The following is a 72,089-nucleotide window of genomic DNA, read 5'->3' as shown; positions in this document are numbered from 1 at the left end:
CTTTTTGAGTAAACTTTTTTTCATCTTTTTGGTTTCAAAATATTAAAGATAAACCAATTTCAAGTAATTTTTCTGAAGATATGAAACTTCTACCTTTTACCCATTTTCAGCAATAGACCTTTGTTTATAAACGACCCCTCAAATTACATTTCTTCTTGTAACATGTTTATTTCAACAGACAGCTCAATGTGATGTTCTAGAAAATATTTTGCACATTAAAGAGGAATATTTTTGTTGAAGACTGTTTAGCTTTATATGCATCAATTAATAAGATATAACTGATTTTAGGTTAAAAACCGTCTGATGAAAAATCCGAATATCTTAGCCATCTGCAAGTATCTGCAATTAGTTTGCATACCAATTTGTAGGAAATTATTAAAGCTATCTGCCCAAATGTGTATTTCAGAGAATACCTGAGAATACCATGGCTGGGAATGCCTGGGAATAGTGCGGATTTTTTTTCATACATTTTATAACTTAATAAATATGCGTCTTAGCGTCAAACAGTCTTCACAGAAAATATGTATTTCAATATACTAAATACCTTTGTAGAACATTTGAAAGCAATTAAATAATCGTGTGCAAAGTTATTAAGTGTAATTGATGTTTAAGTACTCTTTTTTAACACATTATTATATTTCGTAACCGGTAACAGATAGATAGTTACTTTATTAAGCAAAGTTGCTTATTTTAAGATTTTCTGCAACTTTTGGAGAAAAAAATTTTTTTTTTTAATTTTTTAAGAAAATAAAATTTTGTATCACCCGAATAGGTCAAGCCATGGTCACCCTAGTAGTGCAGGAAGATGCGCTATATTTTATTATTTTACTTCTCCGAAGACACCACCCTTGAAAAAATACACATTTTTCATCACACGGTTTTTAACCTAAAAACAGTCATATCTTATTAATTAATACAGAAAAAGCAAAACAGTCTTCAGCAAAAATATTCCTCTTTTATGTGTAAAATGTTGTCTAGAACATCACATTGAGCTGTCTGTTGAAATAAACATGTTACAAGAAGGAATGTGATTTGAGGGGTCGTTTATAAACAAAGGTCTATTGCTGAAAATGGGTAAAAGGTAGAAGTTTGATATCTTATGTAAAAATACTTGAAATCGGTTTATCTTTAATATTTTAAAACCAAAAAGGCGAAAAAAATGTACTCAAAAAGTTATTACTTAAATTGTTGTTAAAGTAACACCTAAATATTGGACGACCCCTTCAAAAGATTCATCATTTTTTCATTCAAAAAGTTACCGAAGACCACATTGAGCTGAGACATGCCGTTTCACCGCAAATATATGTGTCCCGAAATTTTAATTTCTGGCCCATAGTGCACTGTCTACAATTAGCGGTGCAGTTTCGGCGAGAATTCAGTTTCTCGCTGCGTTTTTTAAACCGTAGCACGGAGTAGTATGCAGTAGTATGCAGAGTAGTAAACGCTCCTATGGACATCATCCACGACGAGATCTACTGTGACTGCACAAATATTTCGAGCTTAGTTAACTTCAGATCGCCCAGAATATGCAAGATTCCGATGAATTCGTGCTATAGGTCGTTTTGACATGATTTTTCACAATTTAACAAGGTCTGATTTTCTTAAAATACCACTTTGATATCGGTTCTGGCTTCGAATCCATTGAATCTAATATTTTCTGGAAAAGTTTTCCATAAACTTGAATGAAGCGTTCAATGTAGGTATGTTAGATTTTTTTTCCGAATCTCCCTAAGCTTAGCTAAACGTTGTATCGCACGAGAGCAGACTGGTGCTTATCTGATTAATTGGCTCTCACACGACAGGGTCAGCGAATCCATCCAGCCCCTCACGGCACTCACCAGGCACTAACCGTTGTCTGTGGCCGACCCGCAGCCACAAGGAAACATAATAACTAGACACTACAGACCAAACCAGTTCCGTTACGAACTTTTTGGAGCAAACCGCAAATTTCACCTCGCAAGGAAAAGGTGTAAAACTTGCTTCCTACGAATCATCCTCCCTGTGTGTGACTTCGGCGGTGTAGTTTTCCGTGGATGCAATTTTGCATCGACCGGCTGGCCGGGCCGGGTCGGGCCGGGCCGGGGGCTTGCAGTCGAGCTGTGGAACGATAGAAAAAAAGGGGATGGTCCGATATGCGGCGTGATATTCTCTGGAGGCAAACGACTGACTGACGCGACGGTGTAGGTGGCGGTAGACCATTTAACGGCCACGGTTGGCCCCGGATAGGTAGCCGGCGGAGATTGGTTCTCCCCTTACAGGTTGTTGTTGTTGTTGTTGTTGTTGTTGTTGTTGTTGTTGATACAGCAGAGGGAAACGGTTTGTTGCTGTGGTATATCGGTCGCGGTGCGACGTGGGCTGAACCTGGACCTGAACCTACCTGTGCCGGAGCACTGCGAGGGATCGAGCTGCGAAAGACAGTTTCGTGTCATGTTTTAATGAATTAATAATGTGCTGCTGGTCGGTGTTACGGTATTAGTTTCGGTGTTCTGTTTCCTTGCGCCGTGGCACCGCTGGTGCTGCTGTTTGCTGGTGACGACGCAGTGGCTACCGTGATTTTACGGGGGTGCTCCGAGCACAGGGACTGCACTGCAACCTTTGTTGGACAGTAAAATCCGCCATGTCTTGATTTATGTGCATATATTTCAAACAGTTTTGGTACGGTTTTGCTTGGAATATTATTGATGCCACGCTACAGGACGAGTTTTTTCCCGTGACATCGATGAAATTTATGAGGGCTGTTCGGATGTTTCCTCCATGCTTTGAGGTTAGTCCAAAAATATTGAAGACGCTCCCCAGTTTGGTGAGAAAGTTTTACGGAATGAGGCCAAATTGGTGTTATTTGCTACTAAAATTAGTAATATTATAGTACTTAGTAAAATATCACTTTACTGGTGAGTCACATCGCATAATTTGTTGCTATTCCGATTCCTCGTGCGGTTAATTCTCACGAGAACCAAAAAGGTTCATACAGCAATAACCGAAAAATTAGCAAGACATGCCATAAACATGAAATTATTCCCCAAATATTATCCTCGATCTGGTGCTGGTCTCTTCTAAGCCAACCAAAGAGACCGGGCCGGCTTCATTCATAAACCCAATTTTGTTCCCCGCGGTTAGTTTGGGGCAGAAGACCAGAAAAAAATCATTTGCCAATAATCAACAAAAACTATCCAATCACGAATCCCTGAACGAGTCCGCTGAATCACCGTTTGCCGCCCGGTTGCTGCCGTGTTCGAAACAAATTCTCCGGCCGGTCGGCACAGAACCGTCAATGAATATGATCGCCTGCATGCAAGCAGGCCCCTTCCTGATGGGCTGAAGAGGCTCATCCGGACTACATGAGAACGACAGTTTATCGGCGTTGAACTGGGACCGGACCGGACCGAAAAAAGTCACACATACACACGAGCACACATGCACACATTCTCACCCGGCATCGAACGAACGGGGCGTATTCGAGGTGGCGAAAAATAAGAAGCGAAAATACTCGCGAGGATCTCCAAGTCACACTGATTCGTTCGCTCATACGGTTCACAGGTTGCATAGCAAGTTCGGCTACGACGGTGCGGCTGCTGCTGCACCGTATGCCGAGTGATCGAGTGGCAGTTGGAAATGCGTGCGTGGGAACGTTTTCACCCCGTCCGGCTATCCGGCCACCGCCCGTTCGCTCGGCTCTGCGACGATCATTCGAAGCGAGCAAGAAGCAACCAAGCAGGGCAATCGGCGCGGGGCGACAAAAAAAATCTCGGAACTTACACTCGGCCAGGCAGGCAAGGCTAATTACAGCCGGTCCGGCTAATGATAATGTTCAGCTAAATCCTCACGGAGCAAGCAGTGCGTCTCTGCTGTGCGCGAAAGACTATTAATTGGTGGTCGCCAGTTCGAACCTCAGCACCGTTCGAGCTCAGATTGAATATCGATCAACCTAAGCCGCTGACCAGTAGCGAGTATCATGAAATCGGGCTTCCTCCCCGCTTTCCCCCCGGCTTGGTGGATGGCTTCTGCTTTAAGTTTATGTGAATCTCGTAACATAGAGTATGTTTTATGGTTTACACCGGTGAACCTCGCTGATTGGCGTGAGTCAGACGTCATCGGGGGTGATCGCTGCAAGTAGCCTATTGGTAATAGAGAAAGTGCAGCATTGTTAGCGTAAATTTGCTGTGATAAAAAGTGAAATTATTATTCGAATTAAGACCGAATAATGTTCGGATGCGGCAGAGCTCAATAAATCTTTTCATTAGGCGACTATATTACATTCGCCGGAGTACAAATCTGAACAGAAATGATTCTCGCTCAACACGACTCTTCCTACCGATTCGATGATGATGATGATGATGGGAAAAATTCATCAAACTTTAAAATTACTTTCCAATCAGTCCGGATTACAGTTTGTCTGTGCGTTAATGAAAAAAAAAGAAACCAAACTTGTACCTAACCGTAACGAATTTCCAAAGTATTTTTTTAGTACATTTTGCACTGGCTAAACTTTCCGCCAAACGGTAATTTGATGCATTCAGCGATGGAAACGGGGCAACCTTGAGTGCCGGTACTAGGCTAGCACTAGCATTGCACTTTCGCATGTGTCCATGAATGGTACCGCGCGCGGGAATGCACCGACACGGGGAAAACTTTTCCTCTGCTGACATATGTGCCGCGCGCGCGTATTCGTCCCGAAAGTCATTTGATCGCAATCTTGTGTGGTTTTAATAATTTCTCAAGTTTTAATTGTTTTTTTCTTCTTCTTCCCGCCAGCTTATGTTCTCATGTTCTCATGCTCATGCTTGCATTTGGACGCCATGACCCGGCAAATTACTGACGGATGCACTCTCACTGTGTTCCGTCTTCTGTTCCGTTGAGCATAGCAAAAGGACTCCCGCTTTGGGTGGGCGGGGGTAAATCCGTTGCACAGTTTCGCCGCTGGCATTTTCTACGAAAAGGGAAAACTTTTTCCATCGCCAATCAGTGCGACGCCATATTGACTCGGATCTTTTGCCAACGCTGCCGCTGCGCTGCTGCTGGCAAAGAGCTGCGACGTGCCGGTACGCAACAAAATGTTGCGCTCAAAGGGACGGTGGTGGGTCTAGGGGTGATCAAGTTCGGTTCGTCATTAAAAGTTGGTTCCTACTTAATTTGAATAAAAGGAGCCTGAAGCATCTATTTTCTTCCAGTTAAAAACAAAACACCACGTATCTCCATCATATTTCCGCAACTATACTCGACTGCAACTTTCCTAGCCTCTAAAGCAAACAAAATTGATTTCTGTAATTTTAATTTAGTTAAGTCAAAACTTCATGATTTTCTAGAAAAAATATAAAAAAATGCATCTTTTTGATTCTTAAACCGAAGCACGATTATTTTTATTGTGGTTACAAAAAAAATTCATCTGATAATTTTATTCCATCGCTCAATGGGCAAAAACGAGCTCGTAATCCCAAGTATTAGAAGCCGATGGTTTGCTATCTTACAAGATACCTATTCTTATGTAAAAAATGCGAGAAATCGATTGGTGATGGTTTCATCCTGCGCAGACTTCAGGAAGTGGTCCATTTTTCCCTATTTTCCCCAAAAATCATGATAAAAGCTAATTAAACAATATAAAAACTTATATGCCGCCCATGAAACGAACTCTAATAGCTTCCAATTTTTGTCAAAACATCAGATGAATCAAATTCCATCCATTCCATACTGTGCGAAATGCAAGAATAGTCAATTTTGCCAATTCACCCCCATATTCAGAGATAACTTAATTAAAGCAATTAAAACTAACTCAAAGGCAAAAACAACCTTCAAAAGAAATGTGTATTTTATCATACTGAATAACTTCGGAGAACAGTTGAAAGCAATAAATTAATTGGATGCGGAGTTATTGTATAGAATTGATTTTTAGGTGTACTTTTTAAATAGATCATTATATCTCGCAACTAGCAAAAGATAAATAGTTACTATATTCAGAAAAGTAGCTAATTTTAGTGTGTTCTATAATTTTTCTGAATAAAAAAAATTTTTTGGATGAATTCAAAAAAACAAAAGTTTGTATCACCCCGATAGATGAATATTAGATTACCTTGATAGTTTGAAAAGATGCGCTGTATTATATTGATAAACTTCTCCGAAGACACCATCGTTTAAAAATTACGATTTTTTACGCAACAGCAAAAGAACGTGTTTTTGTAGATCTAGGAGAGAATCAGGCAAAACGGACCGATTGTGAATTCATCACGCTACTAAATCGATGACAAACAACTCTCCAGATGTCTTTCGAGTAAACTGGTACTATCCCCCTGTCTTTGAATTAGTTTTAATCGCTTTAATTAGGTTTTACTATGTATTTAGGGGTGAATTGGGCAAAATGGACTATGCCTGCATTCCGCACAGTATGGAATGGATGGGATTTGATTCTTCTGTTGTTTTGACAAAATTTGGAAGCTATTAGAGTTCGTTTGACGGGCGGCAAATAACTGTTTATACTGTTTAATTAGTTTTTATCATGATTTTTGGGGAAAATAGGGTAAAGTGGACCACTTCCCTAAGTTTGCGCAGAATGAAACCATCACCAATTGATTTCTTGCATTTTTTTACATAAGAATAGGTATCTTGTGAGATTCCAAACCAGCGGCTTCTGATACTGGGGATTACGAGTTCGTTTTTTCCCATTGTGCATCGCCTTATTCAAGGGATTCCTGTAGTAAAATTCTTTTCTTTGGATAGTACAACCATTAAAATTGGTTCGGTGGTACGGGTTTTAGCGTGCCCAGACATAAACAAACCAGATCCCTGTCACGACAGCTGTCAGCTGAAGCCGCCTCCGATAGTGGTGGTAATAGAGGTAGACAACAAATTTTGAAACAAACTTTATACGAGACAACGCATGTATTAAATGCTGCGCATCAGAATTTTACATTTCTAATGTTGCCGATAACAGAAAAAACGAACATGTATCATCATCTACATCCCACATGCAACAAATTTTCTGAAGCATAAAACCGTATGATAGCGCAATTCTTACAGCTGCTGTCAAATTTGACGTAAAACCGAGCCAGCAAGCCTGGCTCAAACGGCTTGTATGAGAATGACGTTCGTGCCAGGGATGTGTGGGACATTCGATCTTTCAAAAGAATAGACACGTGCAGGCTGATGTCAGTGTGCTTTTTCCGTCCGACAAAAATATGTGCTGTCATTTTTTTGCTCCGGAAAAGTCGGACAGTTTCCGATTTCCGCAGACAGAGGGTGTAAACTACAAAAGCAACCAAAATAAAGAAGATAGTGATCAAAGTAAACGACTTAAAAACCAGAAGCTAGATTAGGCGCCCTGCACCAGTCTATGTTTTTTCCGGGTGCAATTGGATTTAAAATCAAAGTTGAAATTGGACTGGAAATTAGAGTTTAGGTTGACTTGACATATGACATTAAATTAGACTTGAATTAGTCTGATTTGGGCTTGAACTGGAAATTAGACTTTAAATTCGAATGGAAATAAGACTTAAATTTGGAATAATTTTGACAGGAAGTTTTACTTGGAATTAGACATGAAATCGGATCAAAGAAAGTTTGAAGTTTTTACTTGAAATTGGAATTAAATTGATTGAAAATTAAATTTGAAATTATGCCCAAAATTCATTCTGTACCGTTTCTCTGGTTTTTGATTTCGGTTTTTTTCTTTTTTCTTTCATTTTTTCCGTTTTTATCTCGTTTTTCTATTTTCTGTCCCATATTTTTTCTTATTTTCAGTCCTTTTTTTCCTCTTGTTTCGCACTGATTTTTTCATTATTTTTCTTTTCCATGTTCAACCTTTTCTCTTTTCTTTTCCTTTTTCGGTTCCAGTTTTCGTTTTTTTAACTCTTCTGCTTCTCAGTTTTTTGTTTGGTCAGTACCGTTTTTCCTCTTTTAGATACCTTGTTTTTTCTGTCACGTATATTTTGTTTTTGGCTCCCTGTGGTCTCATTTTTCTCCTGTTTTCCTTTTCTATTTTCCGTTTTTTGTCTTTTTCTCTACAGTTTTTCATTTTTCTGTGGTTCGTTTTTTCTGTTTTACATTTCTTCTGGTTCTGACCCATTTTTCCATCCCATTTCCATTTTGTACCAACTTTCTATATCCGTTTTAACCTCTTTTTTCCGTTTTCCTTGTTTCCTCCGTTTGGGTTCCCTCTTGTTTTTGCTCCGTTTTCTCTTTAATGTCTTCCCTCTTTTTCTTTCCCGTTTTTCCACCTTTTTTGTAACGCTGATTTTTCTTTTTCTGTTCCGTTTCCTTCACGTGTCTCGTGTTTCCTCTTTTCTATCCGTTGTTTCCTCTTTGTCTTTCTTTTCTCTCTCGTTTTTCACTCTTTCCTCTTGCTTCTTCCATTGTCATGCCCGTATTTCTTCTTTACCAGTCTTTTTTTTTATTTCTGATGTTTTGTTTTTTATTTTATCCCGTTTGTCTTCCGTTTTTATTTTATCTCCGTTGTTCTCGTTTCTAACTTTTATGTTTCCGAAATTTCTCTTTTTCTTTTTCTTTTTTTCTATCCTGTATTTTGCTATTACTTTCTATTTTTCTCCTTTTCTGTTCAGTTTGTCCTCATGTTCTTTCTCGTTTACTTCATTTTTCCTTCTCTTCCCTAATTTTTCTTTTTTTCTTTTCCGTTCTACCTGTTTCTATGCCTCGTTTTCGCTTTTTCCTCCTCTACTCTTCCTTTTTACTTTTTTCTCTTTTTACGTCCTGTTTCCCATTCCATTGTGTCACGATTTTCCTTTCGTTTTCTTTTCTTTTTTTCATGCTAGTATTTCTTCTTTTTCTCTCTCGCGTTTTCCCCCTTTTACTATCTGGCTCGTCCACACACACACACACACACACGCGCACACACACACACACACACACACACACACACACACACACACACACACACACACACACACACACACACACACACACACACACACACACACACACACACACACACACACACACACACACACACACACACACACACACACACACACACACACACACATACACACACACAATGACGAGTGAAACGATGCACTTCAACGGGCAAAGAACACCTCTGAGAGAGAGGCACGGAGAATAGTGCACCGGGTCGCCAAGGCAGTACTGAAACGGGCAATAATACAAAGCAAATCCAACTGCTTTAAGGAACTTTATCGAACTTAACTTGCAATGGCAAGGATAAGAGGTCCGACGACGCCCACTGAAACGTGTCCAGAGAGACTAAAGATCATCATTGAAGCGCTTTTCCCGGAGCACGATACAACGATCTGGCCACCTTGTCCATACGGTGTTGTTGAGGAGGTTGACGCCGATGAAAGATGAGTCTCCAACGAGGAACTCGTTGCTGCCGCGAAAAGTATGAAAGTTAGGAAAGCGCCTGGCCCAGTTGGAATCCCCAATGTAGCGCTGAAAGCGGCACTGCAGACTGTCAGAGAGGCAATTCGGATTCAAGAAAGGAAACTGTATGGTAGTCGCCATACGTACAGTGATCGAAAGAGCTGAGAAGGCAACTAATCAGAAGAGAAGAGGAAATCGACACTGCACCGTAATCACGAAGGGCGTTAGGAACGCTTTCAATAGCGTCAGTTGGCAAACTATCGCTGCACGCAATGAGGGTCCCGGCCTATCTGTGTAGGATCCTCAATAGCTATTTCCAGAACCGCTTTCTGGTTTATGAAACAAACATCGGCCAGAAGGCTTTCAGGGTTACCGCGAGGGTTCCACAAGGCTCACTGCTCGGCCCATCGCTCTGGAATGCTATGTACAACGGCGTACTAACACTGAAACTGCCTAGAAAAAATCGTCGGCTTCGCGAACGATAACGTAACAACGGTAATAGGCGAGACTTTGGAGGAGGTTGAAATGTTGGCATCCTAGACAATAGACGCGATCGAAACCTGGATGAAAGGAGTAATGTTGCAAATAGCCCACCACAAAACAGAGGTACTATTAGTTAGCAACTGTAGAGCGGTTCAACGGTTGGAACTCAACGTTAGTGAGCACGCTATAGCCTCTAAGATACTTGGGTGTGATGGCCGACGATCGGCTGAATTTCAACAGCCACGTCGACTATGCCTGCAACAAGGCGGCCAAGGCCTTCAACGCGATTTCCAGAATCATGCCGAACAGTGCTGGTCCAAGCAGCAGCAAAAGGCGTTTCTGGCTAGCGTATCCTGCTCAATCCTGAGACATGCGGGCACAGCAGGAACGCAGCGCTGGAAACCCACCGTATTAGGACAAAGCTGATCCGCACCTTTCGGTTGATATGAGTTGCTACTGCCTACCGAACCATATCGTCGGAAGCACCTTGTGTTATCGCCGGAATGATCCCTATTTGCATTACGCTGGCCGAAGACAGTGAATGTTATAGGCGGAAAGGTACTAGAGGAATACGTAAACGGATGAGAGCGGAGTCGATAGCCGAGTGGCAAGAAGAGTGGAACACTGCTACGAATGGAAAATAGACGCACAAGCTGATACCGAACCTGGTCAGTTGGGTTAACAGGAAGCACGGAGAAGTGAACTTCTACCTGACGCAATTCCTATCAGGGCACGGTTGCTTCAGGCAGTACCTGTATCGGTTCGGGCATGCAAGGTCCCTCCTATGTCCCGAGTGTGATAATGAGGAGGAAACACCAGAGCACGTAGTTTTCGTCTGCCCAACATTTGTGTCTGCGCGCCGCGAGCTGCCATCTCTTAACGTAGATAATATTGTCAGGGAAATGTGTAGAGATGAGAACATATGGAATATTGCCAACAAGGTGATAACACACATCTTGTCCGATCTGCAGCGAACATGGAGAGCTGAACAGCGTTCCAGCGGCACCAGCTAGCGTCAGCAATCTAGTAGTGCTTACATCCAGTCGGGGTGGATAATGATGCCGATGCAGCCAATTGAACGAACGTCCTTGGGCCGCATATGACATCTTAATCCAAAGCAACGCGATTCTGGGCGCGGTAAAACCCTTGACCGGAGACATATGTGTGGAGATGGGCTTCGTACCCTAAATAATCCCTGTACCCATTTTGTAGAAATGTTCATAACTGGCGGAGATCCCTGCGAGGGTGGCTGTGACGAAGTGCGCGTCGTGATGGAGGGCACTTTCCAATCGCTACACGTCTTGATGGGAGGCCAGGTGCCCGTGAGGTTTTTAGTGGGTTAGAGTGCGGTATTTGAAGGATTTCACTCCTTGTGAACCACAGTGACACGTTGTCGTTGTACCACTATTTCAAGCAAAGCCATGGATATAAACGTCCTTAAGGACTTGAATCTTCTTTATCGACAGACTTTGCAGCCGGCTATTAGAGTACATGATAGCTACGGGGCTAGAGCAACAATCCTACTGACTCTATCTAGCAACCTCGCCTAGCCGAGATTCGAACATACGACGACTGGCTTGTTAGGACTGCATCGTACCCCCGAAGCTAATTGAGCGGCTACATAGTACCACTATTTAGGAGATTTTAAATAGTGGCAGCTTATCAGAAAAGGCAATCTACTTCATTCTGCTCCATCTTACCGTTCCTCTTCTGAAAATATTCTTCTTTATAGATTTCCTGGTTCATTATTTTAGAAGTTTCTATCTATAGCTGTTTTTAATTTCGTAGTCGTTGAAGCGATTCTGTCGATCCTATAAGGTATGAAATTTTAGTACATACAGGAATTTTTACCTTGCAGTACGTTTCATGATTCATAATAACAAAATCCCATTGGGTCAGTAACTTCTCGTAGAGCTTCCTCGAACATTTCTTTGCTACCAAGTTTTGCTTCATGTTAGATGTTACGGTTCGATACAATTTGTGCATTAAAATTTCTTGAAGAAGCCCTCGTCTTAGCTTAAATAGTAGAATTTGATTAGAAAAGTTTTCTTTTTTATTTAATTTCAGATTTCGTACACCATGATATAATCAAAGGAACTTATCCTGAAAACAAATGCCTACTCGGATTCTATTAGTGAGCAGTATTAACTGTTTGTTAGTGTTTTTCGGACATGTTTAATCAAAAATGGGTTAATCACAAATTTGTCTGCATATTTTTCGTTTAAGAGTCGTGGTAATCATAGACGCAAAGAAGGAACTTGGGTCTGTTTTTGAAAAATTTAAGACCGTGTGATATTTGAAAGAATCCGCTCGGATTAAACGGAATACCATCAAGCGATACAAGGAAACCGGTTCTTCAAAGATGCTCTCCAAACTTGGGCGTAAACGCACTGTAACGACACCGGAAGCGGAAATATGCACGATTTGACAGAAATGCAGAAGGTTGCCGGAGTCGAAAGATGATTGTGAAAATCTATTTTCGGACGAAAAAATGTTCCTGCTACAGGATCACCACAATCAACAAAATGATCGGAAATATGCAGCACATCTTGCTGGTATTCCTTGGGACAAACTGGCTGCTCAACGGTTCCAGAATTTTTCCAAGGTGATATTATGGGAATGTTTCTACAAAAATTTGAAGTTTCCATTGCTGTTCATTGAACCGGGTGCTCAAATCAACACCAAATCAACACCGATAATGTTTTGCAGAACAATTTGGTTCCCTTCATCAAAAAACACCACAAGAATGCACCCTACTGCTTCCAACAAGATTCTGCACCGTCTCACCAGCTGAAAGCTACACATGTTTGGTGTTAGGACAATTTTCCGCATTTAATTCTTCGAAAGATTGCTATGCGTGGGGTTACCTGCTAGGCTAACTATGGTGCACCAAAGGATTGACAGTGGATAAGTAACGTTGGGAGAAGATTTGCGATGAAATGCCTAAGGATATCGTCAGTTGACGTAGTCATGTTGTAACATGTCTGCCAGTGTCAAACCTTTAAATTCATCCCTTGAGTAATAGAGTCTAAAGTCGTTAAACCGATGGATGTGTCTGATTGTTCTGATTTTCATACTAGACTCTAATAAATTTAATTATTCTTCGAGGAACAGCCAACATTGAAATCATAGCATCCCTTGCAGCCGTCGACTTCGTCGCCACGAAGAGAGGATAAAGTTCCACGGGTGGGAATTTTTTCGTGTCCAAAGTTTGTTCATTAAACTTCTCTTACTATCAAAATTGGAGCAATTTCATTGCGCTCCGGTTGCATTCATGTGTATGCGATACGGATACGGGATCCGGCCGGCCCGGGAATGACTTGATTGTGAGCCACCACGCAGCTCATCTACCGCGGTTGGTGGCGACGATGTCGACGACTAACACCGTGATGACGCCTGCCGCCGGTGCTGCATCGGCCGGTGACGGTGACGAAGAGGGCAGGCTGACAAACACTCGGTTTCAAATCCGCTCGCTGACGAGCTCGCTAATAAAAGTTTCGTACCAAACTTTCGCCAAACTGCCATAAAGATGACTCGATAAATGCATCCAGAAACGCATTCGCACCCGCGCGTCGTCCAGTGCATGAATGCGTAATTGTGTTTCGATCAAACTTGCGAATGAGTTCTTGGCCTCACCCGAGCAATGGAACCGTAAAGTAATGAAACTACCAGCTGCTGTATAGGTTCATAGGTTAGGTAATGACCAACTTAAATTTTTTTTTCTGTTTCTTAAAATCCGCACAGTCTGACAGAAAACAATCCTAATCCAGTCGAATCGTTTAATCAAAATTTTCCTAATTTCAGGTTATAAATGAGTTTTAATATCTGTTATCCACTAGCCGATGCAGCAGTGGTAAGCTGCGCAACGTCCGGTCGTGACCCGGGGGTTGAATACACATCGCCAATAAGCGTAAGCGTATCGAAATTCGCAACGCGAAATGTGCTTTTTTTCCTTCTGTTTACCATAATTTTTGGGACCCTCTTTATTACGATGCACGATGCGATCGCGGCTAAGTGCCGTGTGTGCCTCTAAGCGAGCGGGGTTTTGTTGTTTCGCGTCACAGACAAAAACAAAACAAAATCGGGGAGGAGCGTAGCTGCAGAATCACCTGCCAAAGGTTTTTGTGTCTGCTGCCGTTGCTGTTGACGTACGCCGGCCGCGGCCGTACCCAACTAATGATACGCTGCTGCGCGATGATCGCTTTTGATGGGCTAGCAAAAGGTGACTTCCGCGGGTTTGCAGACGACGGTTTAAAGTGAAGCCTCTAGTAATGACCCTGAATATGGCGACGATAGCGCCATATTGAACATAACACGTAATTATTCGGTCGGTTGCTGATCGCAACTGTCGAGCTGAAAGGGTGGTCAAGTACTATTGGTTGTATACGAAATCGAAAGTCCATCGTTTTTCAAAAGGATATCCCAAGAAGGCATGTTTCTCAATAATACTGGAACTAAGATGGGCTTTGTTAGCTGTTGTATATTAATTTTTTAAATTCATGGAACATTTCTCATCATCTGTTACCTAGCAGGAATGATTTCAATTTATTTGCTTCGATCTAAAAACGATCAACTGATGGTTACCGACAATTGCCTCAAATTTTTCACAATTTTTGGGAACTCAACTAAACCGCCGAGCATCGGCAAACGGTTTTATCATGAGAAAACATCGACGTGAGTGGTTCAATTCGCCTATAACAATGAGTCACATACATTCACGCTTCATAGCAACGATGAATATACGAATTTCGTGTGCAACGCAAAATTGCGAATTAACACCTTCTGCTGCTTGTAAAGCCACTAACACCACTTTAAACTACTCCCTTTTCGTGGTAATATTATTTTGAATACTTTCCAGGGTCCCCAGGTATTTTATATCCGCTAAATCGAATACACTCACTGTTGAATATTCAATATTTGAACGAATTTTGATGTTCTCAATGAGGTTCTGTTCGTGACAAAATTCAAAGCTGATGCGTGCATTATCGGCGAGGTAGGCAAATAGTGTATGTTCATGAGAGATGTTCATCGATTCAAATGATCACTTTTTCGTGAATTCTCCAACCACTGCGATTCACGCTAGTTGTACTTCTTACTAGGGAGTAAATGTGTTTTTGTGAAGAACGAACATTGGAAGAACTGGGAAAAATGATACGCAATCTGTGAATAATAATTAACTGTCTCGGTGGAACTTGAACCCACAACTCTCAAGTCCCACCTAGACAGATAATTATTTTTCACAGTTTGCATATCATTTTTCCTAGTTCTTTCAATGCTCGTTATTCCCAAAAACACATTTACTTCCTAGTAAGAAGTTCAAATTAACTTGACCAGTATAAGTCAATATCAAAAATGATAAAAAGTTGCACCTTACAACGTTACGTTACAAACTAACATGAAAAGTTACAATTCTCTGTCAATTTCTACCTTTGACGTTCGGTACATACAGTAAGTTTAAAAATAACCTGGCGTCACCATATCACTGGAATTGATGGAGGCGCCTTATTCAATACGGCTATAAAGCTTTTTGGTAACAATAGATCATTGCACGGCTCGGAACCCGCCAACCTCACTTTTTTGACACTTTTGACGTAGGACTACGTCTTACTTTAACTGGGTGCCGTGCTGCGAAAACAAAAATGATCGTGACACGAAAACTGCTAGATTTTGAATTACGGTTGGGAGTACCGACAGGATTTTTGACAACCGGTATTTCGGTATTGGAAGGATCAGTACCGATAATACCGGTACTGGTACCGGTACCTAAAGCTTTAAAAAGAAAATCCTTGTTCTTTAAAAAATCTGCTAATACTTTTATTTGAGGTCCAATTCTTAAGTCACTTCACCTCACCTTGCAGTTACCATTTCATTTGTACTGTCACTTAGGTAACAGGAGTCACCCAGGTACTTTCACAATCGCTAATTGTGTTCTCATCTAAGATCTATGAGAATTGTGCCCTTGTAAAAATGAACAGAGTTAGCGATTGCAAAAATTGGAGTGATTCCAAGCGACATCTGGCGAAAGTCGGGAGGCTACGATGGGTCGGCAATGTCGCAAGGATGACGGATGACTGTGCACCGAAATCTGTTCTTTTCAAAAACCCCACCGATACCATCAATGGAGGGGCCCAACGAGCAGGTTGAAGCCGACTTCGAGCAGCTCAATGAATTGGTGACAACTAGCCTAGGACCAAGTACAGTGGAGACAAGTTTTTGATACAACACGACCCCCCGGTTGTATGCTGCTAGAGGAGAATGCTGCTTGCAAAATTCAACTTTAAGATGCACAGAATATTCAATGTACTGTTCACCAAGCGAAAGCGAATCTGCCAGACGCTGAAAATGCTTTCTCAGAATGTATCGCTGAAGAACAGGCTGTACTCAGGGTACCGAAAGGCATAGTCCAATACTTGATCTTCAATCCTTGAGTTACATCGAAGCGAGTTCATTCCGCAGAGTGTTTTGGTGTACAGGTCTAATCGAACTCCTTAAAGCTTTAACTGCTATAGGCGTCTAAAGTCCTTTCTAATTTTTCCTTCATGATCAGCTAGCCATATTCATTCCAATAACTAACGCTCAAAAATTTTCTCAATCTCGTTACTGGTGTTAAATCGATGTAGTAACTCATCCGCTGGCTTTATCAAAATATAGCGCGTAGTTTTAGAAATTATTTTAAAATTGTTATCTTCGATTTTAAGGCCGAATGTTAGAAAAATTGCATAATTGATCAGTACCGAAAGTACCGGTTTTCTCTTGTGCCAGTACCGGTATTTCGGTACTGGAAAATCAGGCGGTAGTACCGGTATTCCCGGTCCCGGTACTACCGGTATGCCAACCCTATTTTGAATGGTAATAGCTTGGTCAATTCTGAGTGGAAACGTGTGCCTTTTCTGTGGTTTTCAAAAAAAGATGGGGTTTTACCTAAAGTCGAACAATTTTCGTGAATTTACATAAGCTTCCAACCAATCACGTTTAAGCATTTTCAGGTATGAACTGGTTACTTCTATTGCATTTATCAGGTGGATGTGGAAGTGAAATCCATAATTTTTATAACCTTTCAGTCTAATTATTGCCATTTTATTGATTATTAGATATTTTAGCTCTCAATTCCGCAGCTTTTCCTTTTATGCCGAGTCCTTCCAGACACACTGAAATGCAACACAAAACACTATCATTTTTCGTAGGTACATGTTGCAAAAACAGTGACAGTTTCGCGGCTTGCTAGTAGTGTGTCGACAAGTTACGCCCTTTAGTTACGTAGATGATGGAATGATAGAATTGAAAAAACTTTGAATCCCATTTCTGATGAAACAGTGATTACTTGATCACATAATAAGTTTCTACCGTTCTGATTCAAACTTCGAACACTTAAGCTGTGCCGAAACTTTCTTCAAAAAAAATGTTCGAAAATATTTTTATTCTACTCCCATAAATGGTTTAATAGCATGACAATTTAATTATTTTCGTGTTAAAATTTTAATTAATAAAATGTTAATTTACATTAAAAACACTAAAAAACTGCTGTTCGGTTTTGATTTAAACTTCGAACACTTTCATGGTCGACATTCAAAGCTCGAATATTTCAGTCTCAGACATCGAACACTTGTATTACTTTGAAAATTATTAATGTTTTTAGTGTCATTCAACTTAAATAAGTGAAATTTCATCCTTTTTCTAAACACTATCTTTTTAAATCCTCCTAACAGTATGATTTAAATTTTTCACACAATAATTAGTTTCAATGCGTATTTCTGTAGTCAATTGCTAATATTTTCAAACTCTATATACCACATCTAAAGCAAGTTAACTTTGTACAGCAGATTTACAATGCAGATAATTCATTTTCCCGAAAAAAAGTGTTCGAAGTTTGAATCACACCTCAAAACGTGATTCAAACTTCGAACACTTTTTATTTATCTAATATCTTTGAAATAATGCATGGAATATTGTATTTTAACTATGCTTTAGAACGTATATATCTTGCACTTACCTAATAATCGCGAAGTGGGAAGGTAAATGTTCTAAAATTGGTAAAATAATGCAAAATTGGTAAAATAAAAACAACTAATTTTGCACCAAACGCTAAGAGTATGCGAACGAAGTTAAAATCTAAGTTCTCACTTTTTTCCAGCGCCTGCTGATTTCTAACAAGGAGTCCTACAGTTCAATGTTATACCTCACCGGATTTAGGACATTCTAACGAACACGGTGGTGTACAATAAGCATAATATTTTATCATATTAGTGATACTACGAGCATTTTATTCTGAAGTGTTCGAAGTTTGAGACTGTTCTAAGTTTGAATCAGAACGGTACAAAGCGTTCAAACGTGTGGCACGTGAAATTTTGCCGATTAGCTCCGAAAAGGAGCTGCTAGGAGTGGGATGCAAAATGAAGTATGCAGATGATCTGAAATTATATTCGGTGATTTGCTCTATAGATGACTGGGTTCGGCTGTAGAGGCTCTTGGATTTGTTTGTCGATTGGTTCAGGAAAAACTGGCTTGTGATCAGTATCCCGAAATGTCAATTAATTCGTACCGAGACTTCTAGTCTGACGCCTTACAACAACCGCTCTCAAGGGTCAAACCTCTGGAAATATACTGCATCCAGGAGACTTGGACAAGCTCGTCATCTCTCAGCATGAACATGGTAGCTGTTAACCGTATGTTTGGTAACTCTAGATGTTTCAAAACATGTTTTATAAATCATCCAACAATCGACCTATTTAAGAGCTACAGAATGATGGTTGAAGCTGTCTTTGAACTAGTTTTCTTTTTACTCAAAATAAGTTCTGAAGGTATCACCGAAACTATTTAAAATTGTTCATTTACGTTTGTACCCAATTTGAAGTTGGTTTTCAGTTATTCAATTTTAGTTGTGTTTTGAATTTGTTTTAAAATGGGATCGAATTGGTAAAATCCTTTCAACGTGGCACTATGGGGCAGAACCCGCAAAAGATCGGACAAAACCTCAAAATTTTTATTTGAGATATTCTGTCAAAGTTAATATTCTACGTATAGTAGACATCCCAAGTAACAATTCCAAGTTTTATTACGTTTGTATTGTGGTTTTCATGACCAATTTCATAAACCCGCTAATAAAACTATGAGCTCCACCAGAACTTTCTGATGACCGCTAAAAAACTGCTTTCTAACCAAGTGGCCCACTCTTCAGAATGTTTTCATAACCGCTATAAGAATCAGGTTATAAGCTCAAGTAGTCGTATCATGCTCTGCTGAAAGCAGCAATAAAACCGATTAAGCTTAATTTCGCAGCTTGACAGCCATCGCCATAATTTAAAAAAGCTTTTCGCTTTTCTGGCAAAAGCGAAATAAGTTCTCTGCTTTGTCAACTTGAAAATATATCCGTGAGCAGAAAAGTTTAAGATTTACTGACAGATCATTCTGAACGATTTGGTTTATAGTGACCAGAATAAAATATCCCATAGAATATTTATTAAATTTTAAGCAATTTCGTTGGTTTTCAGCAAGCGCGCGTTTAATTTCATCGTGCATTTTGATGTGATAGGTCGATAAAAACAGCGCGCCACTGAAATTGTGTGATTTTCGAAAACTGGTTGTTTTACCAAATTGAAAATATTCAGTTAGTCAATTTCAATTTCTAGCAAAATCATTTTAGTTGCTTCCTCTGACAGGAAAACAGATTGATAATTCTTTTCTTTCTGCAAAACACTTTGCTTTGATGAATTGTGTTTGCGTGTTAAAACAAAATACTAGAATATGGCAATATGGCTTCGCATTAAAAAATTATTTTGGTGTTGAACTTTGGTATTCTTCATAATAGCAACAAAAAAAAACTAGTAAGGGTGTTACCGTTTTAATAGCTCTATAAACAGATTTATTGCGGTTTGACAAGTAACCGCGATAAGATCAATTTTGATTGGTGCGCCATTTTGTATTGCTACGCCACACTTATGGTAACTTTATAAGAGACGTGGTGCAGCCAACAAGTTTTAAGGGGACATGAACGACTAAAAATTTTGAAAAATTCATTATTTTTTTATTTCAGATTTTTATTCTGTAATCTTTTCCGCTTATTTCAATACCAAATTTGTAATTATCCGACCACGAAAAGTGGTCGAAAAACGATCATACACATAAGCATTCCAGTGCGGCGTGGAACAACTTCGGCGGAATAAAACGCCGCTCCTAGAAAACCACGATTTTCAAACTTTATGTACTTTTTTCTCAGAAACTACACAACGTATTGGAACTTTTTTTGTTTTATTGGTAGAAGCTTGGCAAAGACTTTTATAACTTTTCAGTTTCGTAAACAAAACACAGCTAGAGAAAAAAGAAAAAGAAGACAAAATTTTGTTTTTTCAGGTATCTATTTTTCTTCTTTTTCGTTTTTCTCAAGCTGTGTTTTGTTTACGAAACTTAAGGGGGCATAGTACTTTGTACACCATATTTTTTGCCTTATTTCAAATATTTTTTTCTCGATAACGCGAAAAGCGAATCGATTCGGGTTGTTTGCATTCTAAACATTGCACTTTATACTAATATTTACAATTTTGTTTGCATATATGAACCCCTCTCCCCTACCGCTCCTTGAACATGATTATTCGAAAAAAACATGATTTGCGGTACCATGGATTGGCGCTGGGGGGCTTATCCGAATTGAAAAATTCCAAAACGACATGAAAGTATATTAAATTATCTCGTGTTTGACCCATCCTTTTTTTTAAATTCAAACACATAACAAAATGGCGGACATTCAAACATAAAAGTAAGGTTTTTAGTCGAAAAAATTGACTTTAAACCAGACATTGGGAGTAACACTATTCTCTTACAGTGCAGCACACGGTCTGCCGAGACTGCACAATATATTTTAAAGTGACTAGTAGGCGCCTATTTCTTTAAGCAAGAGACAGTCGTGTGCTGTGCTTTGCAAGGCAAGGGATAACTGAAAACAGCGTAGTCACATCCAAGTATGCAGCACATGCTCTCGCACAGAAATGTCTCTGAGTAGCTCCTTCATAAGCACAGTGCTTGGATCTACCACAATAACGTTCATTTCCGTGGAAACCGCATATGTTGTGGGCTTGTAGAAAAGAAATAACCATATAGGTATGCGGGACATACCAAATCACATTTTTAACAGCTAAGCTGTTGGTGTCCGTCCTTGGCTTTTGGAAGACCATATGATTCATTCCAAAATTGGTGGGCACTCACGTGTTGTATGGTGCGTCAAATCCAGCCATAATCTATAATTTCTCTGTCTGTACCATGGGGCACCAAATTTAAACAGCTTCTTAGCGGAAACGACGTATTCCGAATTTTTAGATGTTTCAGAAAGATAATTTAATGGACTAAATGATCGCTTGGTTACGGATTTTCGCCTATAGTTTGATATTAGTATAGTTTGATGGCATTGAATGTGAGTATTTAAAAGTTTTAGATCAGGTTTCCAATAAACCTACCCAAGATCTAGAACTATGATCCTCAGGAGACGTAAAATTTGCACCAGTAACTTTTTAGAAAGATATTAAATGAGCACTGTTGCTGTCTGTTGTATTAGCTATCGAAAAATGATTTGGTCATTTGTGAAATAGTTCTGGAACCGATTCCGGAAGAACCTTTTTAGGATATCGGATGTTCTTGTAGAAGCTAGGTATGGACACTGATAGCTTTATTGTCGAAAACTCATATAAGTCACATCATAAGTGCTAAATTCCTTTTCGATCCAAGCTTGTAACGGATTTCAATCGGTGTTCTGTAAAATGCTAATGTTTTTCAATATGCAACTAGGTGGTACTCCCCCAAGAAACATCGGTATTAATCAGGAATTAAGTGACGAAACTAGAAGTTTTTAGGAAGAATACTTAAACTTGGTGAAGGATGGACACGGACGATCTGTAACCTAATCGAAAACTTAACTCTTAATACTTTGTAATGTTTGGACTGTAATTTACTAGCAATCGCTATCAGGTTTTAGTTACCGTTTTTAAAAGATGTTTATGTAAATATAAAATTCAGTATCCTGACCAAGTATTTCAGTGAATCGAAATGTTGCATTATGATTGACGAAATATATTATAATCGTTAGAACTAGAGGATCTAATAAACATACTAACGGTTAAAATTTGCAAAACAAAAAGCTTTAATAAGCACAGTGCATTGCACGGTGCTTGCTAGGAGCTTTTCAAACACACTGCTCACTATGTGCGAGTGCTAGTCAAAGGCATGTCTCTCAGTTTTAGTCAACATCTCGAAACATACACTTGCTCAGGCGCGAACATAGGAGACATAGACAAATTGCGTAGATACACGTTTGTTTTCTGCACGTCTCTGTGCTATATGACGATGTCTGCTTTAAACATTTCTAAAAAATACAAAAATTGTAATATCGAAAAAAGGATGGGCCAAACACTAGATAATTATATTGGCTTTGAAACAGAAAAAGAATCATGAGAATTGCTTGAGCCGTTCTTGAGATATTTATGGTACCGACTTTCAAAACCTGGTTTCGAGAAAAACGATATTGAAGTTTTTATTCGCTGTATAATCGCTCCAGACATGCGCGGTACAAATAGCTGTAACTTTGTCAATTTTTGGAATTCATCGAAATGACTTGAAACACATATGGTCAAAATGTTAATCTTTCGAAATAATCAATAAAAAAATTTGGATTTTTTTAAATTGAAAAAGTACTATGCCCTCTTAACAGCTTTTTCCCAATTAGCTCTGTTTCAAGTCAAATTGGCAGTAGAATATGTTCGGTTGGACTTTCAGCTCGATTGAACTAGCCTCCATTTTGTTTTTTGCAGTCGAACATGTTGATACGTGTTTGCAGGATAAACAGATTGCTACTCTGTCAGTTACACGTTATTTTTGTGCTGTCTGCCATGAAACAGAACATACTAAACGTAACACACATTTGAATTTATAAAATTTTAGCTTCATTTCATTATCAATGCTTTAAAATCGACATTTTCAACAAGTGAGGGTCCATTATACGGTTAACAATGCAAAAAATGTCGTCATTAGCGGACCCTCTCCATGCAAAATACACTAGAATTCCGATAATGGACCCGGTCGTTATTCTATTGTAAACCACAAGGTTCCATAAAAGGAAAATGGACTTCCACATCTGTTTTAAAAAAATATGTAAAATATTTTGATTTAGATTTGCAGCATAAATTGAAATATTTAGGCTTATTCGAAAGTTACTAATTGTAAATGCCATCGGTTGGGTGTTTAGCGTTACGAGTTCAAAATAATGTATGGAAAGGTCCACATATGGGCTATACCAGAATAATAATCCTTAATTACTCTCGATATATAGATTGCGATAATTTGTACAGGAGGTCGTCCGACTACCAATTTCGACTACACACTGAAAAAAATGTGTTTGAGTATTTAAAATATTTATAACTTGATTCCCGTAAGTTCTACAATTTTGGTATGTTCAGTACCTTTACGTAACTTTACAGGACTAACAAATTTTCTGAAGACACAACATTTCTAAAGTCATTATTTAAAAAGTTATACTTCAACGCCATCCATAGGAATCAAAATACAGCTACTTAAAATTTTAAAAAGATGTGAAATTTTATAACAAACAATGTTGCTGAAGACAATAAAGCTCTACGAAGCATATGAAAGAAGTTAAAAGGTTTTGTCTGAGCGTCAGGTCAATCTGCCAGTGGGGAGAAAGATTGGTAATAAAAACAATCTCCAATTTCTGTAAGGTAACAGGAAAGCAATAGTGTGTGTTCTTGATTTTATTAAATTGTTTCCAAATGCATATAAAAATAACTTTGAAATCAATTGAGGATTGAACGTATGCAATGTTAATACTTTGATAAATGTTACAAGACAACGCTGTAGCATGTATATATGGTGCATGTATACTTGAAGAACAGTATTATGATATGCATGGATATATGCTGCTAAGAGGTGAGGGATCTCCACTCACCACATAAAAAATTCTTGCCTTCTGAAACCCCCACATGTCAAATTTGGTTCCATTTACTTGATTAGTTTTCGAGTTTTGAGAAAATTTGTGCTTCATTTGTATAGGAGCCCCCCTCTTACGCCCTCTTCAAAATTGCTCTATTACCCCCTCCATAAAATTGATGGTCATTTTATCTATCAAACGACATATAAATTGTTCAGTTTCGTTCAGTAGTTTAGTAGTTTATTAGCATTTAAAATCTTTCATTCAATCGTTACACTTCTATTTTCGTTTTCACAAAGTGCTACCCAGTCCTAGTATAGTAAACAAAGACGTAGTCCTAAGTAAAAAAAAAAGAAAACGAAAATGGGAGTACCTATTTTTTGTAATGTTATTAATGTTTTACATACTTGCGTGAAATTAATTTGAAAATCTATGATTTCCAAAAGTTTCTTCCATTCTTTAGGAGTTTGTCACAGCAAGTTGAAAAATAACCACGCGTCCCCTTTATTTGGAATCGGTGGAGGCGTCTTATTCAGTACGGTTGTAAAGCTTGTCGGAATGCAGGAATCCCCCGAATAACGCGATGGGTGGTGCTGTACGCCCATCGCGATATCTCAGCGGTCCATTAACCAATAAAGTTGATTTCTGGTAGTTGACTAGGTTGTACCACATAGCACATACTAACAATGTACCAAAAATCAACTTTATTGGTTAATGGACCTCTAAGAAATCGCCATGGGCGTACACCACCAGTCACCGCGTTACTCGGGGGACTGCTGTAATAAATGCTCGGAATGCCAAAAAGAGCACGCAAAAAGAGTTACGCACGCATTCATTGGTTGGTTAGTGAATGGCTGGGTAATGTGTTATACAGACTCCATAATGATCAGTTAGAATCAGTTAGAGTTATGAACATCCAGATCAGCAGGGAAGCAATGTTTAGACCAGTGATCGGGCCCATTGGCTGCACAGCGACACAAACGATAACGACTTGCGATGCATCAACTTCGCAGCTTTTCGAGGCCTAGATATCCGTCCTTTCCCCGCAAAGTCATCAGCAAAGCCATCAGACCTATGCACGTTGAACCAAATCTAACATGTTCTAATCGATGGCTGGTTTTTCTCGAGCATCACCAGCAACGGTTATCGACTTGGATCATTACCTAGTAGCAGTACATGCCATCCTTATCGGTTAAACATTCCGCAATTAGGGGGCATTCATAAAGTACGTCATGCTCATAGTGGGGAGGGGGGTTTAACTAATCGTGACGATTTGTGACGTAGGGGGGAGGGGGGGTATGAAGTTATGTGACGTCACACGAAAAAAAAAAATCAAATGCAAAATCTATTCTGGAAATTTTAATTTAGCCTTCATTTTAAGATACAACTATTGAAGGCTTCTATAAAATTAACGTACTGATAAATTTCAAAACAAATAGTTAAATTTTTTGAGTGAAAACATTTTTTAAAAAACATATGTGTGAACAGGACTAATTTATTCTTCTATGTAGTATGAACTCTCCATTAAGGCTTTACAGAATATGCAGTACACCGCTGAAGAGCTGCTTGAGTACCGTCCTACCTAAAAGGTTTTTGCAACCGCAAATAGCAGTCGCACAAACTCCTGAAGGGGTACGGGGTGCTACCAGAGACCCATGGCAATGCTTTCCCTTGATATTCGTGCTGAACTCAATCAATGAACATAACCTCATACCGAAGTTTCACGGCTGCCTTTAAGGTTTTTCGGTGTAATTTATACTGCCCCTCACTCAAAAGCTCTCTGAAGGATAGAGCTTATGCCACTTGCGGATTAAATTTCGCATCTAAGGTAGTGTTGAATGATTGCACGATTGAATGAATACACAAAATGACAAAATCCGTCGGAAAAGTTCACGAATATGTGACGAAATGTGACAAGGGGAGAGGGGGGTTGATTTTGGTCAAAATTTGCGTGACGTACTAAATGAATGTCGCCTTAGATAACTTGCAGGTTGCTGAAAACTACGCGCGCCTATTGGATAAAGCTCTACCTTGCCCTGTGGAGCTAGGCGCTTCCTAGACCCCAGAAGACGAATAAAGCAGGATTCGCTCGGGCGTCATCAAGACCGCAAACGAGGTGAACCTTGGTGAAGAAATCTCGAGTGCATGAAATAACTGGTTTATCGTGGAATGCCAGCAAGCGACGCAGGGGAAAGTTAGAGCTTAGAAAAAATATCTAAGCATAGCAACAAGGGTGAATTTGGTCCTGATTCTCGCCTCGCCGGTCCTGATCACCGAGAGATTCGATTTGAAACCGGACAGCTGAAGACTAATAGAGCCGCTGGAAATGACCGACTCCCGGCAGAACTCTAAAAAAATGGCTAGGAACCACAAGTGATGGCATTTCTGTGGAAAATATCTGTGGAATAAGAGAAGGAGTAACTGCTGGAGGATTGGAGGGAAGAAGTGGTTTGTCCCATTTACCTCTCAATTGCTGTCATTATCGCGACATTACGCTGATCAACGCCCCATACAAGGAGATCTGCTAAATTTTGATACGTCGTCTATCCCCAATAGTAAAAGATTTCACTAGACAACACTAGAAGTAGGCTCCAGAACTGTAGGCAGTTGAGTAAAATTTGACATACCACAAAGTGGACCATCTACAAAACTTTGATCATCAATGTGCCTCGCCTCCATGGATCAAGCACTTCAAGTCGACGCGCTATACTCCGACCTTAAAGCAGTCTTTGATGGGGTCAACCACTATATTTTGCTTGCCAAACTCGATCGTCTGGGGGTGTCATCAAACCTTGTCTACTGGTTCGAATCGTATCTGACGACGACTGTGCGCCAAATTGGGAACAACGGATTCAGATGAATTTTACAATCTCTCAGGTGTTCCACAAGGCTGTAGAGTGTTTATCATATTCTTTAATGACGTCTGCCATGTGCTACCGAAAGGTTGCAAATTTTCATATGTTGATGGTCTCAAAATCTTCTGGACTATCAGTGCTTCCAAAGACTTTCAATTGCTACAAAAGGTCATTAACTAGTTTTACGACTGGTGCCAATGCATTTTCGTGATTATCAGCGTGGTGAAATGTAATTACGTTGATGAGGAAAAAGAACCCAATTCAATGCAGTTACAGAAAAGAAAACGAAGAGAGGAAAGCTCAAATATTTTACGTGATCTTGAGATTATGACAGACTCAGAACCAACATTCCGGGACCATTAAAGTTACATCCTTGATAAATCTCGACGAAACCTTGGGTTCATTTCCCGCATTTCAGCTGAATTCTGCGATCAATGCTACGAGCTTTGTACTTCAGTTATCGTTTGGAGTCCGTTCTGCAATAAATCCGATCCAAAGAAGGAGTCTTAAGGTTTTCAAATTGAGGAATCGGTAAAATTAGCGGGGGTCCACGGAACACGTTTTGACAGTTCTTTTGGATGCAAATCTACCCTCTTCTATCTATCTATCTCATCTCTACTATCTATAGTACAATGTGGCTCTTTACTTTGCGGCACGTAAAATGAGTTTACTTTCATTTTGATCTAGTCGTCCATTTTTTACAACGGAAAGAACAGAAGTTTCCTCAACCACTACACTAAATACTGGTCACCTACCGGTACGGTGGGCGCACGCACCATATTTATTGGCAGTTCGGATCGACATTTACCGACCGCAGTGCCATTTTACTGGTCAAATCGGCGTGGTCGCGGTCGCCGCCACCACCACCACCACCACCACCGGAAGACATTGAACTCACCGCGAGTCACGACACAACGCGGGGTGTAGGAAAAAATAATATAAATATAGTATACGATACCACCCGTGTGCCGTGTGCATATAATTCCAGCGTAAAATATTGTCGCTAGTATATTAATTTTGCTCCGCCTTAGAATGAAAGAGAAAACAGAGAACGGCGTCACCGCCGCGTCCATCTGTCGTCGCGCCGTCGTCTTTGTCGTCGTCGTCGGTTTCTTTCGTGTGCTAACGTTAGCTACTCGTTGTTGCCGTAGTTCTTGTTATTGTTGCTATTGCAGTTATCCGTTGGGGTTTCGTGTATCACTCCCGTTTCGTTTTTTTGTCTCACCTATGTGACAGTTTGCTCTCTAACACCGTCTTAGCACGCACACAATCAGCGCGAAAAGTGTCACGTTCCGAAGCAAAAGTTTGAAGTTTTTGCTCCCGCAGCAACCCACGACAAATTAATATGCAAAAGTAAGTACGTACTAATAATAAAACGAAAAGCTATTTCTAAATCATACCGTTCGACTGCACAGCACACGGCATTGCGAAGGAACAAGGTCCGGTTACAAGGTAGAATGTTGTTATTTTTTGCAGCTCACCAGGGAAGAGGAGAATAATGACATCGTCACGAGTGCACATTCCGATCGATGTCGGTGCACGGACGTAAAAATCCAGTCAGCTAGAGCTAGACGGGTCGGTCACTGCTGCTATTGAAAAAATGTACGAATGGAACGCAGTAAGTAAAAATGGTGAAGTGTGACAGGTAAATCTGTACGGTACGGAAGGAAAAAGTTTTCCCATACCGGGAATCGAACCCGGGCCTTCCGGGTGAGAGCCGGATATCCTAACCACTAGACAATATGGGATGCTTGATGTTGATTTAGCGAGGATAAAGAATTACGGGCGAATTATTTCATCAATGTTTGCACCAACATCGTAAAGCTGTGGAAATCATTTTCGTCGTTTTCTTACGCTTATTGGGCGGCTTGTGGACACTTGGCCACCTTGCGGGGGCTCCAATGGAGAGGGGTCAACAATTATCCGTCGCCGAGCGAGTGATGAGCTCCGGTCGGTTGCTGCTGGTGGCGATTACTTGCGCGGATGATTGCGGCGACCCCGGCCGCCGCGTGAAATGACGATGCTGCGATTGCGTAAAACCGATTGATGCGGTGTCAAATGAGGCGCGCATGAAGCGTTCGTCGTAGTCGACGTCAATTGCAATGGCAATGGATGGCGGTGAGGAGCAGCGTCTCCTCATTCGTTGTCTACGCGGGGCACTGTGGGAAACGTGTAGTTTTTACACTGCTGAAAGCGGCGGGATTTAAAGATAGATAGCTTTCCAATCGGTCTGTGTTAGATGGAGTTGAGACATTTGAAATATTATGAAATAATGAATGGTCGAAATTGAACCATGTTAGTCTGGTAAAGAGCATCATCATAAAATAAAATAGTTAATGAAGCAAACCAGTGAATGCTGTCAGTGCAGTGTGAATGGTTTTGCTTACATTACTAATTTTTTTTAGCTAAATTGTAGCTCAAATGGTTAAGAATTTAATTAAGCTTACAGTTTTAAACAGTTACACAATGTTGCTTGACACGTGACAAGCCTTCTTCATCGGGGTAAGTTTCGACAGGGTCTAGCACTCAAGCTGTCAGCGCGAAGACCTGACGGATCCTTGTAACATATCGACTGGCACGCCATACTTCGTAGGTTTTACCGTATCGCCTTTCCGACAACTGTCGTTTCCTATAGTCCTGTTTACAAGCAGTAAAGAATAAATTTTTTTTTAAAGGAAGCATTCATCGCAAATGACAGCTACGACTACAAATCAATCCTTTAAGGCCTTTTGATTCCTTTGTGCCATTTGTACAATCAAGCTTCTCTCTTAATAACCGTTTCCAGTGTTGTTTTACGTTTCGTTCTGTATTTACTGGCTAAGACGAATGAAAAAAAAGGAACGAATCCGATTGAGGTCTGCACGAAATAAAGAAGACTGTCCTCGTCATCATCGCCGTTGCAGTCCCCGCGTTCGTTGTCGTTCACTCGCTAGCTAGGAATCGTGTTCCCAAAGCTGTCATGGTGTCACGTCGGTCGTGGGGAGGGGGGGGGGGGGGGAGGGTTCGATGGACAAGCAAGGAAAGCCTATAACCGGAGTGAGTGGTGTAATGTTTACAAATGACGTCTCGAGGAATTGGTCTGCACGGAAAGACACTTGAATGCCATAGTTTTCCGGGTTAAAATCAAAACGAACTGCAGTAGATTACTTTTGCCGTTTCGACTTTGGCGCAAACGAGTCGAATTCTTTCGTTTTTCGAGCAGTTTCAAGAATTGCTAGAGTGCCTAGAGTGACGTGAAAGTTACACGTCACACGTATGGTTGATGTTCGGACGGAGTTGGCCTTGACAAGGTTGACAGCAACGGGAGTTCGAGTCAATTGTTGTGGTGGAAAGCAAATGGTAATAAAATTCATCAGTGGACGCATAATGGGGAACTGTCATCTTTTGTGCGACGATGCACTGGCGCGGCAAGTGAAAACAGGTTGGTTATTTTTTTTTTGTAATAATAAAATAATTTATTTTCACATAGTTTTTCTTTTCGGGAGGGGTTTTCCGCTCGGCAGCTCGCGAGCTCATGAGAGTAAACCATTAAAAATAAATATAATTGATTTTTGTTTGTTATCATGAAAACTGATAGAAAAATCACGAAAATTTTGACGTTTGTGCGGCGCACCGTTTTCTTTTGTGTGTGTGTGTGTCAATGCCGTGTGATTATGGTACACATATAAAAATAAACGAAGGAAAATAACAGATTTGTGAGCGCCTGTGGAACTTTGCTTCGGGAGGGTTACCTTACCGATAGTGTTTTTTTTCTTCTCCGTATTTATTGATATTTTTGATATTCAAATTTGCTTGCTTCTTTCGTATGGGTAAACTTGCTTGTTGCTATTTTACATTACTGTAATTTGTGATGTGATGCGATGCCTTCATTTTGAATGAAGTGTTTTAGTTTTAACCATTAATATCAATTGTTGTAATTATCTACGGTTTTATAGCTCAATATGTATAGACTATGTACAGTTATTTGTTCGCTTTGTGTGTTGATTTTGTATTGATCATTTTTCCTAGAGAGTAAAATATGATATATTCCATATCGTTTAGGTTTTTTTTTGCTTAGTCTGATTAAATCTACTATTTTGTTTTGTTGTCCTTAGCCACTAGAATTGTGAAAGTATATTAACTATGCGTATAATTATTACCCTAAAAGACTATCAATTATCTAGAGCACAAAAGAGGACGAAAATATTGCACATTTCTTATTGATTTTTCTCGCATCATCTCTCGCAATGTTTGCGTTCCTGTTCAGTGTTTGCAAATCAAACGAGCGGCTTGCCCTTTTCTTTAAAAGTAGTAAAGGTACACATAAATGAAAGTTGGATGCACTGTTCATCCGTATAATGCTTCTGCTTCAGCACTGCTTCGAAAAAAAAATTACATTATCTTTAGCTTTTGCTTCGGTCGATAGGATGTTGGCTGTTGTTGCTCTTTGTTCGACCTCGCCTTCTCTTACACTAGGTTATGTTTCTTTTTACGTGGAAGATTTTGGTGTTGGTGACAGCGCAATGAAATTACAATGATTAAACAAAATAAAGGTACTACTTTTTCGAATTAAAATCAATATCATTCTTCGTTGATCAGTTGCTTTTACACGTTTGTTTGTTTTTTTTTGGGAAGTTTCCTCTTTCACGAATAAATTACACAGCGCAGCCTACTAGGAGCAGAGTTTTAGGAACTGGAGAAGCTTACACTTACGGCCTTACTATAATAGCTACTTGATTCACTGTTAATATTTTTGCTCGCTACTAAAACGTCTAAAATTCTATTCGTATTTAAAAAAAAGGAATCAATTTTTGTCCCACTTCTCCCACGCACCGAAAAAGGAAAAAAATAAGATTAGCCCTGCAAGTCGCAGTATCTGCAAACGAGACTTAATTTTTTTTTGTTTGAGTTTGTCTGAAAACATTAATTAAAGTTATATCACTGGGCACTTTAGTAAAGTGTGATTTATGCCTAACCTCAATTTGCCGTTATCGCTAACAGTAGCTACACGTACTTCAGATATTAACGAGTTGTGTGTCTGTGTGTGGTTTTTTTTCTGTTCCGTTCTTCGCCATAACTACGGCTTGGCTTACGAATAACCAGATAAGCACAGAACCTAATTTACGATAAGTTTTAATTACAAAATAATAAAAAAAGAGAGTCAAACGAGATCACGATTTTTTAGAAGAGAGACTTCCGCTTGCTTTGTGCATACCCATCAATCGCTTTTAAATTGAATTATCTGTCTGTTTTTATCATAGTAGTAGTAGTGGTTTTTTTTTCTCGAAACGCTTCATTGCTGTGAGATAACATAGCTTCGCGCACTCGCGTCGCAGCGCCCGGGCGCGGAGATGCCGTGACTCAATTAAATCCACCAGATTATTCCGGCTCGGGCTCGGGCTCGTCATCGAGTGTCGGGGTGGCCAGGAGGGAAAAATAAGCGGTTAAAAACGAGCGGGGAAGGGAAACCGGAGAACTTTGGGACTACTGGGGGTTTACCAGAGCTTTACCAGATGGTCGATTCGGCTGCATACGATGTAAAGGACGGCATTGGTCACGACAGGGAATCCGGCGTCTTTTGGCTTTTGCGTGCCTCCTCGGCTGGGGTGGCCGCCGGTGACCGGTTGTGGCTTAGCAGAGCGGCCGCCGCCACCGCTGAATGGTGCCGATCCTGGTCGTGATCCTGATGTTGTGACATTGGGGATGGAATGTTGATGTTCGATGGTGGTGAGCACGCCGAGATGGGTGAATCCGAGCGGGACATGCGACCTCCCGCGAGCTGCGAAGATAGTCCGTTCAGCGGATGCGGCAGCAAGTGGGAGAATTGCGACAGACCGGGAAATCCGGCCAGTCCTCCGAGCGGAGGAAACAAAAACGGGTTGGCGGCAGCTGGCGGGAACCGTTGGCCGGCACCGTTCAGGAAGTGATCCGCATAGGCACCGGCATTCGGGAAGTGGTTCTTGAATGCTTCCAGGTTCATGGGGAACTTCTGCGAATCTGCGTACAACCTAGCGAGGAACTCGGTTTGCAGAGGTCCTGGGAAGCCGGAAAACTGCTTGTCCATGGTTAGCACCGTATCGTTACTGTCGGAGCTGGTGGAGAGCAGCTTCCGGTGTAGATTCAAGTTCGAAGCATGTCGGTCACGGCTGCGCTTCGATGGGAAGGCCGCGTTGCAGCCATCGATATTGCACTTGTGCAGCAACTTAAGGTGCACGTTTTGATAGTGAGTCTTAACGGCAAAGTGATTCTGGAACATCCGTCCGCAGGCGGAACATTTCTTTGGGTTATCTTTGTCAAGAGGTACATTGGGATCACTGAAGCAGTTGCCTTCCTCGCAGTAGTCTACGTTGTCATCCGAATCGACGTCCTGCTGATGACTGTTGTCCTCCGGGTTCGGTGAAGAACTTCGCGATCGGGCGGGACTCGGTGGAGCGGCATTCATGAGGTAGCTCAGCGGAGGAAACTGTGGCAGGCCGCCGCGTTGCATCATCATCTCATTCAGCGGTCCGTGAGACAGATTCTCCAGACGCCTTAGGGTGTTTGCCGAATCCAAACTTTCGGCACTCTTTTTGCTATCGGCCGAGCCGGGTCTCCGGAGGTCTTCCGCTTCCTGCTCCGGGTCGTGTTCCTTTTTCGGATGCACCAACGGGACCGGTTTCTCCATCAGCTCGGACGCCGGCTTCACATCGATCGAATATTTGGTAAACTTCTCATTGGCGTTAACATCCGGCGTGGAACGTTTCTTCGACAGATCGAGTGATAGGTTTTCAGCCTCATCTTGATGTTCGCTCGGTTCAGACTTAATCTTAACGGGTGTTTCCTCTTCGACGTGATTGCTTTCACCGTTTGGCTTCGGCGAAGACAGCTCTTCACGTTTATCATTCACCAGCGCTAGTGCTTCATCCTGGTGCTGCTGCTGATGCTGCTGTTGTTGCTTCTCCAATTTAATTTTCTTAATCAACGGTTCCGGTCGTTCTTCTTCCCCATCCTTCTCCTCATTCTCATCGGACATGTGCCCCGACTCGGCAGACATGCGTTCCGAAGGAATCGCACACTTGATGGGATTCATGCTCTTTCGTTTACGCTTATTGATCGAAAGGAAGGCGTTCATCTCATCCCGTGCGGTCTGAGAGTCGTGCACCGACGAATCTTCGTTGCTGTCGACATTACTTGCGACTTCATCGCCGTCGGAGGAAGTGGATAGTTTTTCCGACTTCAACTTCGATATACTAAAGTCCTGTGGTTCGTTTTCACTACCCATCGCATCGTCCCGTCGATGGATCTCCCTTTCATCCTCGTACTCCGGCTCCGGTGTACCCGAGTGGCGGTAGGATTTAACATCTTCCGACTCCGAGCTGAGCGACATATCGAAACCGTGTACGTCATCATCATCGTCATTACCATCAATAACGATTCCATTCGGATCGTCATCGTCGTCGTCATCATCATCCAGGTGACTGCCAACCGAACTTCCACCGCCTAAATGCTGTCCGGGGGAAAGATACTTGTCGGGAGTGTCACCAAGCGGACTTCGGTAACGGTAGTTCTCCGGGCTAAGCGATTGGCGTTGGCTTTCGCGATGCTTTTCTTGCTCCTGCAGACGACGGTGCATGCTAGCTTCCATGTTGGCTTTGAATTCGAGGGCGGACAGCGATGGGTGGCGCATGTCACCCGGGAACGGGAACGGTGCAAACGGATGCAGCGGATTGAGGCCGTTCGGTAGCGGCATACCGGCGGACGGCAGCAGAATCGGGTGAGGTTGGGCACTGCGTCCGTCGTGTGGGGAGATTTTCCTCCGGAGGTGAGGCGAGTGAAGTTTCGGGTTCGGATTGGCGCTGTGCCGATTGCGGGAACGTCTGGAACTGAACATCATGCTGCAGCCCTCGACGGTGCATTTGTGCATCTCTCGGAGATGAACGGCGGAGAAGTGGATTTTCAGAGCTCCCTTATCACAAAAGGTTTTGAAGCAAACGTTGCACTGGACTCGTTTCTTGCCGGTGGCAGGGTTCACGAACTGGGTTCCCAAGTTCGGCGGCAGAGCCCCCCACTGGCGTTTATTGGGCGATTGCGGTTTTTTAAGGTGAACCCCGGGAGGTAGTCCGGCAGCAATGCGGCTGACATGTCCCGGCAGTCCTTGTCGGGCCAAATGTTGATTGGCAGCCGCCGCTGCGGCCAGATCACGGCTGAGGTTCAGCACATTCTCGCCGCTTCCGTGGTGGTTCTTCTCCATGTCGGATTTGTCGGAGGGTTTGTCCGATTTTTGCTGCAGTTTGTGGTGCGAGGAAAGTGGAGATTTGCTGCGAGCCTGCTCGCGAGCAGCCGAAGCGGCCAGTAGATTTGGGAACGATTGCGCAACGAAGCTCGCCGCTAGAGGGTTTCCGCTCACGGCAGCAGCCATTGCGGCCGCCGAATGGTTCAGCGAGTTTGCCAACGACATGGCCACCGAGGTTGGCGGCGGTGGCGGAGGGATCGGGAACGGCAAACCGTGCCCGGCCATCGACAGGTTCATGAAATTGGCGGCGGCGGCAGCGTGATCGCGCGAGCTTGGCGAAGAGTCCGAAGCTTGCGAATCACGGCGCTTGGCCGTGGCATGGGAGTACGCTGCCGCGGCAGCAGCGTGCTGCTGGTTGAAGTGATGCTGGGCGGCCGCGGCCTCCGGACTCAATCTTGGCGGCGGTAGACCCGCTGTGAATGCACTAAGTCCTGCGGCTGCTGCGCTCAGCTTCCGGAAGTCGAACGGCTGCATCGATTGCAGCCGATTCAACGGATGTGTCGACAGTTCCGTCGCTGACGGCATGTTCGCGGGCGTGCTGTGATTGTTGCTACTGCTGCTGTGGTTGTTGTTGTTGTTGTTCTGAGATTTGTTACTGCTGTGGTTGTTGTTGTTATTATTGCTCATATTAGCATTGGCGCTGCTCGGTGAGGTCGATGGACTCTTGAAAAATCCGCTCATATGATTCGGCGTCAGTCCGGCGGCCAACTTCTGATGCATTTGAGAGGACAATTGCAGCTGGGAGTGTTGCAGTGAGCTCAAATGCATATTCATTGGATGCGTGGCGATTCCTGGCGATGATAGTCGTCTGCTTGGCGACATAACCATTTGGGTCGATGTTTTGGGCGGATGACCTTGCTGCTCTGATTGCCGATCGGGAATCGTTCTGCGGGAAAAGTTTCCACTCTCTGCGGGCGGGGGCGGGGTGCTTTTCTCGGCGGGACGTTGTTGGACGGGATTAACCGTGCAACAGCTGCTTGTCGTCGCTGGTGTGTGTCATTGTGCTGGTACGCGCGAAGGGTGCTCTGGAAGAGAAACAGAAAGCGCAAAACGAGGTTCGGTTAGTTTGGAGAAATTGATATTGGGCTTAAGTTCTAATTTGGCTGCACCATACAGGGTGACTTGCAATTCTCCTACATGTCGTTAACTCAGTTTGACATAAGGTGAAATTCGCTGTCATAGAAACGCGGTCCTCGTCAAACACATGTTTACTTCTTTGAGTGATTGAGCTCAATCAAATGCTCGATTTCGAAAATGGTTGTTGGATGGAAGAACGGCCGAAAGACTGTGAAAAGGAAGCAAGCCGTAAACGAAACATTTTAGAGTGTCATCTATTCCCCTTTTTTTCTTCTACGGACGGTCATCAGTTTTTATGATGTTTATGCATTCGCCGGTGGCGGCGGTGCTGCCCCAGGAAGACGGAAATGGATTCTGTTTATGGTGACTTCTGCGGCAGTGCTGGCTTTGGCTTAACAGTTCAATAAAGATAAGACAAATTAAATTGATATTTTCAGTAATAATAAACAGCGCCCGTCCTCCGGAAAACGAAGGTTGGTTGGTTGGTGCCACACGTTGGTCCACGGTCGGTTCATGCGACCGGAAATTTGATTGATTGAAGCGTTAATGTGATTTAGATGTCCCGGGCCCGAATCCGGGGAGCAAATGGATTGTCATTCTGCGCTGCGACCGACTGCGACCGATGACTGTTTGTTTAAAATAGTTCATCGCATGCGTCGTGGCGCGAGTGCGCTAGGCGGGATTAGAAGCAGGACAGAATGAGGTTATGTTTATGGCGAGCTTCCGTTTCGGGTGCTGTAAACAAAGCTGTCGCTGTCAGCAGCAGAATCAATTCGGTTGAATGGAGTGCCGTTGGATGTCGCTCCGGTTGCAGTCTGTTAATAATTGATAACGTTTGTCTTTCCCGGAGTGGAAATCTTGTAATCCGGGTCGGAATTTCTGGCGGCTATTGATTTAGCCGCCCGCCCGCTCGGGGATGCCGTAAATTAAACTAGGAAAAGGGTTCGTCTCACGGGAGCTGCCGGATTCGGACAAACGAATGCAAGGATCTAATTGAATGAAACTATTAAGGTTTCAAGCCCGGCTGCTCTGGGAGCAGGCGAGCAAAGGTAAATGAAGAGAAATGAGATTATATTAAATATTTATTCGATTTTGCCCGTCGCGTTAGGGTGGTTGGTTGGCTGGCTGGCTGGTTCGAGTAGTAAAATTAAAACGAAAATGAGTGTAATCGATCAAAGGCGGCTCTGGCACACGAAATCGGCCTTTTTCTTCATCCATGGCGGCTGCCTCAGCAGCTCTTTTTCCGAGTTTCGTGCTTTCTGGAAGCAACGGCAGCAGCATGAGCGTGATGTTTGTAGAAGGCGAATAAGTAATGAGAAATAATTGCATTTGCCCGTCGGCAAGGATACGTTGTGCTCTATAACCCGTTTAAGCGAGTGAGTGAGTAAACATGGTCGTGGCGTGCTTTGTTTTGTTGATACCACGAGCGGAGCTTTCTTCGACCTGCTGTGGTGAAGGTGATTAGAAAACGATGCTCGCAGAAATACCGCACTGGGCGGAGCTGTCAAACGATAGTGTTTACGATGGTTTTTCACAAGCGTGCAATAGAAAACAGCCGCGCGTGGGGACCGCGGGGACGCTCAAGAGCAGTGACCTGTCAATGGACGCCATCTTTCGCCACTTGCTGGGAGCTGATTAGCGCCCGTTCGCCTTTATTAATTGTTCAAGCATCGTTTATTCATCACATACCTTAATCTGATGCGATCATCACCGTCATCATCATTATCATCATACGTGAGATCGCTTTTATTGTTTTCCAGCTTGTCTCGCGCGTTACTTCACCGTGCTGATCTCCATCGGAAGACAATGCCATCGCAGTGCAATCATCTCGAGAAAAGTCGCACATAGTTAATAGCTATTAGCATCTCCTCTCGGTTATTATCACTATCGCGCGACGCGCGTAGTTTCAACCGGCGGCGCCGCCAATGGCGGTTACGTACGAGGGGTGTGCCACTGGCATCGCAGTGTAGGTTGCTGCGATGACACTTTCAGGTAGATCACCGACCTGTCATATTAGTGTGCGACTGCGGTTGCATGACTGTCATGATTTTTCGCCCAATTGGAAATGAAGTGAGTTCGAATGAAATCGAATTTGTCACACATTTTGCATTCGCAGCAGGTTGCAGCGGAATCATTCGCAGAAAGAGAGGAAGCCAAAGTGGGATTGATAAATATGACAAATGGATAATTGAAGCAACCGAACCGATTTGAAGAGGCGGTGCTGGTTGGTAATTTGCATACAACAAACCGTCGTTGAGTTCACGATATATCTGCGTGCGATCGGCGGCGGTGTAGTTTCCCCGGTCCCCGGCCTGGGTTGGTCGGTCGGTCGGTTGGTGGATAATGATGATAATTTCACATATTTGCCTGGCTGACAGCATGAAACCGACGACGACCTGGTTCCTCGGGGTCGATCGGGGGGTGTACGTGTGTCTGCTGAGGGGAGGTGCAAAACGATGTCATTCGAGTTTTGTTCGAGGATCTGACATTTTGTTCGTTGTTCGCAGGTAAAGGAGAGCAATTGCATGTGACTGCGGAAATAGAGAGAAAGAGAGCCAAGAAGCTGCTGCTGCTGCTGCTGCTGCAGTTCGGCCGAAAACATCGGTTGTCGTTAGCGGAGAAACTTGACACTTGACGAGGACCAGTGACAGTTGCATTCGCGCTGCGGGGCTTTTCACCCGATCCGGCGTAGGATGTTTAAAATTTTTAATCGTCGTCCGAAATGAAAATTTCGTTCGACACTGATTTATTCGATCGTACGAACCATCGAAGAATTCATTCCGTGACAAACTATCAAAATTCTGCGTAAATTGTTCGGCATTTGCTCGCCCCTCTCGGGTCGGGAATCACGGGCGGCACTGTTTAAACAGTGCATTTCAATTATTCCCAGATTACCCGTCGCCTGGCTGTGCGGTGGTGCGATGCGAACGGGCTATGAAACAGAGCGGGAAAATAAACAAATAGTAACCTCGACGACGTGTAATGACATTTAAAAGTAAATCATTTTCCCCCGTGGATAGGTTCGGTCGGAGTCGGTTCTTCTGCCTGCTTTGCCCCACGGCACGGTGGAAGAGGCATGAAACTATCGGATGGCTGGTACGGATATAAAGTCCAACACACAAGATCAAAGTTCTGAAACGGCTTCGAAGCATGAACTGGTACCGAAGGTACGCAAGAAAATGGCACTGCTGATTGAGTGGCTATTAATAAAAATGATGTGACTGCTTTTTCGCGTTTGTAATGGCCGAGCGCCGCATGAAATGCTTGGACCGAGAGAGGTTGACAAGTCCTCTTCTGCGCCAATGTGTCGCATGTCATCGGTATTGAGTGGAATAGTTGATGGCATGTAATTATGGAACCAGTTCGACACTCGCACAGTATAATGACAGTGGTTCTCATGCGTGACACGCGCGAATGGATCTCCAGGAATCTGCAGTCGGTTTGCAGTTGCGTTTGGCGCAGTTGTCGCTGCGTCCGATACGCTGTCATCGTAGTCAGTGCAGTGGCAGCGAGAGGGCAGGACAGTACGAGCTGGAATTGCAACTTTTTCATACCGTGCAAATCGCAGCAGGCTAACCGCTCGGTGGAGATTCCGAATGATGATTATTATTTGTTATTGCTCACTCTCGAGCGATGAGCGAAACGGAGCATAAGCTCTCGAAGCTCATAAAAATCAGGCTTCGGGGTTGAACCATCCCGGCGCAAACCTGTTCCTGAAGGTGGATTGTACATTTTTATTTACTCTTTTCATCCAGCGAGTGCCGGCGGATCATTACTTCATGCTTGCTCATTATCCGCGCGGGGTGTAAGAGACTGTGTGCTAACCCATGCGTACTGTTTCGTATGAGTGCGAAGCGGTTTTGATCGATCGATGGATTGATCGGGCCTCGAGCGCATTGCATTTTGTCCTCCCACCGTAACGATTGAAGCGGTCATGGTCACTCGTGACGCGCACAATGATGGACAGTTCAAAATTCATCGCCATAAAGCAATAAAAAAGAACCGGGCTCCGCTAATGACTTCCAGCTTCGGTTTATGTTGCGGCAGAAGCACGGAACAAAAGTACTGGACTGACACATCACGAAACGGATCGACCCAACTCTCTCGAGTTGACATTTATTGTAATTGGATCTATTTTGACAGCTATTGTGCTCCCGCGAACTCGCGAGAAATCCAAGCGGCGATCTGGACGATTATCACACAGCGATACGAGCAGAAGCCTAATCCGAAAGGGAGAAACCCGAACCAGGAAAAGCAGTAAAAAGTATCAATCACTGGATTCCGCTTCCCTCTATGCAGCGAAGCAAAGACAACCGTTTTATTGCCGTCGAGAGTACGCTCAACGCTCTAGCAGCCCGTAGCCTGCCGTAGGCTGTCGAGTTGTCGACAAAATCGAACTTGTTTCAAGCGATCTCGGGGGAAAACGCGCGCGCGCGGTCTGTGGAAAGGACTCCGAAACGAAGCAATCAATAAAAGTGGATTTAGCGCTTCCGAGGCCGAACGCCAGAAGTTAAAAAGTGTCAAACGCTGACGATCAAACGAAAACCAGAAATCTGCTCGTAAACTGCTTACCTAATCGAGCCTAATCATCATATCAATGGGTTTTTAATTGAATTCCACTAATCCACTTTCGCTAGTTGGTCAACGCGAGCTTTGGCGACAGTGAAGTGCCCCTCGTTCGGTGGTTTTTCTCGCTGAATTCGATTCTGGGATCGTAAATCATGGAATCCGTGCTTGAACTGTTTGTGAATATTGATTTACATAAGAATTAAATCCTTTTCTCGCTTCGCTTCGGTTTTCAACTGTTTCCTCCCATCCCCGTGAAGCGCACCGGAGAAGGCTCCATCCACAACTGGGTCGCAAAACACGCTAAGAATAACATTTTCTAATTCATTAAATTCAGACACCTCCCACGTCTCATAGTTTTGCTTTTTTTTTTGACAGCTACTCTGTGTCGCCGTGTCGTCGACACGATAAATTCGGTCGTTTAGCCAGCAACGTCTCCAACGCCACCGCCACAGTTTTCTAATAATAAATAAAGAGGAATTATTTTTTGATAACTGTCTAACAACCAGCCGCCTTCAAAGCGGCTTCGGCCTCCGGTGCGGCCTGTCACCATCTCTTGCCAATTTCTACGAAATTAAAATAAATATAGATCGGTCCTCGAAAGAGGACTGTTTTTCATTTATTTTTTTTGGTCCGGTCGGGCTCAATAACCCCCGGGCTAGAGAGCCGACATAAATCAAGCATTGACATCGATAACATCACTAGGCAGGCACCAGCAGGATTGGGTTTCGCTCGCCATTTTGCTTACCTTTTCGCTGCCGAATGCAGGATGACACTTGACAGCTGCCAACCACCAAATCGGCGCACAGTCACTCCTGACTTGACGGTCACTCGAAGACTTCTAATTAAGTGTCATCTTCTCTCATAAATCAGAACATTTCTCGTTTCCTCTTCTTCCGAGGTTTCCAGCGGTGATAATCTCACTCGAATGTGTGCTGCTGTTGCCTGTTGCTCATCTTAATTTTCGAGGTTATGTTTTATGGCTCCGACGGCGAAGACGAAAACCAGACCTTGGCAGGCCATTGATTTGTGTTTTAAAACGAAAATTACGTATAATTTGATTGCTCCCTAATCTGAGGGGGAAAAAAGTGTCGTCTCTGTGCTCGCAGTCGTCGTCGTCGTCGTCATCGTCGTCTTCTAACCTGTGCAGCATTAAAAATCAAAGCGCTGGGAAACAGAAAACAGATGTGTCGCTGATGGCTGATGGCTGGGTTCACTTTGCCTTCGAGATTAGAGACAATTACTGGTGATTGTTCTTCTTGCTGGCAAGCAGCACCTTAAAGACAACAGACAACGGATAATTGCCTTAATGTGATGTACTTAACCCCACCAAAACAAGCTCGGCAGAACCGTCCTGCCGTGCTATTTAGGGTAGCAAATGGGATTTATTTCCACTCATTTCCGGTGGTTTTCGTTCTTCTTCGCCAGCGGGACTGCCGCTATTAGAACCGATGACAAACGCGATTGTTTCTTTTTTGTCTGCTCCGCATGTGTCAATTTACGAGCATGATTTTCCCTGCGCCGCGCACAGTCAAAATCAATTCGTACACACTTCATTAGTGATATGCAAATTGTCCACACATCCCCCCCCCCACTTTTCATGCTCCACTCCACGATAGAACCAGGCCCAATCCTAACCGTTTCAGCCACTCTTTTGATATGCAAATTCAATCGACGAAAATTTGCCCTTGGTTTTCGTCGGTTCCTTTCTCTTTCGATTTTCCACTCCACGTTCAAAAGTTTGCGTGCAAAATCAGTAAATTCCAGGAACCTCTGTGGCAGACCGAGCCGGCGAGCTTCGGCCAGACAGATAGTGCCAAAAAAACAGACAAAAATACAAAAAAAAAAACAAAACAAGTTCAGAAACAAAACGGGGAGAAAATCTAAACAGGTATTAAGTTTATTAAAAAGCACTTCACATGCAAGCTCATTATAAAGCGATTCTTTCCCATCCCCCCGATCGCCGCTTGGTTTTGCGCCTTCGACGACGACGACGACGACGACGATGATGACTGCAAGCGCGAGCGGGTGCCCCCTCGTGCGCTTGCTTTCGCGCGGCGCCGCTCGCTCGCTTGCTCGTTTCGCTTCAATTTGACAGCGCTCTGCGCGGCGCATCCATCACACATCATCATCGCCGCCGCCGCCGCCGCCGCAACAAACAGTAGGCGACGACGCTTCATGCGCCGGGTATTATTTTCGGTTCGGTTTCGCCAGCAGCATTTTTCAAGTTTAATCAGAGAGTGCTGCAGAGTGGTGTGTGGATGCGAGTGAAATGGCACGAAAAAAAGAAAAACAAATGGATTTTGGATGAAATTTACTGTGGTATCACGTCAGCACACAGCACAGGTTGCAAGGCCTAGAAGTTGAGTGACTAGTGACGAAATTACGACGGCCGCCTCGAAAGTCACTGCTGCGGCTGGTTCGGCGAGTTCCAATTATGGGTAATTTACGCTTAATAAGGCTTTTAATTTTCGCCGTTAAGGCGCCAGGGGTTCACCAATGGATGTGACAAGCGGCGATGGGTAAGCCGAAAATTGCTTTGTTTACACTCTCTTTGTGCTTTGTTTAGGAAGTGATACTAAATCGTTGCTAACAATTAGCAAAGAAAGAAACAGTGCCTGCTATGATGGGTTGTGATTAAGTGTGCCTTCTTCTCCGTGTTTTTAACGCGGAGGATGAGGAGCTGTCTGTGGCTGTTCGGTCGGAACTAAGAGAGTGAGACAGATGAAGCATAGCTTTCAGTACCATATGTCGTGATTACCGGTTGCGTTCGTTTCGTTCGTTCGTGGTCGCTTTCCGCTTGCCGGACGGCAAAGGGAGATTTTTTTTTCGCGCTCCGGTGCGCTTGGGTTGAAAATGATACCCATTCCGAGAGTGTTAGTGTGTGGAAAAGGGAAAAACTAATTTCACATATTAGATAAATGATAAATTTTGCCCTTGCTTCTTGCTTTCAGAGAGCTGAAGCACCCGCCGATGAAGCGATCCGCTGGAAGTCGCTGGCTGGGCTGGACAGAGATTGCCAGTCAATCGGTGCCGGGTACGCGATTAGTGGCCACAAAAACGGTGTTGGAAAAACGTACGGATGGACTCGATCGGGGCTCATGTCGGTAAGTAAAATGGACGCTTCTTCGCCGTCGTTCGAGTGTCAGCACAGCGCACGAGCCGCGTCCGTAATTTACGATCATTTATAAAAATCTATCATTTACCGCCATAGCTCTTTTTTTTGTTACTGTTGTTGCCTAGTGCGCGCCTTCTAATTGCAATCCGTGCAACTTTCGGTGAGCTATTGTCGGCCATAACTGTTAATGTTTTTTCCAGCGTTTCTGGCGCATCCAAAAGTCCATCAAATTTACGAACTTTTCCACACTGAAATAAACTCGTGCCGTAAAAGGTCGATCGGTCGGTCGAGGGGGCTAATAATGGCAGCATCGCGCGAAAGATGCGTTGAACTGTGTGTGGATTGCGAGCTGATGGGGTGAGGGGATTTCAAACGGTTCGCTAATTAAACTCGATTACCATCCTTCCAAATGGCAGTGACATTTGACAGTGGCAGCGTGCGGCCGTAGACAGGCTGGCAACCGAAAAAAAAATGAGATCGCGGTCAAATTTGATGGCCGGTAATTTTCGACCCGAGCGTGACATTAGCTGAGAGTGCGATCGCTATGGCAACCCGAAGCGGTGTACTTTGCCAAATGTGAAGCCTAATTAATTTAAATAGTCATTGCTTCACTTGCGGTTGCCGAATGATACTCATCACCAGCGAGCGAGCGAGCGAGCGCGCACCGACGAACTCTGGCCCAACCTAGCGTGCGTGTGTGTGGCCAGAATCGGCAGTCCGTTCGACCGAGGGACAAATCAATCATTTGTCATTAGCGATCGACTGTTTGGGGATCAATTTGCTGCTTTTTTCTGCTGCTTCTGTACCGTTTCTCACCGTCGTCGTCGTCGTGTTTTTTTTCTTCGTTGCCTTCTATTTTTACAGATCGTCAACCCGCTCCATCATCGCCGCCGCCGTGGCAGTAGATTGACCGCATCATCATCCCGATCGATCGAAACATCTGTTGTTTTTCGATGGCATCAGCCATTGATGATTGGTCAGGTCTGTGTGGTTGGATGATTCTGCGAAAAATGCGTGAATTATTTGCGGGCTTACTGGCGTCACCGCCGGTGCGATCTATTGCGCATGACGTGCGCTGGAGCTGGAGCCAGTTGCTACTATCCGGACACTTTAGGAGTGGTAAGAAGGCTTTGAACAGTTTGCAAACTAATGTTTCCCTCTGGTTTTTTGGTTTGGCGCGATTTAAGCGGTGAGTTCAGGGACGTGGTTAGTCAAACTAATTGTTATTCTCAGTAAATTACCACATATTGTAGAAGGGGTTCCAAATGTTCTACAAGCGAGGATCTGAAAAGTGATTCCTGGCAGAACCGACCGCGTCGATAACGATGCCAGACAATAATCATGCCTAAAATGCGTTGTGGTGCACAATGTGCTACGAATATGTTCTCGTATCAAATACGAATCATTCGTAGTAACAATGTTTGCGGTAGAGAATAATCCTACGAATGCTAGTTCAGGCCAATCGGAAAAGGCGAGTGACAGTGAAGTGGAAATTTGGTGGAAAAATGAATGATGAATATTTTTTTCAGCTTAACAACTTTGCTGGTATGCATTGCCATTCGGCGATCCTTTTGCGTTCCTGTGCGAGTATCGATGGCCTTTTGAAGGCTTCACACGACCGAAATGTATTTTATTCTGACCGTAAAACATACTTTGCAATATCTGTAAAGCACTAAATGCACCGGCCAAGGCACTTGCAATGCCAAGCGAGCGCTCTCGACAGTTGTTCGAAAGCGTCAACCGGCGGACGACTCCATTTAACGAGCATTCCGGAGAATACTAATCAAGTCCGCCAACCAACAGACCCTTGCAATTAACCCTGGCCAGATTTCCCAGCGGTCCTCCAGAGCAGAAAAGGAACCTCCTTCGCAAAAAAAATCAAGCTGCACACGATCTGACTGACTGCAGCCGACAGCCGAACGGACAGTAAAACTCGATCAATTTCGTGCATTTTTATGGTTCAACTCTCGGGAGTCGGGAGCACTATCGGTGTCGCCATCGGATCGGATGCATGTCCGTCCGTTCGGTCGACTGATGACTTTCGGTTTCACCAACTGAGCTGGTCCGGCGGCCGCCACCAATTTTTATTGGTTCTCGGAAGAACAATGTGCCTGGAATAAATCACCTGATCACAGAAAAAAAAACTGTCCCCCTTCTTTTGCAGCCCCGCGATCCCAAACGGACTAAGCGATTCCAATCGGGTGTTGACTTAATCCGATTCCGGGCAGGCTGCGCAGGTGAAGGCGGCTGTTTCGCCGAACGAACGCGAGAAGAAGGAAAAAATGAGTTACGAGCCGGTTCTGTTTTATGACAAATGAGCCGCTTTCAGAGGTGTAATCAAACAATGTCCGACCGGCAATCCAGCCCCAGAAGGTGGCAGGACGAAGCAGCCGGCCGAAGTGAAGGAAAAAATATAATTAATAGGATATTTATGCGAACGTCAAGTCGGTGCAATAGTCCGACAACAAATAGTTAGTGTTAGAAAGAAACCGCGCGCGCCAACCGATGATCGTTGTGTCACTTTGACAGCGTCATTTTCCCATTCGTCCCGGTTGATTAAGTCATGAAATGATTAAAATGCGACCGTGTCGCTCGAACCAGTTGCAGTGGCTAGCGCTATTAAAATCAATTGAGGAAATTCAATTTGGCGTGTTGGTTGGGAAGCGAGCGCAATTTTCCTTCTGGGTAGCCTTTGTGTTGGCATTTTCCATTGCCTTTCTTTCTCCACAGTCCACACATCTCGATCTTCGGCCGTCGATGTCGTTCGTTCGGTGCGATTTGGGCATGGTAGACTGGTAAACCGGCCCGTCTGTGGCCTGACGGTTGATTAATACGAGATTGATGAAGCGTACCATTATGGAGTTAATTTAATAAACCGCACACTTGTGACGGGCGGTGGTGATCTAGGAAGATCTTGTCGCCAATCAGTGTTAGTCACGGTGTCGGTGCGGTCCACTGCCATCACAGCACGCAGTGTGGGACTGCACGGAGCCAAGCTAAGAAAATGCGGAAGATTGAGCACTTTCTGGTGTCACTGAGCTGGCTCTTAGCCTTGGCATTGTCAAAATATTAGACGGATCTCTAATCGAACGGAGGTATTTCGGTTCCACGGACTAGGCGCGATGATGTTTCACTCGTTTTGTTCCCGCTCCTAGATCGTTCCATGTCGTGACCATCGTCACCGCGACGGTGCCGTGTTCAGAACCTTCTCGATGGCCCACTCTTAATTATTTGATAAATTGTCTAATGGCCGTAACCGGACAACTAATCAAGAGACGCTCGAGACGTTTTCGTGTGTCTTTTTTCGCCTGACGACGGTGTTTCTTCTAGCTTGATTTTTCGGGTTCTTCCACGGGTCGTGCTCGCGAACATGGCCGAACATGGAGCGTGACAATCCCCACCCCGAGGCGCAGAGGAAAACGAAACACGTTCCCACACAGAGGATTAATTGTTAAACTTGTCAATTCTCGGACCTAAGAGATCAAACGGCGATAAGCTGCGCTGCGCGAGCGGTTGTTGTCTTTCGGTGGCGTCACTGCTGCAAGTCGCCATTTTACCGGGGAAAAAATGGCGCCCGAAGACACTTGAGAGTACTCCGGGAACTCTCACTTCCTTCCACCGAAAGAACGTACTCGGATTTCACCAAAAATAATAAAATAAAACTTGCTTATTATGTGTAATAAATTGATGATGATTTCGTTTTTTTTTTTCAATTCTTGATTCCTCTGTCTCGGTGAATCGCCCCTTGACCGGGGCGGCAGAGCGAGAAAAGTTATATTGTCGTAGCCAATTTAGATGATTGCCGATTCTGGCCGGCTGGCCACTTTCTTTGCACACAGGCTTTTTTTTCGTCAGTTCGTCAGCTCAGCTTTTTTTTTGTCACGCAACTTTGTCTCTTTGGAGGATCGGATTGTCGCACGGGAAAGAGCGCACAGCCATAAAGGAATAAAAATCACTTTTTATGGTCTCAACGGCAGCAGCAGCACCAGCAGCGGTCGAAGAAGGCTTCCAGAACAAGTCACACAGGAATTAAGCATTGTTCTTTATTCTACCGAACCATGCCGGAGACCCAGAAGCCGCTGGGAACTTGCGCTGCGCTCATTTCGGTACACCGAGCGAGTGAGTGTCACACATCCGCCACCGAGTGCCCGGTGGCCAAACGGCGGTGGCTGACCGGCCCGGAGGTGTGTGTTATAAATTAAAAATTCCGACGTTTTGTTATAATCATTTATTTTTCTTCCTTCGTCGTGCCGTCCTTTTATGATTGGTCACCAATCCCGCGAGAATCTTCAACGGCCGTGCAGACTCGTCCGAAGCGTCGAAGACGACGACGACGACGGGCTCTCATGATGAATCGTCTGTTTTTTCCTGTTCGTACAATGGAGGAACTGTCATAAAAGGCTTAAAAATAAAACGACATTCTCAGCTTTTCGGGTCGTCATTCTGGCTCTCTCCCCCCTCGGAGAATGTCCGTGCAACGCTGTGCTAAGGAAGCAAACAAAGGTTAGTGGAGAGTACCGAACGGAGATGATGGGGTCGAGCTCGAGCTCGAGCTCGAGGATAACGTTCGATCGACTGCAAGGAGTTGTTCGGTAAAATATTAATAAGCTTCACTTTCATCCTGTCACTTCCACAGGTAGAGAAGAAGGTGACGCAGTTCATCTCCAGAACTTGTCACAATCGGAAATCGCAGAAATTAGATACCGATCGAGATTGCACCGAAAAAAAAGGCGATCAACAAATTGTTCGTTGTTTTATGTCAATTTAATGGCGGACCGGGCGGTGAGACACTGCTCTCCGTCTTAATTACGGCTGCGACGCACGGTGACGGAAGCCCGGTTGGCTTCAAGGTCGTCTCGCTACCGCGGCGAGTGTCATCTGACACCCAGTCTGTGGTGTGTGAGCGTGCAGGAAAAGGCACTACCCACCGAAAACACGGTAGTTTCGCTTAATTTTATTTCACAGTTTACCCAAATGCGGCACGAAGACGGCGCGGCGTGATCGTAAAAAGAAACAATAACAACAGCAGCATCAGCAAGGTAGCCTACAAAGAAACAGATCTGAGCGACAGATTTTCGGATCAAGCGCGTTTTTTTGTCGTAAAACTTCGGCGGAGGTCTGCGCTGAATCTTCGATCTTTTCTGACGACGACGACGACGACGCAGGCAGACAGGTCACTGCAGCGAAGCTGTGGTGGGAAACACTTGAACACGTTTCTAATGATGGTTGATATTTCATTAAATGTCATCGCGCTCCGTTTGGTCGTACAATGACAAGTCATATTTTGTGTCCCATTCTCAATGTGTCGATCGATGTCGTTTTGGGAATCGATTCCCAGAAACAGATGGAAGCTGGATGACATAGGAAAAATTACTTCGTCGTTTGCTGGGTTCAGTAGTGCAGGCGTTTCTAACATGACGACGACGATGAGGACGATTGCCAAACCCGTTCCACGGGCGAAGAACAACCGAACCATTTAATACACCTCGACGAATCATCGTTTCATCAAACGTAAGTAAACGACCTAAATGACATTACACATTTTCTTCCCGAACCCGGACTTGACAGAATACGTCTCCCTGGCAACGCAACAACGAGCAACTATCAGAGCAGTGACAGACGAAGACGACGAAAAGCAGAGAAACCCCCTAACAATAACAAATCAGCAGTAATAACAATAACAAATCAGTCGGAATGCATGCGGTTGTCGCACTGACTGTACCTCCTCGATTCTGGCCTGACAAAATCGTCGAGAACGGCGACGAATAAATAAACACAATGAGACACACATTTGGTGACAAATCAAAACAACATTACATCATTTTTTTCCTCGCACTGCCGTTGCTGCTGCTGCTGCTGCCCTATTGTGGGCAATGGATATTCCTGTCACATCATCTCACGAGTTTCGAGGCTCTCGGTGCTCGGTACCCCGTGTGCGTCACATACATGACCTGATGTAAAAGGTAAGTCCGCGCTCCGAAGTCGGGAAGATGTCGTGACTCTCCGTGGCGGGCGGGTGGCACTTGAACCCGTTCATCCGTTTAGTTTACCACAGACTCAAGTGTGGGATTTGATCCAAACACGGCACGGCAGCACACGCGAACGTACGCTTGAACTGTCAAAGTACACTGTCAAATGACGATCGCTCGCTTGCTCGTTCGCCCGCACACCGTGGCGGCGCTGTCACTTGAGTTTAGAGGTGTAATTCAATTTTTCCATTTTCGAGTGTCATATTCGCGTCCTCCTAGCGCGCTCCAGCGTCACGCTGGAAGTTTGGCCAGTTGCTCGGTTCGCGAAAGGAACGCACGCTAATTGGTAGCAACGGCAAGGTCGTGGCGAGTGTGGCGAATGATTGCTGGTGCTCTTTAATTATGGCACAACCTCCGATATGGGTGGACAATGACAATATTGATTGACGCGGTACCCCGACGCGCTGATCGTATCTGGCTCAAGTGTCATTGAGATCGCACATTAGCCCTGTGGCTGTTGAGCTGAAGCAGGGCGCTGTCCACTCGGCGTGCTGCTTGCTTTGATTGATTTCCGGCACTTCGTGCGCGTCAGCTCTCTTGATCTAGATCGGCAGCGGCGATATTGCGGCAAATCGAAGTGCCGCGAAACAAACAGCCGCTTTGTTCGGCCTGTCGTCGAGCTCTTGTGCTCGCGAACACTCACTCGCGCGATAACCGTCTCGTTGACCCCGCAGCGCACAGTGTCTCGGTCCGGTCCGGTCCAGCACGATGCGACGGGGCAGCGCTGCAGAACTGTCACCAGTTGGCCGGTTTGGCGAGCGTTCGGACGCGTGGTAATCGCTGAACCTAATTTAATTTTTATTTTTCCATTCAGTCGGAACGAATCGGACATGATAAGTCGTTTCTGAAGAGATGCCCTTTAGCTGAAAAGAGGCGTCAGCGGTTATCGCGGTGCAGTCCAGCAAAAAAAAAATCTGTATATGAATAAAACGCCGCTGAAACAAATATGTCACTCTCTCGACAAGCGGTGCGCGATAGTGGAAGGAAGGACGCAGGGACGTCGTCGGCGTTAAACAAGATCCGGGGACCGATTGACAACTAATACAACAAGCATCGTAAACTGCTCCGTTGACTTGTTTTGCCGTGCACTGTGCTGATAAACTTTCAATTTGACAGCTCTGTTTGTACAAAACACAACAACACATTCATCTTTTTTAGCGCAATATCAGCGATTAGCCGCCTGCTTGTTGCTATAATACACGATCGTTTGTTTGTGCAATTAAAGCGGCAGTAAAAGCGACATATGCGCTCTCCGGCATCCCTTGTTCCGACGTGGAGAAGCCATCCATCAATCGATCGCGACCCACGGCAGGCACTGTTTTAGATTAGCTCGACCCTAAGCCAGCCAGCCCATCAGGCACTCTATATATGTAGCTTTTGATGCATTACTACACTGCCGACCGACGATGCTGATGGCCAAGCTTCTTGACATTAGAGTAACCTAGCCTCATTGGCAACGGCATTTGTCGTTCATTTTTTTACCGTTTTCACTGATTACCGCGAGTGCCATTTTGCCCCGCACCTCCTCCTGGCACCGACCGGCCGCTGGTGGCGGCCGGCGGTAGAAGCGGTGCAGTTTGCACTTTCTTTCTCTTGGGTGCCTCGGCTTTTTTTTGCTTCGTTTTTCGCCTGTTTGTCTACCGACCCAACAAGAGGCACGGTATGTTATTTATACGGCTCCGCTCGAACTTGATATGTCAATCATGGTGGAAATTGACATTTTTTGCAAAACACTTTGACGGAGTGGGTCATTCCGTCAAGTCAAGAGGACGCGCGCGAGAGTAAGCCGAGGGGAAAGACACACTCACACACGCCGTACGGTCGTGATCGGTGCGCGATGCGAAAGGTTCCGATTGCCGTGCCGACTCGCAAACGGCAAAATAAGGGCTGTTTCGTTTACTGCCTGATGGGCTTCCGGTTTGGAATGTGCTTCTTTGGTGCTGGACAGTTGAGCTTCTGTATTGTCTGTGGACCAGGAGCAAATGATGCAGCAGGGAGAAAGCCCTTCTGTTCTAGTTAGAGATGAGATGGGATTTGTCCACCTCATTTAGATAAAGCTAGAAGACAATAACTTCCCTTGATTTAAAAAACGACTCCAGGTCAGCTGCTTTGCACGAATGAATGTCTTAAAAACTATTTGTATGATGCAATTTATGGCAAGACCAAGCAAATATGTCGCAGAGAACGTTACACGCGAATGTTTTTCGTCTGTAAGTAAGCGACATTATTCAAAAAACGTTCTATTAGTTATAGTACAAAGTATATTGACACAACGGAAATGATTTGTAAACGTCCCAAGAAGTACGTGAGTGAGTCCCTTATCGCCTACGTGCCAAACTTATCAAAGATTTCTCATCTAATTTCTCTCAGACAAACTGGGCAAAACGTCATAGGAACACTGTCAACACATAAAGTCATATTCACGTCGAACTTATTTTGTAAGTAACATGTTGTCAATAAAGCAAATATTAGCTGGGTTTCCTTTGAAATGGACCGAAATCAACGGCCGAAACGTCGGATATACGTACAACAAATATCGTTTGAATTTACTTTCGTGGACTGAAAAATATAATATAATATAGATTCTTACAATGGGCGTAAACAAGTATAAATAGTACAGTCACAGTCGCTCGTTACGCGAAGGACACGTTTCGCGTAAATTCAAATTACATCAATCCGTAATATTTTCGCATATTTCAGTGGCAAATTCGATTATGGAAAAAGTAACAAATGAGCTGTTATTGAATAGAAATTATCATATTGTTGATTCCAGCTCACCGTTACTAAACAAATACAGGTTCGCTTAGGCTACTACCGTGAACCCCCGCTAATACAAATGACACGTGAACGTTCACTGAACTACTAATGAGCTAGCAGCAGCATTGTAACACCGTAAATACAAAAGATACAGTAAAAATTTATTCAGCAAAACTATAGATACCGTGACCGTTCCTAATTCTGCGCAGTTTCTAATTCTGTTAAACAGTTTCAGTCATTTTTTAAACAGAAAGAGTGATTACATGCAGTGCTTTTCTTAGAAAAATGCAATTCAGTTTTCATTATCCTGGAAAGAAAACGAGAAAGAATATGCAATCTCACCCCAATGGCCGAAACATAGAGGCTTGAGCGTTCAAGTAGAACCTTTAACTTGCATTGAATGGAATCCTGGCCAGCGTTCTGGGGGTTAAAACCTACGAGTGCCAATCCATGGAACCATAAAAACCCGAATCAATTCGTACTTCACGTTCTCGAGTGGAAAATATTTAAAATGAATCAACTAAAATTCTTGTGCCACCACACAAGAAGGCCGGATTATGGATTTAGTTGTGGTAATGGCTCATGTCGGCTCTTTGGTGTACTTTCAGCGTTTAAAGGCAGAAACAACATAAGTATTTATTGTTTTACTTTTTTGGTGCGTAGAATTAGGAACAAACTTGCGCAGAAATAAGAACATGTGCGTTGAATTAGGCATAAAATAGCTAGTTCTACAAATATCCCACACATAACTTTGTCAAATTTTGCTCGACTGAGACGGTACTGTCATTTGAATCAAAATTTAGTCAAAGTGATCAAACCATCCCTGGTTCGAAATAGATAAACGAAGACAAACAAACATAACAAATAGAAGCAGATTTATAGGATCTGCTTCTATTTGTTATGTTTGTTTGTCTTCGTTTATCTATTATCTATTAACTATTATAAATATTAAATTAAATAATAAATATCAGATTACATATTATTCCAAATATTAACCTTCAACAGGAGTATTTCTCGGCAAACAAATGGTCTTCTCCTCTTTTTATTAAATAAATTCCATTAATTACGAACACTAAATCTCGACCTACATGTCAAAAGGTGCAACGTGGAAATGAGTGATTCTTTTTGCGTCTCCTCTCTTCTGCTTATCATGGCGGCCTAAATGCATTTCAATCTAATTTTTCTTAAGAATTAACTAGCCAATAACTCCAGCAACCGTTTTATGTTTTAACCGTTTTAACGAATTCAAGTCCATTTTTGCTGCCGTGATAAGCGGAAGAGAGAACAGGTAAAGAGAATCTCTCATTTGCACATATTGGACGTTTTGAAATGTTGCTTGTCAAATGCAAATTTTAAACGACTATCGCAGAGTTACAACCTGTGAAAAAAGTGAGTAAAATTGCAACTTCTTTCATATTTTTAATCGACTCTACTGGTCAAATCACTTTTTACTTTCTTACGGGGGAGTAAATGTGTGTTTGTGTGAAAAACGAAAATTAAATAAATCAATTATTCAATTTCGATTCTTCACAAAAAAAACAGAGGACTTTTTCATAACCATGCTTTTAAAAGACTTTCAGAAGGCTCTCAAAAATGACTTTCAGGCGATCTTCAGGCAATATTAAGATGTATTGCGGACAACTTGCGGCGGCTTTCAAACGTCAAAAATGCTGTTTAAATATTACGAACACGTTCGCCATTATGGCTCGTAATAAGCTGGATAGATTTACATTTATGTTTCAACTGAACGTAGGGGAATGTCCTCGTGGTTGGGCTACGTTTTGGTACACGTACAGAGACTATCACGAATCACAAATAAAGGTAACTCTCCGTTATAATTCAAAATTTGGTGGTTTTTTGAGTGCCTTGTCGCCTCGGTAATCTATAGTCTCTGTAGGTACACGTCATAATTTCCGCTTTGAAAAGGTAAAGGTTTAAGAATAAGATAAGTTTCGAGAAAATCGCGAACTGAGTGCTGATTCCATAAAAAATAATACAGTTGTAGGCATTTACGTAGAGGAAACAAATGTCTAAAAAGTCGGGCCTTGCCGGTTGCCGCGGAGAATCGAAGTAATATGGTTTGAAATTGTAAATGGAGACATGGCAAGAAAAAAAATCAGTAAATTACTTAAAGTGTAAAGTGTAAAAGCGCGGTGGCTCGACGTTAAGAGTTGCTTGAATTTAACGGTGTTAACCTATGTATTTGTTTTAACAATTTTTCGTTAGCTTCTTTAAGAGCTCGCAATTTCCAGAAAAATTCTGTGTTACCTGTAACAATGCTCTGACCAGCATTTAAATACACGATAAAAAAAGTAATCAATGTGAGACACTTTCCAGGGTTCCGGAAATTCGTTCAGGTTACCAATAAGCATTAATATAAGTAGTAAATTAGTCGGTTATTGACATATCTGGTATTTTAACTGCCCTGGTTACTGTGTATTAATATAAATTGCTGATATAAATTGGCATCCAAAACTCTATTCTAATTCTTATTGTCGGTAATTGGATGTAAATTAGCATTATCAGCACTGTAGAAGGGTTAGCAGTAAAGTAACCGTATGTTTTGTCAAAGTAGCCTTTGAAACAAAGCTATTCGGCTTTTTAGAAGCCATAATGGCGGAAAGCATAATCCGTGTTCGCAATATTTGAACAGTATTTTTGTCATTTTTGTATCCAGCTTTTTACGAGCCATAATGGCGGACGGTATAATTCGTGTTCGTAATATTCCAACAGCAGTTTTGACATTCCAGTAATACATCGCACGTTTTCTTTCCGCACATTCCTTTAGTTTTACCGTGAACGCGCGGAAAGAAAACATGCGATGTATTAGTGAAGTATCAAGAGTGCTGGGAAAATATTACGAACACGGATTATGCCGTGCGCCATTATGGCTCGAAAAAAGCTGGATACAAAAATGACAAAAATGCTGTTCAAATATTACAAACACGGATTATGCTTTCCGCCATTACGGCTCCTAAAAAGCTGAATAGCTTTGTTTCAAATTAAAAATACTAATCGATGCATTTAAAGTTCAAAGAATATTACATATTGGTAGAAGCGATTCCAACTTGTTTCAAACTGTACTCAGAATCCTCTACAAGTGCATTCCAAGTAGTTGTGAACCAAAAACATGGACAGAAAGAAATGAATTGGTTAGATTAGATGCAGAAACTTCATTTCCGAGGCTTTCAGCTTGCTACCAATCCGTTCTTTACGAACTAGTTAGTTAGAAATTGCCGGCTTAGCCTCCTTCCCAGTAAGAATTATCCAGACGATGTTGGACAGACGCAAGCAAAGTTCTGTTGGACGACGTCTGATAGACTATTCTTATCGGGTTAGTTTGCATATATACTTCGAGAGAATTCTACGTGGTTTGAAGCTATAAATAGCATTAAATAAAGTTAATTATTTGGTTGATTCAACCTACTTATAAGTTCACAGAGGCTTCCTGTGGTATACAACAAATCAATCAAAAATGATTAGCAGGTTTCTAGTGGGTTTCTATGTTTCATTTTTAAGGACAAATATTGAAAGTATAATATTGAAGACATCACGACCTAAAAAGATTGAGGATCATTCGCAACTGTGTTAGAAGTTTCTTGGTTTTTATGACTAACCGGCGGTTAGTAACTGCAGAGCACTTTTAAAATTCCGTGGTTGAATTTAATTTAAATTAATAATAATTTAATTGAAACATATCTTATACATTTTAACCTATTAGTTTGTCGAAACTACTCATACACTTTTAAAAGGCGTGTACAAACTTAGGAATACTCAGAATACTAGACATACGCGGAGGCGGACACCTTGGGGCCCAAACGAGAGTATTGCCTAATGATTGATTAACAAGTATTGAAGCAGTGCTGAAATCTACTTATCTTGATTATTATACTCCGACGCACAGTGCGTACAAAACTTAGCAGTGAACTTTATATTTATTAAATTGAGAGATAGTTCGCTGGGTAAAATTAATGTAATAAAAACAGAAGTGCTCCGCAGCATAGGCTGGCAGTTTTTGTACACTGTTGCCAAATCATTGGATTTAGTTTTCGCGTATTTCGGGTACTGGGAGTATTTCTACACAAATTTTGTTTCTGAGTATTTCTAAGTTTACAAATCTGTAGGAGAATTTCAAAAGTAAGTTATTTAGCGCCCTGAAAGACATTCGATAAAGTTCTTAATAGTTCGGCATGTGTTTTCCATCGTACATTCTTCGTACATTCTTACATTGGTATAAATACTGCCGCACACGGTAGGAAGCAGGTTCTTTTCCATTCAGCCTTTGGCAGGAGCACACGCTAGAAGCGCAACGAATAGATTCAAGAAGATCCAACACTAATGAGAAGGAAGGCCCAACAAGCGGAAATGTTTAGGAAGAAAATTAGGAACAATGAAACATAAGCAGGCGCTGATTGTCGCCCGTCTCGCAACGAATTCCAAATACTTTTCAAAACACTCGATAAAATTCTGATGAGTTCTATCAAACTATCAAACTTTTATACAAGCGGAACAATAACCCACGATATAATTAGGATGTCACCCAAGTTTATTTGCGAAAATGGAAAAGAAAAGGTACAAATACTGCTCAATTTCAGTGGCCAATTTCAACATGGGATTGAAATGCCAAACGGATTCCAAATCTGTAAAACATTTAATTGACTTGTCATGAGATCCGGACCAGCAAAAATAAAGCTGATGAATATTTATTTGACTAAAAAGCAGGTTGAAGAATAGAAACGATATACTAACTTTGCGTAGTTCTACGCCAAGCCTGCGTTAATGTCTCCCACAGAGCCCAGACCTTTCTGCTTGTTTAGTCCTTTGATTTCTGGAAGAAATTCGTATTTTTGTGCCTGTTAGTTACTAACAGGGGGTTCAGTATATTGATGGAAGAGTCGCTGAGAGTCATTAGTATACAATCTAAAAGTTCCCTAGTAGCACAGTTGTTATAAATTAGTTGTGGTAACCGATTAATGACTAATTTCAGTCATAAATAGGTTGCGGCAACCAGAAATGACAAAAATGTGCTACTAGCTACTAGGATTGTTTTTCCATGTGGTGCCGACTAAGGAGGTATTCAGCAATTAATTATTGACATAAGAAATGCTCGATCGTTAGCATTTCTGATGGAATAGTATTTATCAGCAACAGAACCATGTTTATATGGGAAAAAATCAGGTTCCATCAAATCGAAAAAACTATTCGTACCGACAGACAATAGTTCGAATGCTGACTTTCAAGGACATCAAATGTCTCGAAAGACTGAGGAAAAAATTCTAACGGCCGGTCAGGCCAGCGGCGGGACGAGCAGAGAGTTTAAGATTCGCGCATTTTATTACGATTCAACCATTCAACAACTCGGCTGTTGTCGGCTTGTAACTATTTAGATGGCCGAACAACAAATTCTACCAGTAATTGGCCGGTTGATTGCCTGAATTCACCAGGCTCTGTAATCAATTTCCACGGGTTTGCCAGCAGAAAAGAACCGTTCGTTGGTAAGCGCTATTCAGCAGTGGATTGTGTGTGGATTCATTCATCGCATTCATTTCATCGGAACGCACCGGAGAGGATTAAATGAGATGTGAACATTTGTGAATAGTTTTGCCCGATGGTAGACGCGTTTGATTTCACAGAACTAAAATACTTCTACCAAAGTAAGTCGTAACTTAAACGTTGTAGCACATTTCAAATATTAATTTGAATTTTATTGTACTTTTGGTGCGGCTTTTCAGATTCAATTTTGGACGGTAGAAATGTTATAAGCATATAAGTCTGTAATAAAACTTGATGCTTGAGATGGTAATTTTGATAATCAAGTAAACTGTCAGATTGTTCTACACAAGAAAAAATCGGCACGTCAAATCTATGTGAAAACCTTAGGTAATTCTTATTCCTTGCACTTTTTCTGTAAAGTTGTTTCTTAGTAGTTTCCACTCATACGAACAGATTCACGAGCAATCCCTTTAATATAACAGTGCTTTGGCTGCATTTGTTCTACTTAATTTTGGCAGCAAATCATTTCAGCAGTTATATTTTTGCCCAGGAAGCTTAATTCAAAAGTTATGTATAAAACTGTTTGTCCAATGCAATGGAGGCGCAAGTATTTTGTAACAGAGTGAAGGAATCACCGGCTTGTAAATGAATAAACTTATGTAAGAATACACTCTTGTCACACAAAAGAATAACACTAAAAATTTGAAATTTGATCTTCTGTTTTCAATAACGATACGCTCTCCGTAGCCAGCTGTCAGAGTACAGGACAATTGCGGACCGAGTGCTATGATCCTATTGCATCTTACAACCGCTCCCGGTCGAATTTGGATCATGCGACGATCAGTGCCATACCTCAAGGCTAATTGGGAATGTTTTGTCTGTTAATGTTTTTCATTCCTAGTTTAGCTGGAAGCATTATCGAATTTTTTAGACATCTTTTTTGTTATCAGCAGACATAGCCTTAGTGAATATGATGCTGCGAAATTTTGCTTGGCTTGAAAAACTAGCGAAGACATTACCCAAGCAACAATCAGGGTTTTATATCACACTTATGATGGTATTTATAACCAAAATAGGTAACGAAAACCGCAATAAGGGTGCTATAAAACTTACATTGTTACCTGAGTAGGGTATTTTGGACGGTGCGTTACGCATACTTTATTTTGGACACTTAGCGTACTGTCCAAAACAGGTGGATCACCATAGCTCAAGGGAAACTGTTCAAACGTGAATGTAAATTTTTATAGAACCGTTATTGAAGTTGTTTCAACTGCATTTACTATAACATGTTCGACGCAATTATATTTTGCAGGATGAAGGCTATGTGACGCAGGCACAGACAGACTGTATTTGATTGGATTAAGGTTAGAGTCTTCTGTTGGAGGTGAGGCAATAAAGTTTGCCCTAGTTGAATGTTAATTATCGTGAATTATATATTTCCTTGTTCTTTTGAGGTGTTGCGATAAAATAATGTCACTCAAAATAATGGACGTCGTATCGTCAAGAAGATCGTTAACGTGTGACAAATTTAATGTATTTTGCTTCCTAAATTGGTTTTGCTAATAATCGGAGGATCGGAGGAAGACTTAAATGCCTTGCAGTAGAAATTTCCTCGTGTCTTAAGGAACTGAAAAAATGCACCAGGTTAAAAATTATAAAGCTTATGTTTTCGAGTTTAATTCATGTCACTTTTAGTTTAAAATTATTTGCGACTAAAACTACTGAACGCAAAATTGGAGTTTGTTTTGGCTAGTTTGAAGAACTATAATTTTTCCGTATATATTTGTATGATAAACAAATTAAATGAGGATAGAAAGTTCCCGGAAAATTTTCCAAACCACCGTCTACACGAGTGAACGCCTTTCATTGACGTTACAACTACGTACTGTAGCAAATAACCATTTTTATTGCATTAAGATTGACTTGAATGACCAACGAACGAAAGAAATCGAACTTATTAATTAAAGTAAGCTAGTTAGGGCACCTTTGTAGCGACTTTCCTTGAGCGAACGACCACGGATCGCGTCCAACCCAAATTAACTAGTTACACTCTACAGAAGTTTTCGGTCGTTAGCCGAAATTAGACAACTTATGTGGCATTTAATGGGGAATTGAATTACGCTCAATTTGTCCCAATCTAGCATTTGTAAAGGATCACATTAAATAATCGGAGCTTAATCGTTTAGCAATCAGAGCCAATTGTTGAGGAATTATTTCACCAGTATTTAGTTTGACTAATTTGTAGTTGTGTTTTGCTTTATAGCACCGCATCGCCTCTCGGAAAGAGACTTTGTATTGAGTTTTACCATCCAAATTTATCACAGACTAACAGAGTTTCAATTCAGTTTTAGTCAGAGAGAGAGATAGTTTTGTCTATCAGTGTAATATGTTTTAGTTTAGAAGGAAATTCTGGTGATATTTTTTGACATGTCGAAAGTCCAAAAGCCTTGTCGGAACAAGGGTAAGTGTAATGAACTATTACTTGTAATCTTCACCGATAACTGTCAGTTATTCTTCATTTGGACAGTTTTGTCACAACAAGTACAAGAGGATGAAAGTAATTGAAATCAATTTGAAATCTTTACTCCAAACAGAATCTTGTTGTTTGATTGAACTTTTCACTGAATTCTATAGTCTAGAGATTCTTTGAAGCTGCTTTAATTGGTTCGACACTAAAAATATACAGGAAGTTTTTGCGGTTTGTCCTCCCACATGTCAACTGACATCATACAGCCAGCTTAGGGTACCTCCAAGCAGAATAGAGACCCAAGAATCTTTGGTTACCAGATCACTTTGTAAGTTGGCACTTAGTTTTCTTTTCAACTAAACAAAGTTACGCAATTAGAACGGAACCACTGAACCTCTGACAACACTAACCCATCAAAACGAAAGTAAAACAACTGCAACTCACCTTTGCCAAAAAACTACTCGTTCTTCCGGGGGGATGGGGGCGGTTCGCGCTACGGCTAACTGTTGGTGTTCAGCAAACAAATTCGTCCTTGCACCGTTTTCATCAAACAAAAGAAAATTGCACTCGTACACACACAGTGACACGAAACAAACGAGAAAAAACAAAATAGTTTCCAACACTCAACAATCCCTGCACTGCATTTTCCCGTGTTGTCCTCTTGTGTTCGGGAAGACCTTTTGCACTTGCCAGATGGTTTGCGTTTTGAGGTTCTCCGTGTGTTTAGGCTATACTTCTTGGTGCGATCAAGAAAAAAAACTGGACGCGTGTTTTGCTGCTGCACGGGTTTCCAACCGGGACGTCAACACTTTTCAGGATTATCCACAAACTTTTTCTTGTGTACTTCAATATTATTTGTAAAAAAAATTTTCACTGCTCTTTGCGTTCTACGGCTTCACGAAATTCACTTGTTCACTTGAATCTGTACGCCTCCACACTCACTGTTGATTACGGGCTGGTGCACTACTGTTACGGTTTGAGATTTTCGAAAACTTTTCAATATCTGCGGAAAAAGCACTATCGCTCTTGGCCGGAAACACGATTGCGGGTGACACTGGCGATGGATGTTTGTTTGTTTTTTTTTCGTTTTAACTTTTCTCGGTTCAAGTGCCTCCTGCGATTGATATTTTTTCGTACGACTGCGTTTTGTGCGTTTGGTACGATCGCGAGTTACGCGAGTTCGCAAAACTCCGTTCGCCGCGCTCTCCGTGTGTACACTAAGGTTACTTCGCCTACTGCTATTGCCGCCGCGGTCACTGGTGCTGCTGCTGCTGCTGCGGTACGCGTGTGTACAATCAACAGTAACGAAATACACAATAAAACTAATATCGGACCGGAGCACACTACCAGCCCCTGCTGCACCTCGCGTGGCTGGATCAGCGAGTGATGAGCGAAAACGGCAAGTCCGCGGAGAGTGAATAAGCGACCGTGAAGAAGTGTGCTGCTGTGAGGCGATTGATGATGATTTTTTCCTTCTTGTCCGTTCCTTCTGGTGTTGGCTGCGAGATAGGGAACCGATCGTTTTCTGCTTCTTCAACCGAACCGCTGGTGTGGTGTCTGGAGAGAAGGACCGTGTATGTCTCACTGGCAAGACGGGTTCAATAATACTGTTGAACTTTCGGATGTGACGAAGAGAGCCAAGTCAGGTGTCGTGTGGTTGCCGCATACCCACACAATCTCACGGTATCGTGGAACGCGACCGAAATAAAGAGAAGCAAGTGCGATAAGCGCACACATGTACAGTGCAAACCGGCAGAGCAGAGACACGCTCGTTAAGCACTGAGCGAGAGAGCTTACCAGTATAAGCACAAGCAGCGGAGGAGGCGAGGGAGCTATGGTTATGTTCTCTTGCGCCCACACTAGCACACTGACTGCTGGTACTGTACGCAACGGACGGCAGGGCCAAGAGGCAATTGGACTGGAAAACCACACGACTAAAGAGACAGAGAGCACGGCTGTGTAAATAGCGTGCACAGAGGTGAAGCATAAAAAACAACATAATATTGTTGACAGAAACGGCTACGATGAACGTGAGGTGTGTATTGAGAAAGCAAGAAAGAATGCAAAAAAAGAGGTGGGGGAAGCTATTGATGCAACCGAACCTATTGGGTTGAGCGACACTCACACAGTTGCGCGACAGTGGGTTAGGGTGGGGTGGCACCTACACCACCGTACACCCAAAAGCCTGGTGACATTTGGCTGTGCGACATTCTCTCGGTTCTGTCACCAACACACAGCGAGTACATAGCGCTAGCAAAAGGACACATTCAAGTGACAATTTTGTGGGCTGTCGTTAGCTATTGCGTGACACACTCACACAGCGAACGTTCGAGCAGCCATCCCCTTATGTTTATTTATTTAAAACCTATAGAAGAGACATCGTCCCAGGCGAACCGAATGACACACGCCGCTTCGAAGGGAGGAGTGGATTCTTCTGCGCGCGTGTAAAATTGTCACTTCTATATACTATCCAGTGGTGTTTAAGCGCACACATACACACCCTCAGATCAATTCTAATGGTACAAATCCTTTCGTTCGTGTCCTGTTGTCGTTCCGGATCGTGTGGTCAGAGCAAGCGACAATGTACCTACAACAGTCGTTCAACAAGCTGCCTCCGCCACTCGATTATCTCTCCACGGGAAAATCGTCGTCTGTGTACATATATATGTGCTTAGCTAATGTATCTCTGGCCTCCCCTGCACTGCGTCGCTCGCGTGTAGAGGTTTTCCGCGGTCATTCGGACCGACCGTCTATCCATCCATAAAATTTCCGTCTCGTTCCGGCCTGGTTCTGGTGCCGTTGGCAGGGTCTCTTTCACACCGACCGACTAGAGGAGCTTCGAATGATATCTCTCGCTCTTCACTTCCAGATCTGCTGCTCTGGACCCGGGCTGGCAGAGGGTGGCCAACCGGGCTCCGGGCGAGCAGGGCAGCGGTGGTGTATTGCATTGTGGAACAGCACTTGCCGCTCGGTGTACAAGTCCAGCCGACTACAACGACGACGACGACGACGACGACAACGGGAAGGAGAAAGAAGAAAGAAGAGTAGGTACTCCGCGGAGTGTATCTTGGCGTTTGGCTTTGCGTGTGCTTTTTTCTTTGCTCCCACCATCGCGGCTCTGGCCGCTGTTGGTTCTGCTGCTGTTGCTCTTCATGATTTTATTGGAAGGAAATAAAAATAGAATTTTTCCTGTCCGGCCCGGACCCGCCGTGTGGCAGAATTTGGAACCTGCCTGGCGTGCCGTGCGGCTGAGCTTGCTGGAAAGTTGGTTACTGTTGTCGTAATTTTTTCTCCGGAATGGAATTTTTACGGATTTGCACTTGGATTTATTGGTTTAAGGATAACTATTCAGCCTTGCTAATGGGGATAAAGGTTTAACAAATTTTCTGGTTCAAGTAGTTCGAATATTTGTGTTTGTTTTAGGATTACAGTTTTCATCATCACTCTCACAACATTGGTTTAATTAAGGTTAAGGTTAAATTTTTTTGTCAAGTATAATTCATGCATCTTGAAAAAGATCTGAATTGAAGACGAAGGATAAATTATGCTTACGGTCAACGATAACGTCGAAACTAACATCAATCACAACCGTTTCAAACACGATCAAACTTCTTTCACTTTCTGAACTGAATTTTTAACGTGAACTTCAAATGAAGCTGGTAATTTTTTCGAGTGACGACAATTATAGAAGTTGGCAATAAATTGTAATTCATTTTTACTGCCAGACCAATACTTGTTTCTATAAATATTTGATCGAAACATACAAATCCACCGGTTAAGGTGTTCACCAAGATGAACTGAAATCTCCTTCATTAACACTGTTGGAGGTTAGTTTAGAAGTGCATTTAGAAACAAGTATTGACCATCGGCATGATGTTTTTGTAGAAACGGGATCAAAATTTTCTTCAAACATTCGTCTGGGGCATTTTAATTGATAGCCAAACCAGAGTGCCAGTTTTGTATCTTCACTGAAATTACTGGACTGCACAGAGTCAGGTTCAAGACTTCCTGCCTGATAGCATTTACAAATGTAGGTTCATTTTCTTTATTAGCAATATCGATATTGTTTGACGAGAGAAATTCTAAAAGGCACTCACAGCCGATGCGGTCGTTGTTGACTTCTCTGCAGTATTTGACGAACGCCGCAACCTCTTGAGTGGGAACCTCAGGAACGTCACCAGGAAAATAAACTTATAGGAAAATGCTATGATAACATCGGATTTTCCCCTGGCGGTTGGTACCTTAGCTTTGATCGCGACGATGTCTCGTGTGATGAACTCGTTAATGGGAAAACAATTGAGTGGGTCAGAAGGAAAGGGGTGTAAGTAACAAAAAGTAAATTTCGAGAAAATCAGCTCCAAAGTTAACATCATCTAGAAAATTGAAATCTTGAAAAACCACTTTGATTTTCGGGATTTATAAGATTTAAATGTTATTTGCACTTACATCTCTTTCCTTCTAAGTTATGCAGTTCTAAGTTATGCACTTGTACCCCTTTCATTCCACACTACTAGCACAGTTGTTATAAATCAATTGCGGTAACCGATATACGACTGATTTTAGTCATAATTGAGTTACTACAACTAGAAGGCCCACAAGTATAGTATGTACACTAGAAGGCCCACAGGGCAAGCGATTATAAGGAATACTACTTAGAGTGAAAGGCAGCCCAGCCAGCACCAACTCTTATATCAATGTACGAAAATTATCGTAAATATCTCTTAACAAATTCGGAGTCGTAAATAAAGCCTAATAAAGCGCGCACAAGTCGATATTCTATCGTTTATAATGCTAGTAGCTGACAAACATACGATTTTCAGCACAAAGTTTTATAGCTGTATGTAGCTAGTAGCGCTTAATCGGATCTTATCGTATTGAAATACCTGTATAAGTGTATCGCTCAAAATTATTCGTCAGTGCGTATATCGCCTCCAAAATGGTACGAATAAGCGGCTTTTGCGCGTCGAATACGATTTTGTTGGAAACATATCAGTGCGTAGCTCCTATTTGCAATCTAATTATACATACAAAAATGTTGACTGGGACGTAGTAGTAGTTCAGGATTTTCTCGCTACGTGGCGCTAGTACAAATGTAATATTCTTATATAGTGTGTATCTTACGCTACTGACTATTTAGAAAGTTGCAGTCTTCAGCAAGGTTGCTCAAATGACTGTCATCTCGAAGATGGCATTGAAAATAGTTCAGCATATTCTCAACGTGCGGCGCTAGTGAATGTGCGACCTCGTTTTATTTGCTATAGCTTATTATCCATGTAACCTCAGATATTACTTTCTTAGGGAAAGCTGTTTGAGTAATAGCAGCTTTGCAGATGGTATAGAAAATACTGCAGAATTGCCTCACTACGTGGCACTACTGTATATGCAATCTTACTGTACAGGTTGTAACTAATGCTACTGATTACCTGGAAAGTTGAATTCTTTGAGAAAATTATACAACTGACAGTAACCTTCAAGATGGTATAGAAAATAGTTCAGGAATTTCTCATCGGTCGGCGCTAGCGTATATGCGTATATGTCATATATCATGATATGAGTAATCAAAAATATTACTTTCTTCGGGAAAGTTGTTTAAGTAATAGCAACCTAGCAGATTGTATGGACAATAGTACAGAATTGTCTCACTACGTGGCGCCAGAGTATATGTAATATACGCAAAATACAGCCCACAAACTTGCGCTGCTGACTCTCTAGACTAGAATGTTGCGGTCTTCGGAAATATTGTTCAGGTGACTTTCATTTTATAAATGATTTAGAAAATAGCTCAGATTTTTTTCAACGGGCGGTGCTAATTTATATATCACCTTTTTGTAGTTGCCTTAAGTCATTATCTTAGTAAGCCCCCTTCAGTGGCCCCACGTCGGAAGGTTGAAAACTTCATAAAATATTTGTAATGGCCTAACTTCAGAACGGCTGGGCATAAGAAAAAAGTTTATATGACATAATTTGTTCAACATTATGCTAATTGAATTTGATTTTGCTTTAGTTTTACAAAAAACTCCTAAGATTTGGACTCCTAAGAAGCTGCAGCCGGTAGATAGCATCACGGTAGGTTTTCAAAGTTGGCTACGAGATATGACGCTGGCCTAATAAGCCAGTCGTCGTATGTTCGAATCTCGGCTGGGAGAGGCTGTTAGAGTCAATTGGCCCTGAAATTGTCCTGCACTCTAACAGCTGGCTGCGAAATCAGTCGTATAAAACCAGAAGGTCAAGTTTGTACGGAATATCGGAATGTAGCACCTAGGCTTTGCTTTACTTTGCTTTTTGTAGGTGTCATTCTAACGATGCGATGGTGCAATTTACGTGCTTTACATGCTGCATAGGAACAGATGATGTAAACAAGTAGCTCTGGCTTCATTCAAACAAACCCGAGCAGGAGCGAAGAGCAAAATAATATCAAAATGTGTTATTGGAAATCGAATAACTCATTTCAAAATTTGGTCTTGTTTTGGCTGACATAGTTGGTAAAATAACAAAAAATAATATCAAAATTTTACTCCTTCAAGGCCAAAAGAATAACTATTTGTGTTGTTTGAATAACAAAGCAATAACAGTATTCAGAGTTTAGAATAACATATTTTAGTATTATTAAGGTATTGAATAACAAATGCAATAGTATATGAGATATTAAAAAATCATTTTATAAAATATTTATAATCTAAAATCTCATAAAAAAATTGTATGAAATATATCGAATGTCATTTTAAGGCCAAAATAAGATAAGATAACAAAATCTGTTATTAAACTCATCCTACAACCACTGTTTTATATATCTACTCAATTACAAAATGTGTTATTAATGTATCTCCATATCTATTCAACAACAAAATATACCATTATAACACAGTTTGTTATTGTTTTTATATTATTTTACTCTCCTGCTCCTGCTCGGGAATTTTAAATGTCCTTCCTTTTTTCTAATTTCTTCCGTTTTATCAGTGACGTGACTAGAGGGTGTTGTCTGTCGCAACTTAGCAACGAAAACTAATAATGAAATGATGTGCTGAAAACTGTAGGGTAGTCGCTCCATTAGTCGCGCAGCTAAGCACAATGTAATTTCTTTTTTCTTGTTTATTGAGGTAGGTATATGCTTCAATTAATGCTTGTGGGATATAAATTTATCAAACACAAGGCATTTGTCACAAGGCAAGACAACTGCATTCGTTGCATGAGAAGCTTTATAAAGAAAAAAAATGAATTTTCCGATTCAATTATATTGTACCAATAGTTGCGCTAATGTTCCCTTAATTAAGTTTGGTGTTCCTTTAAATGTGTTATTTCGTATACATTGCTAGGTTGCTACACACTTAAACGATTCGGTAAAATTTACCGAAATCTAAACAGCTGAACGTTCGGTAAAATTTTTTATTGCACCAAACATTACTAATGATCTGTAAACGTCGATTGGCACCATCGAAATTTTTACCGAACGTTCAGCTGTTTAGATTTCGGTAAAATTTTACCGAATTCGGTGCTTTTTGTTAAGTGTGTAAGTGAAAAAACATTGTAGCGCAACTATAGAAATGAGAGCCTATAGTTGTGCGCTCCAACTGGGCGTATAGTTGCGTTAGATTTTAGAAAATTGGAATTTTAGCAAATAATGCTTTAATTTTAAAGGTTTTGTTTTATATAATTAACAGGTGACGAAAATATGCATCAATAATGAATAATAGCGCAACTATTGGTACTACCACAACTATTGGATCACCTACCATAGTGAATTTATAAAAAATGTTCAAGTTTACGTGGAAATTCCAGGAGTGCAAAATTGAATCTTTTGATAAAAACTTGTTACGTTTGTAAAAATATATTTGTAAATAAGGCAACACTGTTAACAAATAGAGCAAAACCGTAGTCGACGATATCGATAAACGATAATAGATTAGCGATTAATCGTACGCACGATCTGTAGAGTCCCCCGGTTGACAAGGCAGCAGAAACAAAAACGATCAGTTTCGGTTCATTGGAGTGCACATCATCATTCTTTTCTACTCAAGCCACGAGGACAGATAGTCCATTTTGTGAACAGTGCGTGAAAAATCTTGCCCATCTAGCAAATAAAAAGCTCCTGGAACATCGCTCCGGACGGCAATAGAAAAAGTGAGCGATCGACCACGTGTACAGCCAAAGTTTATGTAAAAGCACGGTACTGATTCGTCGAAAGGGAGCAGAAGAGCTGAGAAACCGCTCCAGCAAGAAGCGATCCAAATTCGAATAAAATACGTCAACCCCGTCTGAAGATTACAGCGATCGGCAGAAGACGAAAACGCGTGCCGAGACAAAGATCTCCTAGGATTCATTTAGGACTGAAAGCGAGATAAGAGATAATTCAGCCACTAATCGTTACGAGAAAATTAATAGCCGCGTGCATTCCCGGCAGATGAAAATCGGAACTGAAAGCACGACAGCTATATCTTCAGCAGGGAGGTTCGACGATCCAGCAGACCTTCCAGAAGGAAGTGAGTACAATCAGAGTTTAGATGCAACAAGATTTTATAGCAAAATTACGTATTATAACAGGGTTTTTATGCGGAGCCGAAACAGGCCATGGACCGTTTTCATCCGGAGCTAAAGCCGATGTAGGAGACCGAATTAATACGGACCTAGAACAGACGTAGGACTGTGTCTTTGGGTGGAGCTAAGACTGACGTAGGACACCGTTTGTGTCGGGAGCCAAGATAGACTGAGGACACCGTCTTTACGTGAAAGCAAACAGATTGAATTCATCGTCCTTGCCGAAAGTAAACAGCAGGCCGCTGATCGCAGGAGGAATTGGTCGGCAAGCACTGGCACAATAAATACGAAACAAGAATCGGAACTTGGGCTGAGTAACCACGCAGGGACGCCTGCCTAGTGAAGCGCCTTGGTATGCAGCAGTAGAAAGATCAATAGCCGAGATCACGTTGCCGGGAGGACCGGAGTATAGCGAGACCGTTCCTCGAGAGAAGGAGGCACCGTGAGTAAAGAAAAATGACATCTTTGTAAATGCTAGCTTAAGACATAGAGGAGGTTAGAGTAGGAGATAATGGTTAAGGCCAATGAGGCAAGATGGCACACGGTGAGCCAATAAAAGTTTGAAATGTGTATTGCACTTTAGTTGAGATTTTGTGTTTTGCGCAATGTTTTGGAAATTCCCATTGGTCAATTCAGCAACACGCTGAAGGTTCATAAAGTCAAACACAACAAACTATACGAAAGTGTAACCGTCGGCCCAGTCTATGCCCAAGATTTAGGAGACTGTCGCGCGGGTATAATATTAAATGAATGTCACGTCAAGAAAATATTTGAAATACTCTATTGCGAACAGCTTACCCCGGCGACGTACGCAGCCACGCGTCAACGATTTCCACCCACCCACCACCAGGGGGCGGAAAAACGGAGTCGAGCTAGCGTGGATTGAGCATGGCAGGAAAACGATCAGCCAGAGAGGGAGAGAGAGTAGGGTTCTTGGCGCGAAGAAAGGTCATAGACCGTTGGACAAAAGTTAATCGAAGCCATTACCTTGTCTAAAGTCAAACCGTCAACGTGTAAAAATTCAAACAGACAGACGAAATTAGACCAAAAGTTTCAGTTTGTTCAAATACACAAATTAGAAGGAAGATAGGAGTGAAAGACAAAAATTACAGAAAGTTTGACGGAGGAAAGGAAAGACGGGTATAACAAAGCAAACAAGAGGTATGGCTATTCAGAAATTCTTCTACCATAGTCCCGACTTTGACCGCCTTGAACCGGATGCTAAAAACCCTCTCGCTCTTAGGACCCCTGTGCTTACCCTGTATTTATGACGTTACCAACGTGACCCGGAGCTATACCTGAGTGTACTGAATTTGGTCCTCACGTCCGCCGCTGCCACTACGATGGTCAACCCCGAAGCTGAAAGAGCGTCCCTGCCATCGACGCTATCGCAGTAATGCCCCGTCGTCGCCATCGCGCTTGGCCGAAGCCCTAAGTGAGCTCGCTGTCGGAACGCCGGAAGTTAGCCATCGAACCCCGTTCCAACGTCGCCGACCTGACCGCAATTGGATCCCGGCCAGCATCTCCGCCGGAAGTGAAACCCCGAATCCAAAAGGTAGGAGTTACCGAAGGGAAAATCCGTCGATAAAGGGAATAGTTTGAGCAGAAGGTTTTCAAGTGTTTCCTTCATAATAAGTCGCGAACGTTTGCCGTCCCTGAGGTTTGTTTTAGGGGGTATCGTAAGTGCTGGGTTGTTACGACCCCATCTTTTGTGATTCGAATGGTATGCGAACCGTAAAAATATATTCAGAACTGGCTGAGCTATAAGTGTTCAAAATCTGTCACTTTTCCGAGTCACGATTTTCTTTGCTCTTCTAGCATGCCACCCTATTAATGGAAGACGTACGCCTACGACAAAAAATTTCATTTGAAAAGTTTCTCTTGACGAAAACAATTATGTTTCATGGAAAATGAATGATTGAGTGACAAAATTTCATTCCAATAAAAATTATTCGAGATCAACCGTTATGTTAGTTGAGCTAGAATTGCTCATGTAGTGCGATTACCCCGTTTCCTTCCAAGTGAAAACCAACATTTATTTTGCTTATTTTTTTCTTGTTTCTAAAAACGGCATTAAACGGTAACATTTTAACGTGAATTTTCTAGCATGCATAATACCATGCTTAAAGTATCGTTTCCAACAAGTATCTCGATTTTTTCAATTTTATCATTCTAACCCCCTCAATTAATGTTTGCATTGACCAAGACAGCAGTCATCGGCGAGTCATCATAGACTAACTTACATGTACTTGTTTGAATACCTTGTAATCTTCCTTTGTAGACCCAGGGCTCTTGAATCAGGGCCAGGTCCACACCGTCTTTGACAAACCTCCTGGAAAGCACTCCCGATGCAGCTTTCGCGTGATTTTTGTAAGTTTTCCGCTCACTGGCATTTGGGAGAGACGGAATTCCTGGAGGTTTAGGCCTCGAAGAGACCACCGTTTTCTTACTACCAGTACCCGAACTCGTTTTGGATCGAGAGGAAAGCTGGCTTCGTGTGGTCTCACCTTTTCTACTGATCTTACCGGAGTTTCCTGGGCCACTTGTGAAGACCACTTTTTTTATTCCACTCGGCCCTGGTACTACCAGACTGTCAAGATTCATGGGCATGGGAGACTCACCTCGATGAGTCTGCTCTTTACCAGAATCTCGGTTAGGACACCCTTGAGTACGTTGTAGAACTCCTTTTTTGGTATCAATGGCCCCAATGATGCCCTGATTTTCAGGATTCCTGGAGTATTGAGATTCAGCGTCAACGGACTCTTGCACGATGGACCAGAAATTAAAATTTCGGGACAAAAATATTTGCGGTTAAACGGCATGTCTCAGCTCAATGTGGTCTTCGGCAACTTTTTGAATAAAAAATTGATGCATATTTTGAAGGGGTCGTCCAATATTTGAGCGTTACTTAAACAACAATTCAAGTCATAACTTTTTGAGTAAACTTTTTTTCACCTTTTTGGTTTCAAAATATTAAAAATAAACCGATTTCAAGTAATTTTTCTGAAGATATGAAACTTCTACCTTTTACCCATTTTCAGCAATAGACCTTTGTTTATAAACGACCCCTCAAATCACATTTCTTCTTGTAACATGTTTATTTCAACAGACAGCTTAATGTGATGTTCTCGAAAATATTTTGCACATAAAAGAGGAATATTTTTGCTGAAGACTATTTTGCTTTATATGCATTAATTAATAAGATATAACTGTTTT

The 72,089-nt window shown here is 42.4% G+C and overlaps 1 protein-coding gene and 1 non-coding gene across 2 annotated transcripts; both read right to left on the bottom strand.

Annotated features, from left to right (window-relative positions):
* Window positions 1-28,259: 28,259 nt before the first annotated feature.
* Trnae-cuc (transfer RNA glutamic acid (anticodon CUC)) lies at window positions 28,260-28,331 on the bottom strand. The gene has a single exon. It is a non-coding gene; the product is annotated as a tRNA-Glu (tRNA).
* Window positions 28,332-32,113: 3,782 nt separating this feature from the next.
* Window positions 32,114-61,091, bottom strand: LOC128742652 (uncharacterized). The gene is made up of 2 exons (XM_053839077.1): window positions 60,786-61,091; window positions 32,114-35,859 (listed from the first exon to the last, which is right to left on the bottom strand). The coding sequence occupies exon 2, from the start codon at window positions 35,660-35,662 to the stop codon at window positions 32,117-32,119; it is 3,546 nt and encodes a 1,181-aa protein (XP_053695052.1). The 5' UTR covers window positions 35,663-35,859; window positions 60,786-61,091; the 3' UTR covers window positions 32,114-32,116.
* Between the last annotated feature and the right edge of the window lie 10,998 nt (window positions 61,092-72,089).

This window comes from Sabethes cyaneus, chromosome 3 (genome assembly GCF_943734655.1).
Source record: "Sabethes cyaneus chromosome 3, idSabCyanKW18_F2, whole genome shotgun sequence".
NCBI classification, from domain to species: domain Eukaryota; kingdom Metazoa; phylum Arthropoda; class Insecta; order Diptera; family Culicidae; genus Sabethes; species Sabethes cyaneus.
This window is presented reverse-complemented; position numbering and strand designations above follow the sequence as displayed.

Bases quoted from the DNA above. Each gene is read 5' to 3' on its own strand.
- LOC128742652 (XM_053839077.1), bottom strand. From the start codon at position 35,662: ATGGTTATGTCGCCAAGCAGACGACTATCATCGCCAGGAATCGCCACG.